This window comes from Notothenia rossii (genome assembly GCF_949606895.1).
Source record: "Notothenia rossii genome assembly, chromosome: 2".
Classification (NCBI taxonomy): Eukaryota; Metazoa; Chordata; class Actinopteri; order Perciformes; family Nototheniidae; genus Notothenia; species Notothenia rossii.
The window spans coordinates 52,860,542-52,932,630 of NC_136904.1; the positions used below are offsets into that span (position 1 = coordinate 52,860,542).

General features: G+C 44.3%; 1 protein-coding gene across 3 annotated transcripts; it reads left to right on the top strand.

Annotated features, from left to right (window-relative positions):
• Positions 1-24,350: 24,350 nt before the first annotated feature.
• Positions 24,351-40,863, top strand: mmadhcb (metabolism of cobalamin associated Db). Of its 3 annotated transcripts, none has more exons than XM_079662489.1 (8): positions 24,351-24,444; positions 24,698-24,749; positions 25,297-25,435; positions 25,890-26,107; positions 27,480-27,585; positions 27,739-27,869; positions 34,868-34,954; positions 40,274-40,863. In XM_079662489.1, exons 2-8 carry the CDS (start codon positions 24,741-24,743, stop codon positions 40,466-40,468), a joined length of 885 nt encoding a protein of 294 aa, XP_079518615.1. In that variant the 5' UTR covers positions 24,351-24,444; positions 24,698-24,740; the 3' UTR covers positions 40,469-40,863. The 3 variants fall into 3 exon arrangements, with proteins under 3 accessions (XP_079518615.1, XP_079518613.1, XP_079518614.1); XM_079662487.1 differs by having other exon boundaries at positions 24,433-24,564; XM_079662488.1 differs by having other exon boundaries at positions 24,438-24,575.
• Positions 40,864-72,089: the final 31,226 nt, after the last annotated feature.

Here is a 72,089-nt window from a genome sequence, read left to right on the forward strand (position 1 = left end):
TCTGTCAGCCAAGCTGACGCTCGGGAGGTTAAAATCTCCGAAAAAGCTATCTAAGGCTTCTTCATTCAAGTTATTTTTTGTGCTATATAATTTAGAATAATAGTTCTTGAAAGATTCATTGATTTTGGCTGCATCACACTGTAGCCTGTCATGCTCATCTCTGATCGCTGGAATAATGTCTGTTTTCTATTTGTTTCAATCTATGAGCTAACATTTTCCCTGCTTTGTCTCCGGATTCAAAGTATGTTCTTCGTAAACGAAAAAGGGCAAAAGCTTTCTCCTCATGTACAAGTTTCTGCAAATTAGTCCTAGCGGTGAGAAGTGAGTTCCTTAGATCTAAATTGGATGGGTCTAGCATATGCTGCTCTTCTAGAGTCTTGAGTTTAAAGTTGAATTGGGATTTCACCTCTCTGCGCTTTTTATTCTCTGCCGAGGAGAAACTAATTAACCAGCCCCTGCATGTTGCTTTAAAAGCCTCCCAGACAGTAGTGAAGCTTGGTACAGAATTTAGATTGATCTCAAAGAAATCTAAAATTTGGTTTTTAATGAGCAGTGTGCATTTTTCATTTTTGAGTAGAGATGTATTAAGTCGCCACTGTTTGGATTTGCAAGGGTTGGTTGGAGGGAAAAATGTGACAGATACCGCAGCATGATCACTTAATAATATATTATGCATTTTGATCTCAATAACATTCTGGATCAAATTTGAAGACATCATTATGTAATCTATCCTTGAGTACGAGTTATGCGCACCGGAATAGAAAGAGTACTCTCGGGCATCTGGGTTCTGGGTGCACTAGGCGCCACACATCTGTAATACCGAGCTCGGATTGGAAGTCCCTCAAGGCGGCGGAAATGTTTTTATCTGAAGGGAGAGGGTGGCTGGATCGATCCACCATAGGGTCACAGACAGAGTTGAAATCGCCACCTATAATAAGAGGACCCTCTATGGACTGCAATACCTTTGGGCACAGCGAGGTAAATAATTTAGATTGTAAACTATTTGGAGCATACACATTCACTAATGTCACCATTTCATTCTGTAGCAAACCTGAGACAATTACATGTCTTCCCTCTTGATCAACATGTACATTGGATGATTTGAAAGGCATATTCTTAGAAATTAAAATACTGACTCCTCTACTAGCTTTTCCTCCAGGGGAAGAGAATATCTGCCCGACCCAATTCTGTCTTAGTTTTTTAGATTCCATCGCATTCAAATGAGTCTCCTGTAGCATAGCAATATCACAATTTAAAGACTTTAAGTACAACAAAATCTTATGTCTTTTGATTGGATTCTGAATTCCATTTACATTCAGACTAAGCAAAATAATTTTGTTCAATTGTGTATCCATTTAAGTAAGGTAACAATCATATCGGATGCCCGGCTAGTATTTTGGTCAAATTGGAAGGGTGTCATCGACGCATCAAGGGAAGGGAGGGGAAATATATAAACAACAACACAAGACCGTAAAAAATACAACACAAGATTACATAAAAACATAGAGATGCTACCACCCTTCCCCCTAACAATACACAGATAAACACAAAAACAAAAAATATATTGCCAAAAGGCAATACGACGGAAAATACATTGAGATGGAGGAAAGTCCATCTCTATCCGTGAAGAAAAAGAAGAGCCGCGGAGCTCAGGTGCGGAGAGGTAATCCAGTCCTTCAATAGCCAATAGGCCTATTCATTTGTCTGCCATTAACTACAACTTTGCTAACTAGTTGGGGCTTACATTACAGTATAGCCTGCATCAGAATCCTAATGAGGGTGTGTGCAACTGTGAGTCAGTGTATGTGCGGGCATGCGTCAGTGTAAATGATTGTGTGTGTGTGTGTGTGTGTGTGTGTGTGTGTGTGTGTGTGCGTGCGCGCGTGTGTGCGTGCGCGGTGGGGGCGTAGGCCAACTCACAGTCTTGTGGTAATGTCACATCCCAAATAGATCAGGTCTCTTTTCTTTTAGAACTTTCTCAGCTTCCTTGGGATCTTTGAATATGAAAGTCTCCCCGTTGATGGTTACGATGAGTCTGGCAGGGTACAGGATGCCGTGCCGTAAGTCTTCTTTGCGCAGTATGCTACGGAGCTCTCTGTATGAATCCCGCTGGCGCTGTATCTCCATTGGGAAATCCTGAAACATGCGAAGATCATGTCCGTCCCATGTCAGCTTTCCTTTAGCAGACGCCAGCGTCTTAAACACCTCGTTCTTATCGCTCCATCTGAGAAAACGTATGATGATATGCCGCGGAGGGTGCCCAGGGTCCGGGATGGGACGCAGAGCGCGGTGGGCACGCTCTATCTCAGGTGCGGGGATTGTGTCACTCAGCTTCAGAAAGTGTCTGAGAATTTTATCCAGTAGTGAGGAGATGCCACCGGCTTCTTTACCCTCGGGGAGGCCGGCTAGGATGAGATTATTTCTCCGACTTCTAGCTTCCAGATCCAGCATTTTACCCTGGAGGGCTTTGACATTTTTGGACAAATCACCCATTGTCTTCCCTTGGGAATTGGCTTGATCCTCTATCTCGCTAATGTGCTTCTCTGCGTTGTTTATTCTTTGAGAAGTGGCCTTAGAGTCTTTCTTTAATTGAACAATAGCCTTGTCCAGATTGTCAAACCTTACGTTACAGGTTTCTTTAACGCTTTGTATTTCGATAAGCAATTGGCTAGCCCACTTGGGGACGTGTTCCTCTTCACCAAACATTTCCGCCATGAGGCCGCTGTCTTTCTTTGCTCTAGCTCTGGTCAAATTACTGCCGGGCATTTAGACGCAGATGTTTTTACACACTAATAGAACTGACTGCGCATTACACTTTGAGACTTTCAGTTTTGGTTAAATCATAGTTGTTGTGTTCTAATATACTCCTGCCAATAGGGGGCGCAGTGTAACCAGAGTATACATACAATGTTCAGAGAAGAAGAGTAAGCCCGGGAGTTGATGCTGTGCAGTGGCGGTTCTACGGGGTGGCACGGGGTGGCAGCTGCCACCTCAGAAAAATGCCTTGCCACCCCAGCTGCCACCCCAGTTGGCAGCTTTGTTTTGAAAGAAAAGTTGTGGCTCATCTGACATTTATGAGAGAAAATCTCTAATGTCCTAGTGCAAGTGAATGCAGCACTTGTAACCCCTCCCCTGTTCCTGGCGCAAGCCTGGAAATGTGAATGGTGGCGATTTCATTTGAACAGGGGGACAGCGCAAAACCAGAAGCATTTCGGATCCAAGTAGATGGAAGGAATGAGGTATTTGCGGTCTACAATGACAGAGAAGAGCCTGTCAAGTTTGGCTGCAAGGCAAGGCAAGGCAAGGCAAGTGTATTTATATAGCACTTTTCTGTACGCGACAATTCAAAGTGCTTTACAAAACAAATTAAAATACTTTTTAGGAATAGATACAGTAAAAACACATATAATGGCATTTTACAACAGGCATTACAAAGCAAAGATAATAAAATAATAAAAATAAACACCACAGGTATACAATACATCGTTAAAAGGCATAGGCCTACTGTAGTGTGAATATGAGCAGCTAAATTAAAAGCAGCCAAAGAGATATGTTTTTAGCGGCTTTTAGTCTCGATTTAAAAATAGTAAGCGTTTCAGATTGTCGGGGCATAAAAGCTAAATGCTGCCTCTCAATGTTTTGTTTTTACTCTCGGAACCGATAGCAAACCCGTCCCAGAAGACCTGAGGCACCTTGATGGCTCGTAATTATGCAGGAGTTCAACAATATACTTTGGTCCTAAGCCATTTATTGATTTCAAAACTAGCAATAGTACTTTAAATTCAATTCTTTGGCCGACTGGAAGCCAATGTAAATATTTCAGAACCGGACTGATGTGATCCACTCTTTTAATGTTAGTGAGGACCATAGACTGTATATTAGTATATTAGTGAGGACATGTGCAGCTGCGTTCTGAATCAGCTGCAGCTTTCTGATGGATTTTTTTGTCAGCCCTGTGAATACACTATTGCAGTAGTCCAGTCTACTAAAGATAAAAGCATGGACAAGCTTTTCTAAGTCCTGTTGTGACATTAGTTTTTTAATCCTCGATATGTTCTTCAGGCTGTACTCAGCATTGAATCAAAACGCACCATAGCTTTAAATCTTAATAAGTTTGTGAGGCGTTTTGCTGAACAAGATGGTAATCGCCACATTCAGCTGTTATAGGCATGCCAACTTGATGCTCTGCTCACGGATGACTCGATGAGCATAATAAACTGTTAAGATGATGACCTTACGTGTTTAAATATTTTTTTTTCTTTGTGGGCGCTGAACTGTTCCTTTGATTCTTTTGATATATGATAGTAATTACTTGTCTTTCAAATTTTGAAGGAGGGTGAGCAAGCACCTTGAGCACATGCAAGCATGTTGAGGAACATTCATCATTAACTCCTCCAAAAAATATAGTTTATTTAATAATAACACTGAATATGTGAATCATAACAGTGATTGACAGCTGATAGGAATAATATGATTGTTAATAGTATCATACTAATTTAGAGAAAAATCGACAAGACAGTTAATTAATATACTTATTGCAGCAGTCTGCATAGACTTGGTACGCATGCTGGTCTAAGAGTGAGACAAACTCATTCAGTTATTGTTCAGTTAAAATTCATTAAATTAAGTCTGCCACCTTATGTATTTATATTTAAGGCTTTACTGATGTGCCACAATAATGGCACCAAATGTTATTGAGTTAAAATAAATATTGTGGCTTTCCATGTTAACATTAATTGACATGACTGCGATTAAATCAGCATATACTTCTGTCAGGGGATGCCACCCCTCAAAATCTCCTGCCACCCTCTTGCCACCCCATGAATATTTTTCTAGATCCGCCCCTGATGCTGTGGCAGTTAAGCATGACGAACAGTAAAGAGTTGAGTACCCGTATCCTCTGTCCCTTGTTTCATTAATTTCTTTCTACTAATACACAACAAATTGGCGACGAGGATGGCCGTGGCTTCTACTCCTTTACCTCCCACCTTTCTTCAGTGTCCGGGAGAACCTACTATGCCATTTGGAACATGGCTAAAAATGTTCGAAAACTATCTGCTAGTGATCGACGTGGAAGGAGCCAAGTGGCCGGATACCCGTATACGTGCAACGCTGCTACACAGCGTCAGAACCGAAGCACAGAGGATATTCTACACATTGACTGAAACGGGAACTACATACAACCATGCCGTGGCTGCACTACGGGCGCATTTCGTGCCGAAGGTAAACGTAATTGCGGAGAGACACAGGTTCCGCCAACGAGCTCAGAGACATGATGAAACAATTGCACAGTACGTCTCTGCGCTACGTGAAATGCTCGTTTTTTGCGAATTTGGAAATGCAGAACAGGATATGCTGCGTGATCAGATCGTGGAAAAAGCCTACAGTGGACGCATACGTGAACGCTTGCTGCTAGAAGACAAACTGACACTGGATAAAGCCATTCAGATTGCAAATCAGGTGGAAATGGCGGCGCGCAACGTGGCCGAGTTCTCCAACAGTGAAGTGCCTGTGAGAGAGATCAGCGCGCCAAAATGGGAACAAAAACGTCCCGCTGCAAGTAAACAAAGGCAAGGTGAGAGAAAGTCTGAGCAAGCACGAAGATGTTACAGATGTGATTCAGATAAACATATGGCCAATTCCACACAATGCCCTGCTACAAACAAAATATGCAAATCCTGTGGAAAAACTGGGCATTTTGCCAAAGTGTGTCGTTCAGAACAAAAACGTGAAGTGAGGGAGGTCGTTATTCCAGAACTGACTGTTTTATTGCTGAATAATTCTGCCCCAAAAGAGAAGAAAATAATGTGCACTGTAGATTTGGGACTTTCTCCTGCTAACCAGTCATTTGAGATGATAGTAGATACTGGTTCTTCAGTGTCACTGCTGCCGGCTCATGTGTACGAGACCTATTTCAGTCACATACCACTGAAACCTACAAAGGTTCCTCTAGTCACATACTCAAGACAGAGAATCCCAGTACTAGGGAAACTGCATTTACGTGCATTCCATGACGGAAATACTGCCTCAGCTACCCTTTTCATTGTGAAGTCAGGTTCAATACTGCTGGGCCTGGACCTGTTTGAGGCACTGGAAATGGTCATCATGAGAAACAGAGTGGTACTGAAGTCAGAGCACACAGTCAGAGAGATAACAACCCCACCTGCAACTCCTACTACACCGACACCTACTGCATCTGCACCTGTTAATACAGTTTTACCTATGGGCTGTGTTAGGAACGTAGTACACAAAGTAAGAGTGAAAGATGAGGTGAAGCCTGTGCAGCAAAAATTGAGAAGGCTTCCATTCTCAGTCAGACATGCTGTTTCTGCAGAGTTAAAGCGCCTTCTTGATGCTGACATCATTGAAAAAATAGATGCCTCTCCCTGGGTATCACCGATCGTTGTGACTCAACGAAAGAACTCATCTAAAATAAGGATGTGTACAGAACTCAGGGAGCCTAACAAGGCCGTCATAATGGATTGCTACCCCATTCCACACATGGAGGAGCTCTTCTCAGAACTCAGAGGAGCTACCATATTCTCAACCCTCGACCTGGCTAATGCATACTACCAGCTTCCACTGCATGAGGACAGCAGAGATCTGACTGCTTTCATTACTCACGAGGGACTTTTCAGGTACAAGCGAGTTTGCTATGGGCTAGCATCAGCACCCTCAGCATTTCAGAAGATGATGTCCATGGTGCTGAAAGATTTAACTGGAGTGCAGGCATATCTGGATGATATCATCATTTACTCCTCATGCCGTGCTGAGCATGAAACCCGCCTGAAAGCAGTACTGTACCGACTGCAGGAAGCTGGACTAAGTCTCAACACAGATAAATGCAAATTCTACCAGGACAAACTAACGTATCTAGGACACAGCATAAGCAAGCAAGGTCTGCTGCCAAATGATGACCACATTGCAGCTATTCGGGATGCTCCATCACCCAGTGATCCAGTGACTCTCAGGTATTTTCTTGGCCTAACATCGTGGTACTCCAAGTTCATACAGAACTATGCAACTGTGGTGGAACCAATGAGAGATGTGCTACGCAGAGCTACATTCACATGGACTGATGAGGCACAGAGTAGTTTTCAGCAGGTTAAACTACTCATCGCAGACAGTTCATCACTCGCTCTTTTTGACCCGTCACGGCCCACCATAGTGTCTACAGATGCCTCAGACTATGGCATAGGTGGGGTGCTGACACAGATACATCGTGACAACACTGAAAGAACAGTGGCATTTGCTTCGTGCTCTCTTAGTGCTGCAGAGAGAAAGTACTCTGTGGTAGAAAAAGAAGCTTTGGCCTGTGTGTGGGCTGCAGAGCGTTGGAGAACCTACTTGTGGGGAACAAAGTTCACCTTAAGGACTGATCACCAAGCTTTGACCACACTCTTGGCTACAAAAGGCATGGGGAGAGCTGGTATGAGAGTAGCACGCTGGTCGGCCAGGCTACTCTGCTTCAACTATGATATTGTCTACAGACCCGGTGCTCAGAACCATGCAGCAGATTGCCTTTCCCGCCTGCCACTGCCACACGGACAGGACTGCACCTCAGACACGGAACCAGAGATGGTTGCTGCTGTCTCTGCCCTGCTGACTGCTGTTCCCTCGTCTGACTTCACAGATGCCTGCACTTCCTGTCCAGAGTTACGTCAGCTACGCAACTACATGACAGACGGGTGGCCAGCTTCATCCAAAGGCCTGCCTGCTAACATGTTGCCGTACTACCAGGTGAGAAATGAACTTTCTGCACATGAACAACTCATTCTGAGAGGGAGTCACAGGTTAGTTGTTCCAGTAAAGCTACACTCACACATGGTATCCTTAGCACACGAGAGCCACCAAGGCATTGTACGCACAAAACAGAGACTCAGAGACTTGTATTGGTGGCCTAAAATGGATGCACTGGTACAATTGGTTATCGCCGCCTGTGTGTCCTGCCAGATGAATGATAAAACAGCTAAAACTAACCCTGCACCTATGACACCAGTCCCTCTGCCTCAGGGGCCATGGCAAAAGCTTGCCCTCGACATCGTGGGCCCATTTGAGACTGGTCCGGTGGACTGTAAGTTTGCTATTACTATGACTGACTACTATTCAAAATGGCCAGAAGTGTGTTTTGCCCCAAGATGCACTACTGCAACAGTGATCACCTTCATGAGATCAGTGTTCAGCCAAAAAGGGAACCCTGTGTCTGTGGTGACAGATAACGGTCCACAATTCACATCCTCAGAACTCGCCTTTTTCCTAGAAGAAAGAGACATCCAACACATCAGGACTACAATCTACCATCCAGAAGGAAATGGAGCGGTGGAGAGGCTAAATAGAGTGCTGAAGGAAAGCATTCTCACGGCACAGAGAGAGAACGCTCCGTGGAAAGCTCACGTTGCTGAGTTTCTTCAGGTCTACAGAGCTACACCTCACGCCACTACAGGGACATCTCCGTTCCAGCTCATGTATGGAAGAAAAATGCAAACCAAACTCTCAATCCTGCCACAGCTTACGGATACTCAGGATCAGGAACTGAGAGACAGAGTGGAAAAGAAACAGTGGCACATGAAAACATATTCTGATGCAAAAAGAAATGCCAAGATTCCCAAAATACATCCGGGAAGCCTGGTGCGTGTGAGAAACCCGCTGCATGTCAAAAAGGGAAAGCCAAAGTTCAGTGAGCCTCTGAAAGTGACCAAGCAGAAAGGACCTCACAGTTACACACTTGATAATGGAAAAACCTGGGATGCTTCACACCTGTCGGTGCTTCCAGAAACATTCACTCCTCCATCAGAAGAAGTGAGGCCTGCTGAGCCAGCTACAGTGCATGGTGCTCAGAGCAGGAACCAGCGAATCAGAAAGCAGCCTGTTTGGATTGAGGACTATGTCACTTAAACTGTGGTTGAATTAATGTTTGAAAATGTTCTGCATATTGTGATATGTGAAGTTATTATCATTACAGATGGTTTCATGGTTACTACGTAAGTGTCTGTTTAAAATGCTAATGTTATGCATGCTGTTCAAGGGGAGAAGTAACTCTTTTTAAGAAGGGGGGAAATGTTGTGTTCTAATATACTCCTGCCAATAGGGGGCGCAGTGTAACCAGAGTATACATACAATGTTGAGAGAAGAAGAGTAAGCCCGGGAGTTGATGCTGTGGCAGTTAAGCATGACGAACAGTAAAGAGTTGAGTACCCGTATCCTCTGTCCCTTGTTTCATTAATTTCTTTCTACTAATACACAACAATAGTTAAGTCTGATTACCGCCTGCACCCGACTACTCCGCTCAGCTCGCCGGTGTCATCACGTGATCTCCCAGAATCCTTTGGAAAGATGACTTGATGATTGGAAATGACTGGCTTTTCATCTGCACGGGGTTCTTTTTTTTTATCTCACTCCACCCCCTCGGTCTTCTGACATCACATAATTGGGGCGGGCCCTTCTGTCACTTTTATGCATACTAATGTGATGGAAGCGGCATTTTTGTTTTAATAGACTTGGGGGCGGGCCCACCTGTCACTTTTTATGCATACTAATGTGATTGAAACATTTTTTATGATACACCATAAGGCGCAACAGTGGGGGCTTTTCACACCTGTGAATACACATCAACCCCCTCCTATCGACGGATCTCACACCTACTTGGGATATCACACCTACTTGAGATCTCACACCTCGATCAAAGGGGAGGCGGGACTTGGCTCATTTGCATAATGGGGGGAGGTGTGACCTGTCACTTTTTTATGCATACTAATGAGACGAAAGCGGGATGAATATTGCTACTAGGGCTGTTTCAGTACTGTGCATAGGTTTGAAGCCAGAATGAAACTTTTCATGGATGCCATGCGTGGTAGACTACTCACTCCAGGGCTTTAGATAAAAAAGGTAGCTGGGAAATGGGCCTAAAATTTGCGAGAATGGAGGGGTCGAGATGTCTTTATGTATGTTATAGTGATACAGTTAGTTTGTGTTAGTTTATTGGTTCAACTTTCTTCATTGTTTTTTGTGCATCCAGTCAAGCGGGTCAAAGTTGCAAAGCACTTCACATCCTATTAATCGGACTAGTTTTACCTTACCAGTGCAGTGGTAAGGTAATCTATAGAAAAGCAACGTATTTAGGTGAGCCTTCATAGTAAGGCTACATTAAATGTTATAATATTCATTGTGTCCTTTCTACTGTATATGTATATATTCCTGTCTATTGCTTTTCATTCTAGCCTTTTCTTATCAAGCTCCACTTTTGTGGAATCAGCTTCCAGTTTGTGTTCGGGCGGCTGACAGCCTACCCGTTTTAAGAGTACACTTACGACCTTCCTTTTTGATAAAGCTTATAGCTGATAAAATAATCTAATAAGAGTGCATTGACGTAGATACGCTGTGCGTCTTCACCTACATTTTGGTTCTTGCTCTTTCACTCAAATCCTAAAAACTTTGGATCTTATATTTAAAACTAAGGTTATTACTACTACTCATTCTTCTAAATCTTTTCTCTCTCTCTACTTCTCATACTCTCTACTCCTGTAATCTATTTTTTCTATTTTCTCTTTATCCAAAACCTTTTCCCTCTCTGACCTCTCAAGGTTTTATTAGAGGGAAACAGGTTTGCAAAGTGGCTTATCCAGGCCGGGGAGTGTTATGACCGTATTTACCTTACCTCCTTACCTCTCATCAATTCCAACTAAGGCTCCAGTGGGGACCTTGCTCCCTGCGTGTGCCTCTCCATCTATGTTTCTTACTCTCTTACTTGCTTCCCTTTTCCCTCAACCTATCCTAAGGGAGTGCTTGTTCTTTCTTCTGTCTGTCTGTGTCTGTGTATTCTCTTGTTCCGATTAACCCAGCCTCCCCCAAATATTCTTGTTTTGTGTCTATATCTACGACGGGATCCGGAGTCAAGGCTTATCCTCTTGCTGTGGTCCTGTGCCCTGGATCCCCTATCCTGAGTTCTGGATTAAGTCGTGGACTTCGGGTCGTGGCTGGGCCTGTCTCTGCGGTCCTGCCTGGGTCTCCTCATGCTGCTTCCCTGATGGCTCCCATTGGATTGTTTTTTGACATCTTCATGGATTCATCTTCTTATTATAGACACATGCATTTCCAAACATTTTGGTCTATTTACGCTGTAAAATGTATTATCTCTTCGATTTACACACGGCATATATTCCACGTCTGTCCGTCCTGGGAGAGGGATCCCTTCTCTGTTGCTCTCCCTGAGGTTTCTCCCATGTTCCCCTTTAAACTGTGGGTTTTTCTCCGGAAGTTTTTCCTTGTACGATGTGAGGGTCTAAGGACAGAGGGTGTTGTTTGCTCATACTGATATTCTGCACAAACTGTACTCTTGTATTTGCTGTAAAGTGTCTTTACTGTAGGTTATTTTTTATTATATGTACAGCACTTTGGCTCGACCAATTTTTTTTTTTAAATGTACTATATAAATAAAACTTGATTTGATTTGTATTTAATGTTATTTTTTCCACACATGTCAACATTTGGGATTAATGAAGAATCTATCTATCTATATATCCATCTATCTATCTATCTATATATCCATCTATCTATCTATCCGTCTACCTACCTACCTACCTACCTACCTACCTACCTACCTACCTACCTACCTACCTACCTACAGATAGATAGATAGATAGATATTCAAACATGTAGGGCAGGGGTACTCAAATACAAATCTTAAAGGTCGAACATTTTTTTTTCAATAAGACAAAGGTCCGTTTATTACGGTCATTCAAGCTTTTAAACAATTACAACAAGATTCTTAAAACAAAAACAAAAATAATCTGTATGCAGCAGTTTTCATTGTTATTGTGTCTGTGCTCGATCCCTCAGAGTCGCGTGTAAGAGCTACACAGTTATGAATAAAGGCAGCTGCACCCTCTTTCATTCAGCATTCCCATTATTGCTTTATAAATGTCTTGCCCCCTTGTGTGTCTTCAACAAACTCCCCCTTTGCCTCATCATAAAAACTCACAATCACCAGCAACTGAGCATTGTCAGTGGTGTCAGTGGACTCATCCACCGCTTAGGAAATGCACTGTGCATTTTGTATTCCATCACAAAGCTGATTCATCAAATCACCAGCCAGTATTTATGTTCTTCTGGTTGCTGTGGAATCTGAGATGGGGATTTGCTTGATTTGACCTGTTATTTCCTCTTTTAGTTTGCCTTCAAACATGGTCTCCATCACTTCAGTCATGCATTCTTTTATACTTCAGTTATTATCCAGTGGAAAGCCCTTACCTACTGGCCTAGTTCAATCAAAGTGGTTACTTTCTTTTCTTTTCTTTTCAGTGTAGTTTTACACACCGTCTTATTTGACTTTCTCAGGACTTAAAGCAGTTCTTTGGGGGCAGACCCCCACAAAGAAAAACATATATTTACACACGTAAGGTCATCATCTTAACAGTTTTGTATGCTCATCCATGAGCAGAGCATCAAGTTGACATGTCTATTACAGCTGAATGCAGCGATTACCATCTTGTTCAGCAAAACGCCTCACGTATTAAGATCAACAGCTTTAGTGCGTTTTGATTCAATGCTGAGTACAGCCAACCTGACATTCTCTTCTCTGTCATTGTAGACCGCAAATACCTAATTCCTTCAGTACTTGGGTCCGAATGCTTCTCGTTTTGCGCCGTACCGTTCAAATGAAATCGCCGCCAATCATATTTCCACGCTCTCGCCAGGTCCGGGGGAGGGGTTACAAGGTGTGCGTCTTGTGCTGCATTCACTTGCACTCGGACATTAGAGACTTTCTCTCATAAACTTTTCTTTCAAAACAAAGCTGCCAACTGGGGTGGCAAGGCCTATTTTGAGGGTAGCAGTTGCCCCCCCATGCCACCCCAGTAGGTGAAACTAGGCTACTAGCTACAGTACAGATGCAACTAGATGAGCTGTTAACTCTCGCTCTGACTTTTTTTTTTTTAAACACACGCATTTTTCCCACCCGCATTCCGCGAAGACCCGCCCTACTCTGCCTCTGATTCGCAGACTGTTGGTGGGGGAAAGAAACGCTGACGGGATGCTGAATGTGATTGGACCAATGCGTTGACAGTGGAACAGTCGGACATGCAGAGCGCTGTTTGTAGTAGACATAGCGGAACATTTTGACTCGTTGCGTTGTGGCGATGTCTCGCAGATAACACATATGAAAAGTATAATTTGCTCAGAGTCCAGAGACAGTTGTGGTTCGGTCCGGATCCGGACCGGAGTCCGGAATTTGAGGATGCCTGATGTAGGGTTTCCCATTAATGCTATGGGCTACAGTGACATTTTCTACTACAACACTCCCCACACGCCTAGCTACACCCGCAACTGTTACAATGAAGGCTCGATAATCAGCTCACAGCATATAGGAGAAGATTTTTTTTCAATTATTATTGAAGTTAAATGCATCAATCTGGTCCACTTTTGAGAGCAAAATTAAGAGATCTATGGATACATCTCTCAACACCCATATGAAATAGAACTGTAAACAGATGTTCTTTTTCTTTATGGATATTTTACTAATCACTCCCCTTTTAAACTGTATTCTTGTTTTACTGTCATATAGTATTTCATATCTGTTTTTCATTTATTCTCTTATTGTTTTATAGCCTAACTATAATGATCTGAAGGTGTGCCTCGGAAATACTTGTTTACATAAATGGTGATCAAACTGTTTGGAGACCCACTGAGATAACTTAGACTAAAGTTAACTATCTAAACACTGAGAGCGTCCTTTACCTCACTGAGCTGGAGTTATCTGACAGGAGAGGACTTTCCTTTCGCTTAGTTCTAGAAACAGTTTCTAATATTGGTTAGAAGAATTGGTGAGCAACAATCTCTCTCTCTCTCTCTCTCTCTCTCTCTCTCTCTCTCTCTCTCTATACTCACCCAGAAGTAGGCAAGTTGTAGGCCTACTACTTTAGTATATTATTTTCGAATCAACCATTTTTCAAATTATGAATTTCACATATAAAAACCCCATACATTTATTGGGGTTGCTTAGCAGTTGCTAGGGCCGGGGTTGCTGTAGCAACTGTAAGCTACCGCCTGGCGCCGCCCCTAGATAGATAAATAGATAGATAGAGAGAGAGAGAGAGAGAGAGAGAGAGAGAGAGAGAGAGAGAGAGAGAGAGAGAGGGACGGATGGACAGACAGACAGACAGACAGACAGACAGACAGACAGACAGACAAACAGACAGACAGACAGACAGACAGATATATAGATCGTTAGATAGGCCTACTTCATTCATCCCAAATTGTGAAATGTGTGGAAACAAGTCCTATGCATTTATGATAACATTAAATACAAATAAAAGCAATAGACAGGAATATATACATATATATGGACACGATGAATAGCCTATTATAACTGTTAGAGCTACACAGTCTTTTGCATATAGTAATTGTAGTTTGTCATTTAATTTGTTTATTATGATTTTGCTCACATTAGAAGTATATATTTGTGGTAATATTCTGTTAAGTTAATAATAATTTGTTTAGTTAATTTCTTTGCTTTATATGTTAGTCTTTATTTGGGTTAATTTATTTAGTGTGATTTTTGGTTTAGACACCTGGGGGTAGTGGTGAGCACAGGTAAGGGTGTATATAGGCAGGAAGTGGCAGACCACCTGTTTTTGCACCTGGGTAATGGGCACATGGTTTTTTACCAGCACGAGAGAGGATTGTTTGTACAAGGAGAAAGAATTGTTTGTGACCGAGAAAACAATAAAACCAGCCTCAACGACAGAACCCATGCCTGGAAATTGGTTGACTTTCTACACTGCGTACATTACCTGCCCAGGGTGCCAGAAGTGATCCGTTTGAAGGTTTTAACTTATTTTGAGTTTAAGTTTAGGACAAACGGCCACTACATCAAGTAAAAAACCCGCTCATGGATTAAAGAAAGAAGAACTTTCCTTGGAATACGATCCTGCGGACCTGCTATTGGAGTGGGCTTTCCGATGGGAAAGGAACTTGGATTGTTTTAATCATTTTTCATGGAGCATCTGCTGTTGAGAGACAAAGACCTGGTCCAGATCTAAGAAATCTCCACATGGTATGTACACTGTTTTAAAACGCCATATAGGAAGATGGTGAAAATCAGTATTTTATGAAAAGACTCAGTTATAAACTTGGACTGCTTTAATTCGCTGTGCGCTTTGTTGGATTATTGACGCAAGAGACGGCCTTCATTCATGAGAAGATAAAGCCTTGTGTAGGCCCAGCTTGTGACTTATGTGGATGAAAAAGAACTGTTCGTTTTAAACCAAGTTGTTTTCGATAGTGTTGCCACCTTTTGCTCGACTTATTGCCTGATTGCGGGACCGCAGTGTTATCCGCAAGTGTATAAGATGAGTGACGAGTCAGCGGCATCCGATGAGGAAAGGCCAGCATCAAGACGGTCAATTAAACTGACCGCAAAAGGAATATGCTTTTACATGCAAAATTGTCAAGAGAAACGCACTGCAAAAACTAAGCAGGCTAAAAAGCTAATGGATAAAATACGTCCTCTACTAGAATTAAACGACAATGCCGATGCAGTAAACGCTCAGCTCGCTTTGTTCATTAAGTGTTACGAAGATGCATGCAGTTTGCACGAAGTGTTTATGGAAATGCCTCTACCAGAAAATGATCAAACACTTCAGGCAAAAACTACGAACTTTGAGAAAAAGATGAAATCATGTTGTGAATTTATTGAAGAGGTAAAGCAGTGGCTGTCTAAAATCGGTCGTCCATATTCGAAGCCAATTGAACCTCAACCTTCCGACGTAGAATGTGTTGATGAAATAAGACCTGAGGATAGTATTTCTAACATCTCAAGTGTAAAAGGAAGTTCTGTAAAATCACGTGCAACTGGTGTATCAAAGAGGTCTGCAACATCCACAGCGCGCATTAAGGCGGAGGCCGAAAAAGCAGTTCTTCTCAAACGCTCTGAAGGTTTAAAAAAGATGCATCACATTGAAGCACAAGAGGAAAGTCTCCGCAGGGAAGAGGAAAGTCTCCGCAGGGAAGAGAAAAGGCTCCGTAGGGAAAAGGAGCAATTGGCGCTTGAAACTGATTTAGCAGCAACTAATGCAAAGATTAAAGTTTTAGAAAGGAACTCTTCACGGTGTGGGTCGGCTCGATCTGATGGAATGAACTCCTATTTGGAGAGAAGCAAAGCTCAAAGGTCCATCAGTTTAAATCCCCAAGCCAACACTTTTGTCCCACATGAAAATCATGTCCGAGCCCCCCTTGATCCTGCACTAGTTGTAAGGCAAAAAGAAAGATCTGCATATGTTGCACAAATGGATGAAAGGCCTGCTAAGCCAGAAGCTCCATATCTAGAAAGACAGACTGCTGGTAACAATCAGAATGACATGATGAGCATTATGCACAAACAAAACGAAATCACTGCATTGTTGGTTCAGCAAAATATGTACTCTGCTCTCCCTACAAGAAATCTCCCTGTTTTTGATGGAGACCCTATTCAATATGACTCCTTCATTAGAGCTTTCGAAAATGCAGTAGAGAAGAAAACCAACAATCAGAGCGACTGTTTGCACTTCCTGGAGCAGTACACTAGGGGGCAGCCTAAAGACCTTGTGCATAGTTGTCAGCATCTACCTCCAGATCAAGGCTATCAAAGAGCCAAAAGTCTTCTCGCACAGCACTTTGGAGATGAACATAAAGTTGCATATGCTTATATGGAGAAAATATTTAACTGGACCCCTATTAAAAGTGAAGATGTCAAAGGATTACAATCATTCGCTCTGTTTCTCCGAGGATGTACAAATCTAACAGAACAAGTGAGGTATATGAGGGAACTGGACTTACCATCTAACATGAGAAGCATCATTTTAAAACTTCCTTACAAACTGAGAGAAAAATGGAGGAATGTTGCATGTGATCTGAAGGAAAGAAGGGGGGAGAGGGCTACATTCATCGATCTCGTAAATTGTATTGAGAAACAAGTGAAAGTTGCCTCAGATCCAGTTTTTGGAAACATCCAAGACTCTCAACATAATATCCCCAAAGTCATCAAAAGCAGCCAGCCAGGAGACAGAAGGAAGGGAAGCAGCTACGCTACAAATGTCACTCCTATGAGGGAAGACGCTATGGCACGGCCTGCAGGATATACTAATAAAATCACCTCCACTCATTGCTGTCTGTTCTGCCTGCAGAGGAGCCACACACTGGATCAGTGCTGGCAGTTTAAGGCCAAAGTACAGCGGGAAAAGATCAGCTTCATCAAGGACAAGGGCATTTGTTTCGGTTGCCTGAAGGTAGGCCATACAAGCAAAGACTGCAGGAGTCGATTGGATTGTTATGTATGTCACCAGAAACACCCTGGAGTCCTCCACATTGAAAGACCGGATAAAGGCACATCCGAAAAACAAGCCAAACCTTCTCTGAGTCCTCCAAATGAGCCAAATGTAACCTCTCAGACGTGTGGCCACATTGGGGCCGGTGTGGAAGATGATTCCACCTTTTCAATTGTTGCAGTAAAGGTCAGAAGTAAACTGACAAACAAGACCATGCATACATATGCTTTCTTGGATCCGGGCAGTTCCGGCACATTTTGTACTGAAGCCATGGCAAAAAGACTGGATTTGCGGGGTAAGAAGACAAGCATCCTGTTAAAAACAATGGGACAACGAAAAGTTGTGGATACTCACGTTTTGTCGGGTCTTGAAGTGTCTGGTATGGGTGCTGAAGATTTTATAGAGCTTCCTGATGTTTTAACTCAAAGAACTATGCCTGTGTCTACTCTTAACATTCCACGACAAGCAGATCTTGATCCATGGCTGTATTTGAAGGATGTAAAACTCTATGACATTCATGCAAGTGTTGCCCTGCTTATTGGAACTGACGCCCCGAAGGTCTTGGAGCCGTGGGAGGTGATAAACAGCCAGAATGAAGGGCCTTATGCTGTCAGAACCAGAGTTGGCTGGGTCCTTAATGGTCCTCTTCATGGTGGAGGCTGCAGAAGTAAGAGTGGCTATTCTTCCGTATCAGCAAACCATATCTCTGTTGAACACCTGCAAGAAATGCTTGTACAACAATATAACCATGACTTCAATGAGAGGTCGTCAGAAGAGCAGTTGGAAATGTCCAGAGAAGACATTAAGTTCATGGATATTGTTAGTAGCACAGCAAAACTAATTGGAGGCCATTATTGCATTGACCTGCCATTCAGAAAAGAAAATGTAACTCTGCCAGATAATCGTTATGTTACAGAACAGCGCTTGGGTAGCCTGAAAAGAAAGTTTGATAGGAACAGTCTGTCTAAGGAAGAATATACTACGTTCCTAAGTGAAATGATAACACAGCAACATGCTGAACCAGTGCCTCTTGACCAGCTGACACAGAACAATGGGAACGTTTGGTACATCCCTCACCATGGGGTGTATCATCCTCAGAAGGGCAAGCTCAGAGTTGTGTTTGACTGTGCAGCCTCATACAAAGGAACATCACTCAACAGCCAGCTTTTGCAAGGCCCTGATCTTACTAACAGCCTCATTGGAGTTCTTGTCCGATTTAGGCAGGAGCCTATTGCAATTGTGGCCGACATCCAATCCATGTTTCATCAGGTTCATGTCTCAGATAAGCACACCAACTTTCTCCGCTTCCTTTGGTGGCCAAATGGTGACACCGCACAGGCACCACAGGAATACCGCATGAAGGTGCATTTATTTGGAGCTGCATCATCGCCAGGCTGTGCCAACTATGGCTTGAGGAGGACTGCAGAGGACAACGCAGAACACTTCCCTCCAGAGGTTGTGAGTACAGTGAAAACCAACTTTTATGTCGATGACTGCCTCCGTTCAGTGGCCTCAGAAGAGGAAGCTAGGAAAATGATTCATGATTTAACTGCACTCTTGCACAAAGGAGGATTCACTCTGTCAAAATGGGCCAGTAACAGTCGTGCAGTGCTACGCTCTGTCAGCGAAGACCAAAGAGCAAAGGACATGATGGACCTGGATTTGGATACAGATCAACTTCCTGTTGAGCGTACATTAGGACTACAGTGGCACGTTGAAACGGACCAATTTGGATTTAAGGCCTCTCTACAAGAGCGACCGCAGACGAGAAGAGGAATTCTTTCAGTGGTCAGCTCCCTCTACGACCCATTAGGCTTCCTTGCTCCATTCAGCATGATGGCTAAGATGTTACTGCAAGAATTGTGCAGAAAAAATCTTGGATGGGATGAAGCTATTCCCCATGTTCTCTCCAAGCAATGGGCTGGCTGGTTGGAAGATCTCCAAAAGGTGGCGGAGTTCAAGATTGATCGCTGTGTCAAGCCTAAAGACTTTAGCAACCCTGTCACTGTTCGGCTTCATCACTTCTCTGATGCCAGTGAGGTCGGGTATGGAACTGTATCGTATTTAAGACTGGAAAAGGACAATAAAGTGCATGTTGCTTTTACTCTGGGGAAGGCCAGAGTTGCTCCACTGAAGCAAATGACAATTCCTCGTTTGGAGCTCACAGCTGCAGTGCTCGCTGTTAGAGTAGACCGCATGCTACGAAAGGAATTGCAGATTAAGCTGGAGAAATCTGTTTTTTGGACCGACAGCACAACAGTCCTGAAATACATATGCAATGAAAGCCGGCGATTCCATACTTTTGTGGCCAATCGAATTGCAGTCATCAGAGAGGCAACTGATGTTGACCAGTGGAGGTATGTAGGGACTAAGGAGAACCCTGCAGATGAGGCGTCAAGAGGAATGAGGGCAGAGGACCTCCTGAATGGAAGGAGATGGATGATGGGACCTGATTTCCTCTACAAGTCCGAGGATGAATGGCCTAAATTGGACGTAGATGTTCAGATGATCCCTGGTGCTGACCCTGAGATGAAAAGGGACTTGACTGTGAATGCTGTTGTTAAAGACACAGACAATGCTATGAGCCACCTGATTCATCACTTTTCATCTTGGAAGAGACTGCAAGTAGCTGTTGCTTGGCTTCTTAAGTTCAAGGAGACTCTTGTGTTATTGGGACATAAGAGAAAGGAGCTTTGTGCTTCTGCTGAACTCAGTCAACAACAGGTTAAAAGCCAAATGAAGAGCTTTAAGTCTACACTTAAAGGACAGAGTCTGATACCTCAAGATGTGACCAGAGCAGAGCTGACAATCATCCAGTATGTGCAACATCAACGGTTCAAGGAGGAAATCACCTCGCTGCAGAGTGGTGTGAAAACCATATCCAAAGACAGTCCCCTGTACAGATTGGACCCAGTGATGGAAGGTGAGATCCTCAGAGTTGGCGGTCGGCTTAGCAAGTCCTCGCTGCCAGTTGAATCTAAACGTCCTGCTATTCTGTCCAAAGACCTGCATGTATCCACATTGATTCTGCGCCACATTCATCAGCAGCTAGGTCATGCTGGAAGAAACTACATATTGTCCAGATTAATGCGTAAGTATTGGATTATAAATGCAAACTCTGCTGCCAGAAAAGTCATATCAGATTGTGTAGTTTGCCGACGCCAAAGAGGAAGACTCCTTGAACAAAAAATGTCTGACTTACCTGTCGAGAGAGTGTTGCCTGATGAAGCTCCCTTCACTCATGTTGTCGTTGATTATTTTGGGCCCATTGAAGTTAAAAGAGGCAGGGGTCTTCTCAAAAGATATGGAGTGCTCTTCACATGTATCACCAGCCGCGCTGTACACTTGGAAGTAGCACACACGCTGGATACGGACTCCTGTATAAATTCAGTGAGAAGATTCATCTGCAGACGAGGCCCAGTCTCCACTCTCAGGTCTGACAATGGAACCAACTTTATTGGAGCTAGCCGTGAGCTCAAGGAGAATATGATTGCTCTGAATCATGACAAAATCCAAGGAGCCCTTCTTCAGGACGGCATAGAATGGAGATTCAACACCCCATCAGCTTCACATCAAGGTGGTGTTTGGGAGCGCCTGATTCGCTCAGTGAAGAATGTGCTTAACTCAGTCCTTAAACAGCAAACCTTGGACGATGAAGGACTCCAAACAATGTTTTGTGAAGTTGAGGCAATATTGAATGATAGACCTATCACAAAGGCCTCAGATGATGCGAATGACTTGGAAGCCCTTACTCCGAATCATGTTCTGTTGTTGAAAAACAAACCAGTTATGCCACCAGGACTGTTTGACAGAAATGATTTGTATGTTAGGAGAAGATGGAAGCAGATACAGTACATGGCGCAACTCTTCTGGAAGAGGTGGGTTTCTGAGTACCTGCCATTGATGCAACAGAGACAAAAATGGACAGCACTAAGAAGAAACCTCATACCTGGAGATGTTGTTCTTGTGGCAGACGCTACAGCCCCAAGAGGATCTTGGATGATGGGGAGAGTTTTAGAAGTCAGAGCAGATGTGAATGGCCATGTGCGCTCTGTGCGTCTCCAAACAAAGACCAGTATCCTGGAGAGGCCTGTGACGAAGCTGTGCCTGCTGCTGGAGGCAACACTGTGACCGCATGGACTCTCTATCTTTCTCTTTGCCTCTCTCTCTGTCTCTTTCCATCAATAACACCTTTCCTTCATAGGTTTGCCAGAGAAGACATCAGTGCCTGAGAATGCATGTTTAGTGTGTAGCTCCATGTTTTTTAAGTCTAGTAATTGTGATAAATGCCCAATTAGGGGCCGGAGTGTTAGAGCTACACAGTCTTTTGCATATAGTAATTGTAGTTTGTCATTTAATTTGTTTATTATGATTTTGCTCACATTAGAAGTATATATTTGTGGTAATATTCTGTTAAGTTAATAATAATTTGTTTAGTTAATTTCTTTGCTTTATATGTTAGTCTTTATTTGGGTTAATTTATTTAGTGTGATTTTTGGTTTAGACACCTGGGGGTAGTGGTGAGCACAGGTAAGGGTGTATATAGGCAGGAAGTGGCAGACCACCTGTTTTTGCACCTGGGTAATGGGCACATGGTTTTTTACCAGCACGAGAGAGGATTGTTTGTACAAGGAGAAAGAATTGTTTGTGACCGAGAAAACAATAAAACCAGCCTCAACGACAGAACCCATGCCTGGAAATTGGTTGACTTTCTACACTGCGTACATTACCTGCCCAGGGTGCCAGAAGTGATCCGTTTGAAGGTTTTAACTTATTTTGAGTTTAAGTTTAGGACAAACGGCCACTACAATAACATTTAATGTAGCCTTACTATGAAGGCTAACCTAAATACGGTGCTTACCTTACCTTATCTTACCACTGCAATGGTAAGGTAAAACTAGGCCGATTAATAAAATGTGAAGTGCTTTGTAACTTTGACCCGCTGGCTTGACTGAATACACAAAAAACAATGAAGAAAGAGTTATCTCTGGACTGCTTCGCTGCCAGCTCCACGCGGGACGCGTCTATCATTTTTCCAACCCAGTTTAGATTTAACCACGCCCACTTCCGCATTACGCAAGGATCAACGTAGGTCTACGCGATAGCGTCATAGACTTCATCTTCGGCGGTCGCGTTAAAGCAGGATATTGAATAGTTGTTTTTTGTCTTTCTGAAGGATTTGTTGACTGAAAGTAAACGATCCTGTAATCAAAGCCATATCGAAGAGTCCTGAGATATTATTACTGGTGTTTTATCATCTACAAATAGCCTGTGTGTATCCTCAAATGTCGTTTTCAGGACAAACAAAAGACGTTTTAAATATCTTATCAGAATAGCCTGTGTGTATCCTCAAATGTCGTCCTGAGATTGTATTACTCGTGTTTTATCATCTATAAATAGCCTGTGTGTATCCTCAAATGTAGTTTTCAGGACAAACAAAAGACGTTTTAAATATCTTATCAGCTGGTGTAAGTGCAGAATATTGAATATAACCTTGACTATTACTGTGTACTTCATTTATCTGACAGCATTATTTAATGATAATATTTTATATATATATATACACACATTTATTCATTTATAAACATCTATATATATATATATATATATATAAACACACACTTATATGTACTCACACATGTATTTATTCATTTATACACAAAGATGTATTCATTCATTTATACACACACTCATATACACGTTATAGTAATTCATTTGTACACACACACATACATATATATATATGTATATATATATATATATATATATATATATATATATATATATATATATATATAAACAAAACAACACAATATAATAAAAACAGTTGCAATAATAACATAATATGGTATGATCAATTCTACCCTTTTGTTTTTGCTCCCATATTTCAATTAAATATATTTTTCAAAATCAATATTGGTGGGGGCTCTTTTGCAAAGATAATCAATAACACCACCTGACAGTTGTTGCAGATTATACAGCATACTTGCTACTTACACACACGTGCGATGGTACCAAAAACGCCCAAATCTGCAATGTAAAAAAAATATACATTTATTAGGCACTCTGACTACGGGTTGACTGTGTAATAATCATGCCTTTTAATTTGTGTATATGTCTCACGAGGTGAAGGTTGGGACAGTGGGAGGGGTGAGGTAGGAACAGGGGACTGCTGAATGCTGAAGTCCCAGGATACAATCCCAAATTGACTGCATGATCCACTTACCTGTTTGCATCAACTGCAGGAGGTATTAAATGATGAATTAACATTACCTCAGCACTGCATAAGTGTGGTCGTCAGTCATATTGACAAAGAAGCACTATTATATTGTATATTGTATATTATGCGGCGTTTAAAAGGACGGTATTTCGCTTGTCAGATTCAGATTTCGCGGGTGTGATGATGGTGATAAAGAATGCATCTAACGTTCCGCTGTTCATTATAATACAAAACAGAGTATTAAACAAACCATCATGCTCTTACTTTGAAATCATGCGGAATTGTCGTTATCAGCAGACCATCACGTGGTTTCCAAAAATAACCGAGTGACACGAGTAGATTTTAGCCGAGACCGGCGGAAAGTATGTCTCAAGAAACAAAAGACAATCCACAAGCAGAGATTTCAGATCCACAAGCAGAGATTTCAGATCCGCAAGCGCATTTTTGGTCGACAAATAGAAAATGGATTCACAAATGCCTGATCGAAAGTTGTCAATGTTAGAGATATTCACAGATCTTTTTTTTATTTGTGAAACATATTTAGCCTAGTTGCAGATCCGTTTTACATGGTTTGAAAATCTTTTAAATGCATTTGTGGATGGTGTTTTACATTTACAAATCACATATTTACACACAAATTATTTTCTGTTCACACAAATAATTATGAGACATATCTGACTATGCCCATAGTTGAATTTTAGCGCACTCGAGCTGGTTTCTCCATTCTTACCTACCCTACCTTTAATTAATAAGGGCAACTGAAATAATGGAGATGGATGGGGGTTGTTCCGTTTTAAATAAACTTTTTTGTTACTTTTAGTCCAATAGGTGGCGGTAATGCACTAAATCGTTGGTTGCGAACTGCCAATTACACTCAAAGAAGAAGAAGACGAACCTCCTTCACTACAGCGCGTGCGCGACTTCAAGGTGAATAGCATGGATGGATGTAGCTCGTTGTAGCTTTGACTGAATTCGCTCTGTATTACCCCCCCCCTCCTCCCGACTACACTGTGATTGACTCTGCTGAGCTACGAGACAGACAAAGGGGTAACTGTAGGGTAAGGGGGGGGGGGGGGGGCGGTACATGCTTATCCCTGTAGATACAACAGTCACACTTTGTAGAGAACACGTTCTTTCTCTGTCTTCGTTCAGGTTCTAACTTTGTCCCCCCCACCCACAGAAACATCACCTCCAGAACACTGCAGGAACACAGGCAGCCCAGGATGGCCCGGGTGAGTGTGTGTGTGTGTGTGTGCGTGTGTGCGTTTGTGTGGGTGTGTGGGTGGGTGGGTGGGTGTGTGACATTAATTATTGTACTCAGAAAGGGAGTTGGACAGAGTATTACTCAAAAAGTAAACTGTAAAAGTACTTGATCGTACTTGTGGTAGTAGTGCAACTATTACTGAGTCCAACGGTACCAATTTTATGAAGAACTTATGGCTAAAAATCATTTTGTCCCTCATAAAAATGTTTCCCTCATCAAATATAGCAGAAGTGGCTTGAATTTGTACTCAGGAGGGGAGTTTGACAGAGAATAACTGAACAAGTACACAGTAAAAGTACTTCATTGTATTGTTGTTAGCAGAGTCCAACAGTGTCAGTTTTATTAAGAACTTATGGTAAAAATAATTTGTATTGCAAATAAAGCATAAAAAACATGCATTCTTGTACTAGCGTCAGTGCCGCTTCTCAGCGATGACCGTAAAGGCGCGATAAGAGCTGCTGATTTGACCAAGCAAACGCGAGAGATGGCTGAGTTGACCGCAGTGTTTTGTGCAGGTGCTGTGCAGAGCGCAGGTCTCCTACCTGCCGGGGTTTCAGGTGTTGGTGCACCGTGTGTGTGCAGCCAGAGCCTCCTCTGCTGCGGGGCCCTCGGGACCCTCGGGCTCTGATGTAGCCATCCATCCCTCCAGCATGGGTATTTGTTTATTTTGTGTTGTACTGTATCATGAACTAGCTGAGGCTGATTAGAAAATTAGAAGAATTATCTGTACTATAGCATAGATCGTTGTGGTTTGAGTGGTAACATGAATGTTTGAAACAGGAAAGGACCGACAGGGTTAGACAGCTGTGAGGTCTCTTCCTCGGCTCGCTGCACATTATCCCGCACTGCTGCTTACGAAATAAATCAACAATTTGACTCAGACTTTTGATTTGAAAATCATCCTACTGCTTCCTCTAACAACAAACTGCAGCAACAGCAACGCAACTTGAAATGACAGCAGCACTGATTGAGGTTTTCTGTTACGGTCCAAATTGACCAACCAATAGAATATTCAACTAAGCTTTGTAATGCGTAAGAACATTTGTTATCTGGGATACCGGTTTTTTCATTAATATTATTTTCCTGTCAATGTGCATCCATGCTGAAGGACTGCAGACAGTGTGGCCTGATGAGAGCATGGGGCCTTTCGGGCCCCAGGACCAGCGCTTCCTGCTGCCTGGTAACGTGGGCTTTGTCTGCCAGCTGGAGGGGTTAGCAGAGCAGAGGAATGGCCCGGCACACAGGGGGGTCCCTGACCTGCTGTCGTCAATGTCCAGCAGTGAGAGACATGACTTCATTCTGGCCCAATGCATTGGAGAGTTCTCTGTAAGTGTATTATTGCTAACATTAGAACTCTCTCTGCACTCTACATTACTTGTTACTTAACCATTATGTAGCTGTGTCAAACACAATTGGATCACTGCTCAAGACAATGAAGGGCACAGGATATTTGACTGTAAACTCTTATTATTCAATAAAACATAGGACAAAAAGCCCTCTTGATTCTTTTTGACAATGTGTAATATTAAAAGAGTTCTTGTACCTGTATACAAGGTTTCAAAGAAAGAAGCTGGCTGTGCAAAATCCACAGTTTTTTGTATTAAAGTTTTCTATTTAGGCAACATTTTTGTGTGTTACAGATACACCAGAGTACCAGATTGCTTAATCTAAAAGAAGGTCCTAGTGCAAAACTAAGGTGGATAAACCGAAATTAGAGATATGGAATGGATTAACGTTTAATGACAATATATAGAGTAATTCTGTGTTTAAAATGTGGTATGGAAACAAAAAAAACCTTTATTTCTTATATTGTCCTGCTGATCTCACACAACACATTTTGTATTTATTTGTACTGATGGAGTCGCTGCTGGATAGTTGATACACAAGCAGAGTAGCCGCTGTGCAAACGCAATGGAACACAGCTGGAGATAGCAGCACATTAATATAAATAGTTTTTATTCGAAAAATATCAATTGTCACCGGCTTGGTCTTCAATATCAGGATACATGTATTTATTATCCTTGCAAGAATGGAAGTAGTCATCACACACAAAGCTGCGTTGGACAAATAGTTCCCAGAATAGTGTCCTTAACATGCTTATATACAAGAGAATGTTACAGTCACAAGATGCAAAATACAGGTTCAAAGCAGTATTCTGACCTTAGTTCAGATTAGCTAGGGCCTGCGTAAGCAATAAACATGACAGTCATATGTCTATCTCCATAGAGGCTGAATCATCATGTTAATCGTTTTCACATAGCTATCATATGCCCATAACAGTCCTGACGCTCTTCTAGGTAATCATACATCCTGTTACGTACACAACTACGTAGGGCCTTTGTTATCATGTGCTACTCTGATATTAGAAGAGTACATTCTGTATTTTCCCAACAGTTTGTAAATATAGTAATTGTGCAAACCCACTGTGTGTGTGTGTGTGTGTGTGTGTGTGTGTGTGTGTGTGTGTGTGTGTGTGTGTGTGTGTGTGTGTGTGTGTGTGTGTGTGTGTGTGTGTGTGTGTGTGTGTGTGTGTGTGTGTGTGTGTGTGTGTGTGTGTGTGTGTGTGTGTGTGTGTGTGTGTGTGTGTGTGTGTGTGTGTGTGTGTGTGTGTGTGTGTGTGTGTGTGTGTGTGTGTGTGTGTGTGTGTGTGTGTGTGTGTGTGTGTGTGTGTGTGTGTGTGTGTGTGTGTGTGTGTCAGGACAAAGAGGACACAGCTCCGTCTGGTGTTGGTAGAGCGGAGCAGTACTTCGACAGTTCCAGTCTGGAGTGTGCGATACAGTCCTGCCCTGAACTACTAAAACAAGGTAAATAATTCACATTTTTCTCTTTCTTACTGCTGAGAGCCAAAACATTATTGCTAATAAGAAGATTGTTTCTGTCATGTGCTACATTACATTTCTCTACATTACATTACATGGTGTTATATGTGTATGTGTTTCCTAATAATGTGATGACAGATTTCCTGTCCATGTTTCCTGAGGCTCCATCCACTGGTATGATTGTGGTCACAGTGACCCAGAAGACCAAGAACAATATGACATCATGGAGTGCAGAGGTGGAACAGGAAAGAGAGCAGACCCTTAACAAAGTGAGCCTCTTCCTGATATTTGTCAGAACAGGTTGGGCGGGGTATACACACAGTATATACACAGTATACACACAAAATACATACAGTATATACAGTCAGGGATGAAAACTTGTCACCTTTCGGCGAAATTCGACATTTGAATCCAAAATAGGTCGTTTGTGTGATTAGTGTAGATCTGCAATAACAATATTTTTGGGGTATGGGGGGTAATCTGCAGAAGCTAGCTGTTATGTGCCATCAACACGCGCATGGTGTTATTTTTTAATATATTATAATGAAGCGTGAGCTGTGTGCTCGAATCTTCCTGTCTGTCGGCTGAACTCTGTTGCTCCGGGATGAGGGTCTAACTTCAGCAGCTATGGTGTGTTCATTAACAGTAACTGTGCGGTCCGGAGTCACTGTGGCACAGACCTGCTTACTAGCATACATTGTCACTATCTGCTAACATTAGCTTTAACCTTCGTTTTCTAATAGCTTTTTTCATAGGCTATAAACTGAAGTGGTATAAGTACTTGAGTACAAGTAGAAGTAATCAGATCTTGTACTAGAGTAAAAGTAAAAGTACTCAGATCTTGTACTTGAGTAAAAGTAGAAATACTCAGATCTTGTACTTGAGTAAAAGTAGAAGTACTCAGATCTTGTACTTGAGCAAAAATAGAAGTACAAGAGTGTAGGAATACTCTGTTACAGTAAAAGTCCTGCATTCAAAATGTTCCTCAAGTGAAAGTAGTTAAAGTATGACCATCAAAATATAGTTAAAGTAGCGACAGTAAAAGTAGTCATTGTGCAGATTGGTCCATTTCAGAATAATATATATGATATGTTTTATAATGATTGATCATTAAAGTGTTCTCCAAGATGGTAAAGGTGCAGCTAGTTTGTTTGAATGACTTTGTATACTGCAGGGTAGCTTGTGAATTTAGTCCAGGTGGAACTAAAGTCTGATTTAACACTTGATTAGATTTCACATCATTCAGCCACATCTGTGAAGTAACTAAAGGTATTAAATACATGTAGTGGAATAGAAGTACACCTTTTACCTCTGAATTGTAGAGGAGTAGAAGAACAAAGTAGCAAAACATTGAAATACTTAAGTAAAGTACAAGTATCTCAAAATTGTATCCAAGTATAGTACTTGAGTTTATGAACGTAGTTACTTTACACGACTGGCTATACAGATAGAAAGACTAAGCCTTGCACAGAGGCATGAAAATAGATTTTCAAAATGCTCAACAGTGCTGCCAAAATTATAAACTGACTGCTACACAATTAAAATAAATGCTTTTATATATTTCTATTAGATGTGACTCTTTGGCGTTTCTGTTATTATTACCACTGCTGCTTTAGTTGTTCTGACTGCTAAAATCCTCTGTTATTCCTAATTTTTAAGCCGATATTCCGTGGGGTCGGGGGGCTCGGATCCTTGTCACGTTTTTCATAACTGATGAGTTTGCATCCCTGACAGTATACACACAGTATATACACAGTATACACTCAGTATACACTCAGTATTCACACAGTATACACACAGTATACAAACAGTATACACAATCCTGAGTGTACATTGCCTTAATCTGCTTTAACCTTGGACTACAAGGGCCAAGTGTTGAAAAATTTACTGGATTATGTTCTTTCTTCTCTAATACATTCTAAACCTAAAAGGCAAAACCAAAAATGGATATATTAAATTTGATTTCCATTTCCATTTTTTTTGTTCACTGATCTAACTATATCTATTATCCCAATCAATTAATCAAATGTTTTTTTTATAAAGCCCAATATCAGGATCAGATTTGTTCCAGGGGGCTTTAGGGTCTGTACCTATGAGCGTTTTTTTTCGGATCTGAGATGCGAGGATCGTCCGCCTGGCTCTGGATGACTACTTTTTGTGTCGACTTTTCAGGGGAGGGAGCCAGGCTGATTGGTCCAAATTAACCAATCCACGGGCTTCCTCACACACTCAGTGCAGGCAGCTCTGCTGATTTCTCCTCCCTGGCTGCAGGCTGATAACAGACAGTTGGGATCGCGGCAAGATTCTCTCTGCAGACCCATTCTCACAGCGTTTTTCAACCTTTTTCTTACTCAATATCAAGCCACACGTATTGTTTTTACTTCGGCTGTGAGTTTGTACGTGCTCAGGATGAGTTTGGCTGTGTTTCGCTGTGTATCGCTAAACAAGGAATCAACACCTCCACGGAGCTCAGCGCGATTCACAACGTCCCGACCAATCGGAACACACTGCTTACAGGGAGGGTGGGGGCTGGAGCTATTGGAGCTACAACGAGCCGTTAAAGGCAGAGAGTGAAATTCAGTGAATACACGTAGTTTACAGAGATGCTGTATGAGAAACCAATGTGAGTTTGGAAAATTGCACAATATAAATCTATTCGTAGACCTCAACAATGGAATTATGATCAGTGGAAATGGCCATGAAATGTCTCCTTTAAGATATTGTCCATTTTGAGATGTGATTCATGTGAACGGCCCATTAGAGTGTGTACAGCAGCATTTTCCATTGGTAAAGAGGAACCAGTACTAAATTGATACCGGCACCAGCACTGAAATATTGATAAGCTGCTAGAAGACAAGGATTGACATCCTCTTTATTTGTCACAAAAATTTGACCTCTGCTGGGGAGCAGTGAAGGGGTCCGGTGCCTTGCTCCACACTCCCTCCCTTCTGGGAACCGGCCACTGTCCTGTGCCTTGCGCCACGGCAGGGCCCAGGAGGTGAACTGGGACCTCTCCAAGTTGCAGTCCACACTCCATATTTTAAGTCTGTTCGGGAAGTTGAACCAGCGACCCTACGGCTCACAGTCCAATCGTGTTAATTTAGTCTTGGTCTTAGTCCTGTGTCAAACGTCCTTATTAGTTTTAGTCCTATTTAGTCACCTTCATTCTGTTTTTATTTAGTCAAGTTTTAGTCGACTAAAAGTCTGAGCATTTTAGTCTTATTTTAGTCAAAGAAACCTAACTATTTTAGCCTACTTTTTGTCAATGAAAACTGTTTTCAGACTGACATTTTAGTATTTTTTTGTCATCAGATTATATTGAACATTTCAGTGAAACTAGTCTAGCCAAAACCAATAATTTGTAATTTTAGTCAAACTTATTTCACAATAAGATTATATCTTATCCTTATTTTTTGAAAAACACAGGTTGAATTATTAAGAATGCAGCTTTGCAGAGAGTATCTGGTCAGGTTTGTGGTGTTTTTACCAGCTGTTTTATGGCCACATTGCTTCCCTTCCAATGCATTCGCTTTTTTTCTCCGCCTCATTGTAGAGAAAAGGGGCCCAAATAGCGCCTTGTTTCTTTCTCCCAAGCAGTGGTGGCGTTAGACTTTTTCGTTGTCCGTCATTTTGACGGACAGGATCGTAACATTTCCGTCATAATCCATTATTACCCGCCGGGTCTGTACACAACTCGTCACTCACGTGTCGCGAGCGCTGACGGGGGGGGGAATATTCGGTTAACGCGACCACTGCTCCCAAGCCCTGTTGCTTCCATTTTCCGTTCTGTTAAATAAGGTTTGTTAGATCCGATTCTTCCTGACTGTTTATAGTGTGCCGCTGGCCCGGTGTAATTCAAATGTACACCGGGCACAGACACACAACTGCTGCCCAGCCGCAGCACCGGAAATGGAACTGCTGGGAAAAAAACTGACTATCTTAGATGTAACGTTATCTTTGATAATATTTAGTCTCCTCCTTTTTCATCAACGAAAGTAAAGAGAGATTTTGGCAAAGTTTTTATTTAGTAAACTACATTTTCATCTCGTCATTTTGTCAACGATATTGCATTATATCATGATATCGTTACAGCTATTGTTTACTAACGTCGGTGGCGTCTCGTCTTAGTTATGGGAAAAAAGGTCGTTGACAAACATATTTCGTCATAGTTTTAGTCAACGAAATTAACACTACAGTCCAAGCCCCTACTGACTGAGCCACTGCCGGACACACAGCTGGTGGATCAGTATGGTCTGCTGTTTGATTGAATTGACAATATTTCAAACATCCGTCTAATGATCTACTAATAAAAATGCCGACATAATACAATTATTGTTTAGTTACATGGCTCAAGTCAGACCGGCGATGGTAAGACGATGAAAGTTATAAAACATTAACTTCATACCACTACAATAGGTAATGGTATGAAACTCTGCATACCATTGACTACTTTCTGTATTTTGGTTCTACTCTTCTTTAACAACGTTCTACTCTTTGTTGAACTCACAATGAAGTGTTGTTGATACATAAATCCTGCCTCCGCCTCTGAGGTATGTGGCTCTCATGCAGCTTTCACACCAGCGCTTTTCCCTTTCTAGCTCAGAGCGGGAGCTTTTCTGGTTCAGCTCCGGTTTCCCTTTTCTGCTCCCGCTCTGTTCACACCGCCCAGAGCTGCCGCTGCTGCGTCATGATGTCACCGTTTACATCGCTGATTTGCTCTCCAACGGCGTTACGGCGCTCACCACAGCAACAACAATGGGGGACTGCGTCGGGTCGATGATCGTGTTGCTTTTAATCACACAAAGCCAGATTAAATTAAATAACGACTTCTCCAACGTTATGCTTTTCTCTAGAGTGCCGTGGTTCATTGTTTATTAATGTGTCTCAGCGGCATTTACCGACCGCTGCAATGCTGGCTGCTCTTCCACGGGAGTTTATTCTCCTGTTAGCTCCCGGTTAGCTCACACTGCAGCGGCCTCTCTAAAGTATTCACTGTCTGACTGTCACACAAGCAGCTGAAACATATCCCCAGTTCCCCTTAAGTGAATGTGTGTCAGTCTGAATTGACGCTGTTTGGCATCACAACGCTGTTATGAAAGTTTCTCTGGTATAAAATGGGTGATGTTAGCATAGCAACCGAAGCTAAACTACAGGCACATTTTACCGGCGTATTTTTCATTATGGTTCTACTTGTGATAGTCGGACACGACAACCTATGCAGCCCATGTATTGATTCCATCCGATAGCTGCTATAATACAAAACAAAACGTCTGGCTCTCTCCACAATGATCAATAACAGTGAACGGATGGTCAAAGTAAGGCACAAATAAACAGAATCACACGAAGCCTGGTTAGTGTTGCCTGACTTTATAAAGTGTGTTTATAAGCACTACTGCTTGTAGGCAGGCATGACGAGACTCTTCAGTCGACCCACGTTCAGGGGAGGTGGGTTTAGTTTCCTGCACGCCTCGACGTAAGAGAGACGTAAGCGACGCCGCCTCTTAGCTCCGAAGCTCTTGCCTCTAGACCAGGGGTGGCCAACCAGTCAGAGGTTAAGAGCCACATTTTTTCTATGTTACTGCAAAGAGCCACATCAAACACACAGTCACTGATACCGCTTGTTTCAGTTTTTGTTTTCTGGAGACAAGATTTCAACCACGTCACTGATGCATTTTTGTGGCATTGGGATATATATTTTTTTTAAATCCTCTGGAGCAGAGAAAGGAACAGTGGATTATTGTTATTGATTAATGCATCAGTGTTTCTTAGGGTCAAAAACACTAAACTCACAACTTAAAATGAAAACGTTTAGTTTATTTAATAAAAGAGCACATGTTCAATGTGAAAAGTGAAAGTAGTCATAGATTATTTGCAATTTGGTGCTATATATATTAAAAAAATGATATATATATATTTTTTTAAACACCTTGAATTTCAGGGGAGGTGCGGGGCTCTGTTGGCGAGGCGCAGATAGTGTTTAATCAACGATAGGTTTTCCCCCCCTCAAAGGTGATTCGTTCACTGCATCGCAGGTATTATTGTGATTGGCTCTTGGGTCACATCAAAATTAGACGCGCTGTCATCCTCTCATACTGACACCTGACACCACACATACACACGTAGGGAAAGCCGGGACGAAAGTAACACGGGACGAAAGTAACACGGGACGAAAGTAACGGAGCGATTTTATCCGAGCCCAAACAACTTTGACCGGCCAAATTACGCCAGAATTATCAGCATTCGATACTTAACAGACCTACTAAATATCAGGTTTAACTGTCAGGAGTAGTGTTGTCACGATACCAACATTTTGGTTTCGATACCAAGTCAAGAATTCCGATTCTCTTTCGATACTTTTCTTAAAAAAAGGGAAACAGTCTTAAATGTAATTATTGTGCTTTATTTCACACCAGAACTATAACCAAAACACAAACTTTTAAAAAATGAGAACAATAAATACAATAAATGATAATAATTTGTATTAAATACAATTAATACATTTCTTACAGACAGGCCTCGTGGTGTCCGTAGGCTTGCCCTCACTGTCAGAGATATAGCTAAAATACGTCAACATTTAGTTTCTGGTGTCTTTTTTGTCAACAAGCCGAGGCGCAGCGGCAGTTGCACTCCCACTTGCAGCCATGCTTCTCGTTTTCTCACATGCTCTGGCAGCTAGCGCGTGCATGAGAGAGGAGAGGGACTGTTGGCATGGCGGCAGTGCAGGGATTGGAAGCAGAGCGCTGAACACACACGGCTCTTAATAAAACGGCGCTTTCTCACCGGAGTACTTTCCCCCGTCATTCTTAAAGTACCGATACTAGTGAAACGGAGGAATCGTAACGTTTTTAACGGCAGGGTATCGCGGTATACCTTTCAAGTATCGGTACACCGTGCAACACTAGTCAGTGTCTCTCCCCCAAACTCACACATATAAAATTCGATATGAACTGAAGAACCGCATGAAACTAGGCAGAGAGCCGCATGCGGCTTGAGAGCCACGGGTTGGCCACCCCTGCTCTAGACCGATAATTTTTTGGAGCTGGAAGTGAACCAGATTCCGGAACTAAGAGGCGGCGCCGCTGCGGTGTGAACAGGAAAAAACGGTACTTTTCAGGCTCCAGCTCAGAGCCGGAGCTGAAAACGCATTGGTGTGAAAGGGGCATCAGTTCTTACCTCTAGTTTCCCGTGCCCTTACAATGGAAACTTCTTTGCAACCGCCTTGGTGGCAAAGGGTTATCAGTTACTAAGCAGTTGTTCTACTTTGCAGTTTGTTGAAGGAGCAAAGGAGATCTGCTACGCTCTGCAGAGAGAAGGATTCTGGGCTGACTTTATCGAGCCATCCTCTGGCCTGGCGGTAAGATAACACTGATCTACGAATGGGGTCTGATAGCTTCTAATCAAATCTGAATGCTGTTCCGAATCTCCTCATGTCTGAACTCTTAACCCTAACATGTATGCATGGCAGTGTGAAATTCTGGCTATTCTGACCCACAATCCTTTGCATGGGGTATACATTCAAGTTGCAAAGCTGTATAATAGCGTGTTCCAAATGCATGGGCGTAGGGAAGCATCCTCAATGTGGGTGGGACAATTTCACAGGGGGTGTGGGCAGGTGGTGGACCTCACCTCTAGGGGGGTCCAGGGGCATGCTCCCCCAGGAAGATTTATTTTTAAATGTTGAAGTTAAATGCATCAATCTGCTGCACTTTGATAGCAAAATTAGGGACTAAATACATATCTCAACAATACCCATATGAAACAGGACTGTAAACAGATTTACTTTTTCTTTATGCATATTTTACAAATCACTCCCCATTTAACCTGTATTTTTGTGTTATTGAGTTGGAATAATTTCATACCTGTTATTCTCTTGTTTTTTATAACTATAATGATCATATAAAGGTGTGCCTTGGAAATGTTTGTTTACATAAATGATTACCAAACCGTTTGAGACCCACTACTTAGACTAAAGTTAACTATCTAAACACTCAGAGAGTCCTTTACCTCACTGAGCTGTTGTTATCAGCCTCTCAGTCTGACAGGAGAGGACTCTCCCTCCACCTCTTTAATAACAGCGCCTTATATCCGGGTGCTAGTGGAGCACCCTCGTGAACTGTTAGTGCCGGAGCCTCGCAGCGGGGAAACTGTGGCGCGCATAATTGTGCTCATGTGGACGGCTCTGAGAATCTGCCTTGGTACAAAGTAGCAGTGAAAACATGGTACGGAATTTCATTGATTTGGGCATTCTCACAATAAGTAGACCCTCCAGAAAAACGTGATCCTGCAATCGCAGAATTTAACGCATAATCAGCAAAATGGCGCAGATTTTTAAAAGGCCGCATATTTATCAAAAGGCCGCATAATCCCCGCATTTTTCCACACAAAGTTGAGAGAAAAAAAAGTTAACTCGTCTTGACGTGACGTCATCAGCTCGCGCATCACAGAAGGTAAACAACACCGTATAGAGCAGGTGTCTCAGACTCCAGGCCAGACGTGGCCCGCGAGACAGTTTCTCATGGCCCCTTTGTTGATATCGCGCACGTTTACGTTTGTGCTTTATATTTCAATTTTATTTTTCCCGCTGCTGCTGCTGCTGCTGGCAGGGAACTGCTGCGCGGAGTTCCCTCGCCCCTCCCCCCTCCAAGGGAACTCCGCCACACGTCAATCAAATGCGCGCAGCGGAATAAATCCAGAGTGATCCAAAAGTGACACAGAGTGGAAGCAAAATATATCGCCTTGTCTTCATCAAAACTTTCAGGGAAAAGAAAAATCGATGATGACCACAGAACATTTCAGGAGAAGTGGGAGACTGAATGTTTTTTTGTTGAGTACAGGGGAAACGCAACGTGCCTTATATGCACAGAGAAAATCGCTGTATACAAGGAGTATAACGTCAAACGTAACTACTCAACTAGACATGCAGAGTATGCAAAATACCTGGGAGATGAGAGAGAGAAAAAAGTCACAGAGCTAAAGAAGATTCTATGGAAGCAACAAAATCTCTTCAAGAAAGGAAGCAATGAGGCTGATTTAGCAGTCGAAGCTAGCTATGTGGTGAGTGAGATGATTGCTAGGGCGGGAAAGCCGTTTACGGAAGGCGAGTTTGTAAAACAATGTATGTTGCAGGCTGCAAGTATAGTCTGTCCGGAAAAGAAGGGTCAGTTTAACAACATCAGCCTGTCAGCTAACACAGTGGCAGAGCGCATTTCTGACTTATCAAGTGACATATATGATCAGCTGTGCGACAAAGCCAAACTTTTCCGTGCATACTCTGTGTGGTGTTGATGACCATTTTGAAGTGACATAGGAGTTGCTTACAGTGAAACCAATGCATGGCCAGACCACCGCTCAGGAGATATTTCAGCAACTGTGTGATGCCATTGCGGATATCGGTCTGCCATGGAAGAGGTTTGTTAAAATTACGACGGACAGAGCGCCATCAATGACAGGGAGAAAAAACGGGCTGGTGGCACTTGTTCAAAGAAAACTGAAGGAGGAGGGTGTGGAGGAGGCTATTGCTCTGCACTGCATTATCCATCAGCAGGCCCTTTGCAGCAAATGCTTGAAGTTTGACAATGTGATGTCTGTCGTTGTGAAATGCATCAACCATATCAGATCCAGGGGCTTAAAGCACCGCCAGTTCCGTGCTTTTTTGGTGGAAATTGAGTCAGAATATGAGAATGTGCTCTACTTCACAGAGGTACGTAGGCTCAGCAGGGGAAACGTCCTGAAGAGGTTTTTTGAGTTGAGAACAGAACTGAAAGTATTCATGCTGGAGAAGGGTGGGATGGCAGATCCCAAATGGATCATGGACTTAGCTTTGCTTGTTGACATCACGCAGGAGCTGAATGCTCTGAATAAGAAGTTGCAGGGCCAGGGCCAGCTTGTTAGTGCTGCATATGACAATGTCAGAGCATTTTCTACAAAACTGATGTTATGGAAAGCCCAGCTCCCTCAAAAAAACCTCTGCCATTTCCCAGCATGCAAGGCTCTCATGGACAGGGGCACAGCATTCAGTGGTGAGAAGTATATTGATGCCATTGTGAAGCTACAGGAGGAATTCGATCAGCGGTTTTCCAAATGTTTGCAGACCCCTTCTCCTTTGATGTGGAAAATGCCCCTGGTGTGCTTCAAATGGAGCTCATCGACCTGCAGTGCAATTCTGAGCTCAAAGCCAAGTTCAGGGAAGTGAATGGGAAAGCAGACAAGCTTGGACAGTTCATGAGAAAATTGCCCCCCTCCTTCCCTGAGATTTCCAGGATGTTCTAGCGGACCATGTGCCTTTTTGGGAGCACATATATGTGTGAACAGCTCTTCTCCACCATGAACTTCAATAAGTCAAAGTACAGGTCCAGACTTACTGATGCACATCTTCAAGCCATACTGAGGGTTTCAACTGCTTCCTCCCTCAAACCAAATGTGGCTCAGCTGTGTGAGAGGAAGCGCTGCCAGGTCTCTACCAGCAAGGAGTAGGCAAGGAAGAGCAACTGTACATAGTTATGTTGTGAAGAACAGTTCATGTTAAGAAGATGTTGAAGAACTGTTAATGTTGTATTTTTTAATAAATGTTTTGCGGAATACTTGAAGCGGCCCAGACTTGCCCAGACTCGACGTCCAGCGGCCCCCAGGTAAATTGAGTCTGAGACCCCTGGTATAGAGTGAACGTGTGGAGCTCACACGATAGAGAAAACCCCAAGATGAAAAAATCTAATCCATCTCATTTACCGACGAACATTTCTACTAAAGACCGGGCAAAAGGTGGGGGGAAACTATTCTGCACCCCGTGCAACTGTGTGTTGGAGCATAAGAGAAAATTGACGGTGACCACCCACTTTGATTAATTCAAACATTCGAAAATGCTTTCTGCTGCTGCGGACAAGAAAGCCAAACAATTCACGTTCACCGAGGCATCAACCTCCAAAACTCTTTCGAGGGCTACAAGAAACGAAGTGAGTAGCCTACAAGATTGAAGCTGGTCAGATAACGAACGAGTAAATGAAAACAGAATGAGGCGGAGGTGTGTGTGTGTGTGTGTGTGTGTGTGTGTGTGTGTGTGTGTGTGTGTGTGTGTGTGTGTGTGTGTGTGTGTGTGTGTGTGTGTGTGTGTGTGTGTGTGTGTGTGTGTGTGTGTGTGTGTGTGTGTGTGTGTGTGTGTGTGTGTGTGTGTGTGTGTGTGTGTGTGTGTGTGTGTGTGTGTGTGTGTGTGTGTGTGTGTGTGTGTGTGTGTGTGTGTGTGTGTAAACTAGCCCAATTGCTTTTACAATAAATAAACATTGACTGTGTTTAATTGAATAGTAAAGGGGTTTAACGTTAGTGGCAGGTTGTGTGTGAGTGAGAATAAATAAGACAGCCCAATATTACAAAAAATATCTATTATTTTTTTACCCGCATATTTAGCATATTGCGCAATTTCACCGCATAAAATCACAAAAAAACCTGCATGTTCAATCGCATAATCAAGGATTTTAGCCCGCATAATCAAGGATTTTTAGCCACGTTTTTCTGGAGGGTCTAAATAAGCAAGTGGAATGGATTTGATAGTGAAGCACTGACACAGCGCTCTACAAAGAGTGGCGAGTGGATAGACCGATTCACAGACTTTCCGCAGAGTAAAAGTGGGGGGGTCTAAACTAATCTTTTTAAAAGGTGGGGGGGACTTGTCCCACCCTCATATAATGGCTGCGACACCCATGTCCAAATGTATGCTAACTGCATGCAACAGTACACGTTTTCTCAGGGCAGCTTTGTCATACTTTTTCTCAGTGTTGCTCAGGAGCAAAGTGGTTGTTGTATTGTGCCGCGCCACAGAAAACGATTTGTTGGCAACAGCACTGGTCCTTCTCAGCTCATATAATATAATAAGGCAATGCTAGTAAGCTTCTATGTCCTGCCCAAAGACACTTCGACCAAAGGTTGGAGAATCACGCATTCTCTCATTTGAGATGTGGAAAACCCATTCTGCCTTGCTCAAGGGCACCACGGGAGGGCCCAAGAGGTGAACTGGGACCTCTCCAAGTAGTAGTCCACACTCCATATTTAGGTCTGGTGGGCTCCCAGTCCAAGCCCCTACTGACTGAGCCACTGCCGGACAATGTAAATGTCTCCCCTGTGTATTAAGAGACTCAGAAAGGTTCAGCAAAAAAGCTTCCCTCTTTCCCTTCTGATCCAAGGATTTGAAAGCCTGTCGAACATTTGGTGACTTTCGGTTCACAGTTGACGTCATCTTGTGTTTTGTAGGTTTTACGGCATTAGCAACAAAAAAACCACAGTAAGCCCCCGCCCACCCCCTTACCTGAATCCTGCAGCACCTCTTTCTGTCTGCCTATTTTCTGTAAGAAGACTAGATGCTGTGCTGTTTTAGGCTGCAAATCCAGCATCCGGCTGAAACAGAGGGGTTTATGGCATTCTACAATTCATGATCTGTATTTTGAGCATAGTACTATTATATACCTCTCAAGGTGGGATAAAGCATGTGGTTAACCACTTGGTTTGCAGGGCAAGCCAAGACCCACATACACTGTCATGCACAGTGAGATCAAATATTGGAATGGTGACCTGGGGATGCTTTTTCTAAATGAATACAGATTCGGAAAAAATACATTTAGTAAAATTGTTTTTACAGAGAATGATGTGTTAAAATAACGTTATGATACATGTGTGTGCTCCTCCTCAGTTCTTTGGCTCGTACACCAACAACACATTGTTTGAGACGGATGACCGGTACCGTCACCTGGGCTTTCAGATCGAGGACCTGGGCTGCTGCAGAGTGATCCGACACTCTCTGTGGGGGACACATGTTTTTGTGGGGACAATATTCACCAACGCACCACCCAGCAGCCTTATTATGAAGAAGTTGCAGGGCAGCTGAACACAATTCAGGCATACTGAGCTGCCATTAAAACTCTGGAAAACGGACAGTGTATGAACTGTTTGGTGATGGAATTCTTTACTTCAGTTTATCCTTTTTGTTAAAGAACAACTTAAACTGACTCCTGTGTTTTAATCTGTGCAACGTGTATGTATAATTGTTAGATGATTTTGATTCATATTTATAGATTACAATCCCTTGGGTTGAGAAACTGCTGCAATCACATTCAAGAGCTTGTTGGATTAAATCACTTACCAACTCTCACCCTTTCTTTCACTGCTAATCTGATATTATTGTCTGAACTGTCATCTGATTTTTCTTGGAAGCCAAACACTCTAATCTCGTTGGTCTTATTTCCTGAAATTGTAGTATTATTAAAGCAGGGAAACACTGGATTTGTATTGTATTTTATTTGAATGTACCATCTTAGAAACGTTATGAGGCCATATTATGCTTTGTGGGGTGTTCCCTTTCCCAGGGGCGGGTCTACAAATGTTTTGGTGGGGTGGCCAATCTGGGGCACAGACTCAGAGAGGGTGTCAACAACACACTCTCGCTCCATAATCGTCCAGGAGCGACGTTTGGTCAGGGTCCCGTGGCGTGCAGTTGTGACACTTAGGCTCCTTCAGCTTCATAAAGGGACGCAAATAGCTTTCAACTGATTGCAATGTATTCCCATCTGCGCCAGGATTTGACGCTCATGGAAGCACGGCATTCGTTTGTGTCGGCTGCCCTTAAAGGCAATGTGAGCGTCCATTCCCATTGGATAACGGAGAATTTTACACCCGGAAGTAAGTATTCCCCTTACTGTCGATTGATTTTACAGTGATATCTGCACTACTCATCGACTAAAAAACACCAGATTATCCTTGTTAATTACACAACATTGATTGGTTTAAATTGTGTGCAATGCTTTTGTATTTTTCCCCTTCGATTCGGAGAAACAAGTATTTTTTTCGGAGTAAAGGATGGCAGAAGACACTACACTACCCAGAATCCCTAGCTATCGTTTAGGACTACACCATGTGCTCTTTTTGACAAACCCCGTTTTTTTTCACCATTCATTCCAATGGCTGGCGTCTGTCACGTGATCTTCAAATTTCTCCCTACAGAAAAAAAAAACATGGCCGAACTTTGTTTTATTCTCGGTGGAAAATGCCTATTTTAAAGTTAATTTGGCCATTAAAATGCATTTTGATGTCATTTGATGCGAGAAATATGAGTTGTTATTTCAGATTATGTGTGCAGTGGATGTACATGATCTTTAGTTTGACGATTACTTCAGGAAATTGCGTCCATAGAACGTTTTCATTGTTACCAAGGTGGTTGCTTGGGACGCTGCTATCGATATCATTTCTGTTATGTTGTGTAACTGTTTAATAGTGTTATCTCTATTGCTACCCCGTCAATGTATAGTGTTGGTCCACAGCGCACACGTAGTAGTTTAACAAAATCTGCATCTAAAGATACGTTATTTTCCCCTGTGCAATTCCAGTCTCACATCTCACATCACATCGTCATAAACAAATACCGGAAACAGACCGAAAACATTTAAAAAAAAAATAAAAAATACTTTATTCCGATTGTGCTTGCTTTTCTCTTTGAAAGTCATCACATAACAGCATTGTAATACACGGTTCGGCTGGATTAAATATTACATGTATGCCGTAGTTCTCTATTTATACAGCCCTGATGAGAAGACTTCTAGACAAACATGAGGAACTGCCGCCAACACTGAAAACGTGACGTGGATCATAAATATATCAGCAATTAAACAACATCTTACATTTCTTTTCACACAATACGTCTCTTGGCAGTATCAACACTAATTCAGCTGACTTTTATATTTGATCCAATTGGTAGATAGGCTGTATTTACACCATAAAGGTGCACAGCTGATATAAAGGGACACCTAGTGGTTAAAGCATATTATTGAATTTCATTATTTTTATTAATAGATATTAATAGCATCCCTATAACAGTGATGCAAATTAGTCGCTTTTCGGCGCCTCCCGCTTTTTTAACGCTGATTTGGGTGACTTGTGTAATTCGTGGAGAACCGAAGAGTTTTCGTTTTGGGGGGGGCGGGGGGGATCCGTCCGTCCGACTGACGGACAACTTCAAAAAACAAGAAGAAATCTAGATCGCAAAATAATTAAATAAGCGAGTGCGTGTTTTTCCTGGCCAAGGACAGGTTCCATGAACACAACACGAGCGTAACGTGTCTTCACGTGGTTATGTCTCCTCTGAAAGGAGTGAAGTGCCGCTCCAGCTCTTCAAATATTGCAGTACCCATAAGGAGCCGTACACATGCCGCAGTGTTTGCGTGGCTGTGTCTTTAGTTGTAAGCACAGTGGCGATCTGTTGTTTTTAGCATCTGGTTAGCTAGCTATGCTAACAAATTTAAAGAGCTTTTCTACAACCAGGTGGAAGAGAGCTCTCTCCTGAGAGGATCAAATAACCTCAGCTCAGTGAGGTTAAGGCACACCTTGATATGATCATTATAGTTATTAATGAGACATTAGAGACTAAATGAAAAACAGGTATAAAATACTATATGACAGTAACAAAAAAGTTGTTAAAAATAACAAGAATACAGTTTAAAAGGGGAGTGATTTGTAAAATATCCAAAAAGAAAAATCTGCTTCCTGTTCTGTTTCAAATGGGTGTTGAAAAATGTATCCATGTTGCTCTCAAAGTGCACCAGATTAATTATTTTAACTTCAATATTTAAAAAAAAATCTTCCCGGGGGAGCATGCACACGGACCCCCCTAGAGGAGGTTAGGTCCCCCCTACTTAAATCATGTTCACATGGATAGGATACTAAATACATTTGCACACATCTTGTGTCCATATCTTTCTGTTTGGGTGGTCATGCCACAACCGTGCACGTGAATGCATGCACGAGTCATGGTAAAATATCTGGATTAAGAGGTTGCTTTTTCTTTGCACAGTATGAAAGAAAGGCCAGATGAATGTGCTGTGATTTTAGTTTTTTCAAGCAGAGGTAGAGTTCAATAATTTGTACGGCCCTCGGAGGATGTTGTAAAAATTTAAAGGAAAAAGGTTCCCCACCCCTGCTGTAAATAATAATAAAAACCCTTGATTTATAACTTAACATCTCTGTCTCCTATTGAACTGAATATATTATAAAGCAGGGGTGGGGAACCTCCGGCCCCCGGGCCGTATACGGCCCGCGAGACCATTTGCTACGGCCCTCGAGGTAATTTATAAACACACGCAAAAAAGAAAAAAATTAAAGAAATCTAGACCGCAAAATAATTAAACAGGCGAGTACCTGTTTTTCCTGGCCAAGGTCAGGGTCCTTGAACACAACACAAGCCTAACGTGTCATCACGTGGTATATGTCTCGTCTGACAGGGGAGCATGGCAGGGTAGCACCAGAACGTCACTTCGGCACTTCCAACAATTGCAGTACCCATAAGGAGCCGTACACATGCCACAGTTTCTGCTTGGCTGTGTCTTTAGTTGTAAACCCAGTGGCGATGTGTTCATCTGTCATACTGATCATACAGTCAATAACTTTGTTGTTATTAGCATCTGGTAAGCTTGCAATGCTAACGAATATAAGAAGCTTTTTCTCCAATCATCTTTATATGATCATTATAGTTCTAAAAAACAAGAGCATAAAGTAAACAGGTATAACATGACAGTAAATAAAAGTTGTTATTTTAATAAACAAGAATACAGTTTGAAAGGGGAGTGATTTGTAAAATATCCATAAAGAAAAATACATCTGCTTCCAGTTCTGTTTCATATGGATGTTGAGAGATGTATCCATAGATCTCCTAATGTTGCTCTCAATGTCCACCAGATTGATGCTTTTAACTTCAACATTTAAAAAGAAAATCTTCCCGGGGAGGTGAGGACCCCCCTAGAGGAGGTTAGGTCCCCCCCCCCCACTCTTAAATCAGGTCAACATGGATAGGAAACGAAATACATTTGCACATATCTTGTGTCCAATATACTTTCTGTTTTAGTGGTCATGCCACAACCGTGCACGTGAATGCATGCACGAGTCATGGTAAAATATCTGGATTAAGAGGTTGCTTTTTCTTTGCACGGCATGAAAGAAATGCGAAATTAATGGGCTGTGATTTTAGTATTTTTAAGCAGAGGTCAATAATTTGTACGGCCCTCGGAGGATGTTTAAAAATTTGATATGGCCCTTGAGAGGAAAAAGGTTCCCCACCCCTGTTATAAAGAATAGCCAGTTAATTGAAGCATTATAGCACAGGCCTTTGTCAGATGGTATATTACGCTGTTTTTTTTCTGCTTCGAATAGTTCTCTCTTTTTTCACCATACCTGTGTTTGCATCACTGCTATAAAGTATATTCATTACTCGTTATTCTCTACTAATAGTTAATTAAAGACTGTATATAATGACTATTTTGAACATCCCTTTCAAGATTTCAAGATTTTCTAAGGTTTATTGACATATCATATTCACAAACGGTGTAGTTATGCAATGAATGAAAAACTTGGGTCGCAGGTTCCTCAATAGTGCATTACAAGACATCTATCAATATTTGTGCATACCTCCAGCAATGTTCTATGTTGAAGCACATATTTTAACTGATATTATACATATGTATTATACTCTTATAAGATTTATGTAGATATTTAATCTCCGGCCTTGTCAGGTATTGAACAATCAATAAATAATGAACACATAATTATTAAATATAAAACACAGAATTTGTGTGATTATACTAAATGATTTACAAATAAACACCACCGCATATTTACAACTGTTACACATGCTGATGTAATGCAAATGTTTCCAACTTGGGATCAATAAAGTATATCTTATCTTAGGATGATCGATGGCTACTGCCTTATTTGCAAAATTTGCCTCTGAACCTTGACAAGTGCATGTTTCAGGCTTATCAATTAATGTAATGTAATGTAATGTTATCAATTAACAACAGGAGGGGTCACAAACATAAGATCAGCTGTTAAATAAAGCTCTTCTGGCATGTGGGTATATGTATTAATGCTGCCCATTATGGGCACAAGCAATTTTCACCCATTTATTAGTTATATTTTTTTAATTTGAGTGTTTCCTATCCCCTAAACCTCCATGGATGTACACAGTTTAATACTGGTAACTTCTTATTATGGGAAATACGAAAACGTCTTTTAAAACTACAACTCCCAGTAGAGACGTGCCATAGATAGAGAACATGTTGCAAAACACAATAGCCAGCATGTGTAGTTCTGGGGACGGGGTGGGGGAGGGGGGGACGCGGTGGACCCGTTCAAATCCATTTTTGGACAGTCTGCCGTGGTTCCATCCCATTTCAAGTGCTGTTCGACGCTCGGCGTAACCCTCGGAGCACACCCTCCAATCACAGAGCTTGAGGACTATCACGGGGTTTGTCAAACGAAGCGGAGAGAATACTTACTTCCGGGTGTAATATTCTCTAAACAAATGAGCTGCTCCTGACGGACTCCAACTTGTGTTTATTAATCAAACAAATAAATAAACACAAGGATAATTATGTGTTATTGTTGAGTAAATGGAGAATTGCACAGGGGAAAATAACGTAGGCTATCTATGCCACAATTTTAGATGCAGATTTTGTTAAACTAATACGTGTGCGCTGTGGACCAACACTATACATTGACGGGGAAGGGGGTAGCAATAAAGATAACACCATTAAACAGTTACACAACATAACAGAAATAATATCGATAGCAGCGTCCCTAGCAACAACTAACAAGTAGTTAATAATAATCAAAGACATTAAGAAAAAGGCATTTTAAACAGTCGTTAAAAAGCAACACAATCTACCTGCATTGCATTACTCTAAACGTGTAATAACGTACTTTAACCAGTACGTGGTTTGGGTTAAAAAGCTGTCAAGTTTACAGTGTTAACAAAATAAAATATGTATACTGCTGTTTCTGGTTTAGTTTACGACGGATATATTTAGTTATTGTTTTGATATTTGTAACACAAAAGCGATGGAAAAAACCCACAGCAACACAGAAAAGATGGTCTTAACATGACCCAGCGGTCTAGTAGTTAATAAAAAACAATAATATCAAAACAAAATATTACTACTAACTTTATTGTGAAATTGAAACTGAACGTTAAAAGAATAGTTTCCGGTCTATTCTGAGCCCAATCTCTGTATATAAATAAAAATAAAGAACTACGACAGATGTTTAATATATTTAATGCAGCCGAACCATTTATTCCAATGCATTCATGTGATGACTTTCAAAGAGTAAAGCAAGCACTGCTGAATAAAGTATGATTTAATCTTTTTTTTATCACAGGGTTTGTCAAACAGAGCACATGGTGTAGTCCTAAACGATAGCTCGGGATTCTGGGTAGTTTAGTGACTTCTGCCATCCTTAAAAAATATTTGTTTCTCCGAATCGAAGGGGAAAAATACAAAAGCATTGCACACAATTTAAACTCATCAATGTTGTGTAATTAACAAGGATAATCTGGTGTTTTTTAGTCGATGAGTAGTGCAGATATCACTGTAAAATCAATCAACAGTAAGGGGAATACTTACTTCCGGGTGTACAATTATCCGTTATCCAATGGGAATGGAAGCTCACATTGCCTTTAAGGGCAGCCGACACAAACGAATGCCGTGCTTCCATGAGCGTCAAATCCCGCCGCAGATGGGAATACATTGCAATCAGTTGAAAGCTATTTGCGTCCCTTTATGAAGCTGAAGGACCCTGACCAAACGTCGCTCCTGGACGATTATGGAGTGAGAGTGTGTTGGTGTCACATTTAAATCACTTTTAAAAAGTAAAACTTTAAAATGACAGCCTTACTCTCTAGAAAATACATTATTAACAGCACAAATGAAAAAGAAGCAACTTCACATGTACAGTTTTTAAGATCCAGACAGGGACATTGCTTGGATCTAGTAACATCGGGGGCTTAGCCCAGCTGGACAATTGCACATTCAAAAATAACAACAAAACATAATAAAACCCACAAAACAATAACAGAAACAGCAACAGTAGCAACCTAGTACTCACTCACACTTATGTTATATTTACGCCCACAGTTATAACCCTTGACTATTCGTCCTTCATGTACGGTGCAATTGGAGACCAGCCTCTAACAAATTCATCCAGAGTTCCTCGCTGTGTGACAGCCGCTCCAATGGCAGGATTTACATCAAATTTTGAAACCATAACAAAAGATTAGGCAGATCTTCATCCAACCATTCCTGGAGGATTGGGAGTCGTGCTGCATACAGAGCAATGCCAATAATAAGCCTATGTCTACATTCGTAATTTAAAACTGATCCGAGGACAAAGTCACCTTACGTTAAAAGGTAAATCTGTGCCAAACACTTTTCTGATCTCAGTTTGCACTGACTCATTCACCACCGGGTCCAAATTCATTTCATATTTTCAAAATTATAGGAGGCAAAAATGCCTGGATATTTGAACCCATTAGTTGCCAATTCGAAAGGAATGTGTCCCAATAAATCAGAGCATTTTAAATTCCCAAGTGGTAAAGCCAATGATTTCCCGTAGTTAACCTTATATCCTGAAAATACCCCAAACTCATTAATTATGTTTGTAATAGCTGGGACTGAGGACAAGTGATTGCTCAAAAACAGAGCCTCGCAGATGGGCTTGCTGCAGCCCCCTCAGCACCCCCCATTCCCGCATCCATGGTGCTCAGGCTGAGTTTCGCGATGTCTCACTGTCTGGCAGGCCTCACGCAGCACCCAGGAAACAACACCAGTAATAGAGCTCACACTGTCCCCTCCTCACACCAGCGAGCCGCGCAACGTCCCACCAACACGGCACCCAGACCCCACGCAGCATTCTCATCTGTTTGTCATTACTGGTGTCATTTTCTGGTTGCTAACGCCATTGTAACACAATCACTGATATTCCGCTGTAACGGTGGTGGACTCATCAGAACAGAGTGGGCGAGCTGACCAATCAGAGCTCACCGGGTTCACAGGGAGGTGGGGGAGCTCCAACAAGCCGTTTAGCACAGAGTGAATATTATACACATACTATACACAGAGATTCTGTATGAGAAACCAATGTGAGTTTGTAAAATTGCACAATGTAAATCTATTCTAGTAGACCTCAAAAATGGAATTATGATCAGTAGCTATGGCCATGACATGGGACCTTTAATGTGGCAGTAGCCGCAGAGGGGAGAATAGGTGAATGTATTTGTTTAAAGTTGTTTTGATTACATCATTCACAATTCCGACAACGCCACCTTGGGAGTTTCACCCAAGGACATATTAACAGGTTTGCAGTTATAGATAGGACACACAGGTTTGAATACTAATGGAGCAGGAGACGTGGTTTCAATTGATCAAAAATATACAATTTTATTAAGCACAAGTCAATTATTAAAAATTCAGTTTAAAACAGTCACACAGGGCTGTAACACAAAGGGAACAAATGAATTAGGGGCTGAGACTTACTTAGGGCCCCCTTAGGGGGGGTAGGGTCGACAAGTGAGTGGATCAGGATCCCCAAACAATCCAAACTTAAATCACCCCAGTCATACGTGCAGGAAATCCAATCCCGGGGAGCACATCACACACAAAAGAAGGGAGGAACACCACCAGCACCACAACCTTCAGCTCTCAGTAACTAAGTTGGGAAACAAAGAGGCAAACGCAGTTAATGGGGGGCAAAATACGTAAATCAAATAATTAACAAACACAATATCAAATATTTTCCCATAAACAAAAGATGATAACAACTTGTATAAACACTTCAAATCAAACAAATCACAAGAGAAAAGGTTCAGTCAAGTTCAGTCAAACAAAATAATTAACTAGAATGAAATAAACAAACTAGTTTAAATCAAGTTGACCAAGATAAGAACAAATTATAGAGGGAGTTAGCCCCAGAGTTCAGTGACTTCAACACTTCAAGTTTCGGCCCAAGCAAGGCAGCAGGAAGGCGTGCAGTTAAAGCAGCACTTTGCTGGTGAGCGAACCTACGCAGTAGGCGACGCAAAGCTGGCCAGAAGCAGCAACCAGAAGCAACAATTATGTAGCCCAAACCCTAGGCAGGATCAGCAGCTGGCAAGAACACTTTCTCCGGTGAAGCAAAACAGCAGATGTCCCTTAAACATTGGATTGGCCCTAGGTTTATGAATAAATACAAATACAGCGTTAATATCAATAAAATTAATGAGGTGGATTGACTGAATAGATCACCGTACAGCGCACATACCGATTAGGCTTTCCTATTGATGACGCCAAGAGGAGAGAGCTTCACGCTCTTTATGGCTGTGTTGACAGGCGGCAACCGGAAGACCCTCCATTAAGCAAGGCAAAGCAGGGCTAAGTATCAATACGCTGGCAAATTGCAGAACTTTTCCTGAAGCGAGCAATGCTACTGCAACATACTTGCACCGGTGGCGGAAGCAAACACGGCAAAAACGCAAGTTTCAAGGTCTAAAGATGACAGACACAGAGTTAGACACGGGACCAGGAGAGTTTTCGGCCACAGGCGCCAATTCTCCCACCACTCTCGGGAGATGATGGACATTAGGATGCTGCCCAGCAGTTGACCGTGCTGTCCGTCGCAATATCCCTTCTCTAGAATCAGGGAAAGTGGCAGGTGGAATAGCCAAGCAAGAGGGTGGCAACTCTGGCAGGGCAGCGAGAGTCACCGAAGGACCAGCCTTGATGGGGGCTGGGTCAGATGGTGGAAGCAGCAACCAAGGGGTTTCTCGGGTCACCACCTGATCTGGTGGAAGGAGGATGCAGAGTTTCATTTCTGGAAACCCACAGTTCACCATCAAAGGACAGCTCATCCTCCGAATTTGACGAGTCAGGAGGAATTGAGAGAGGGACAGGGGCACCACCTGGAGAGTATGTTCCAAACACAGCCTTCAAAAGAGTGCAGTGGACCTGTTTGGTTTTAATCAGGTCGTTTGCAGGTGCAATGATGTACACCAACCCTCATTTTGGTGCTTTTATCACTCTTTACATGACAGAGCTCCAAATATCCCTGATCTTATGGCGCGCCCTTTGGCACTGAAATCTCGTAACAATACTAACTGGCCCTCGTTCAATGGATGATCTTTGACATTCTGGTCATGGCGTCTCTTTCTGTGCTCTGCTGCAGTTTTTAACCTCTCTTGAGCTCCTTCAAAGGCAATTTGCAATTTTGCCTGGTGCTCCTCAATCCACTCATGGAACTCACCCAACAGAAAATCAACTGGGAGCCTTGGCTCTTCTCCAAACATCAGGAAGAATGGAGATTCACCAGTTGACTGATGGGGAGCAGTGTTGTACGAATACAGAACGTGTGGCAAGCAGGAGTTCAAATAACGCTTCCGGGACACAGGCAGGGTGCGCAGCAAGTTGTGAAAGGTTCGGTTAAACCTTTCATATTGACCATTGCCAGCTGGATTGTAGGGAGTAGTGCGAGATTTCTCAATGCCGTAGAGGCTGCAAAGTTGCTGAATAAGAAAGCTCTCAAAGTTTCGGCCCTGGACCGAATGTATACGGGCTGGAACACCAAACTTGGAAAACTATTCTGTGACCAGAACCTAAGCCTCAGTGGAGGCTCGTTGATCACGGGTGGTGAAAGCCAAAGTTTACTTACTGAAAATGTCTGTTATGACAAGGACATTTTCCAACCTATTGTGAGTGGGTTCTATCACCGCACGATGAGCCAAATCAAAGGATTGCACTGGATGGAGAACACCATGTGGCTCTGCTGGGCTCTCACATACTGTATAACTGAACATGTGGCCTGATATACTTTTAAATACTGGTCTACGGTGCAGTACAACGTTCAACATAGGTGGTGCTAAACAACACAAAACACAAGATAAGCTGCCTGGAGGGCAGAACAGCCTCCATATCAGACTTTGTATGATGAGGCAAGGCTATGATTGTGAGGATCTACAGTGCTGCCTCCTTCTTTTCCCCTTTTTTGTGTTTGTTGTTGTTGTCTGTCTGTGTGTCAGGCTGGGTGTGGCTGACCTACTTTCGATCCCCGCCAACTCACCTCCTCAGCTGTTGCTCGTCACTCTGATTCAACTACTCACCTACACCTGCTTATATACCCGGTTTTTGTCGTCCAGTATTCACCAGTTTGTCGTCTCACCACAGTGGTAATACGACTTGGTATTTAGCTCTTAGCTAAACTTAATCTCAGTGTTCCTGTAAATCCTCACCTTGTGCTCTCTCTGTTCAGAATCCATCTGCCTACTCCTCTGCCTGCCACGTCCAGCCACCAACCCCTTGTCTGTGTTCCTCCGTGCTTCCACGCACACCTGCCCCAGCCTGCTTGCTCTCGTCAGCTCTGGATCCCCGGCTCACCTCGCCTGTGTTCCTCTGTGCATCTCCGCACACCTGCTCCAGTCTGCTCGCTCTTGCACCTGTAAGCTCTCGGAGAGCGTAACAGTACGAACTGGTCAATATGAACCCCTCTGACACTGGATCGGATTCCTCCGCTGTTCAGCACGCCCTGTCTCATCAGGGAAACCTTCTGGGTTAACAAGGGTAGCTAATCCAACTTTAGTTGACAGCAATCAGTCCATGGCACATCACATCACAAATCTTGCAGCCCAGATTTCAACCCTGACGTATTCTGCTGAAATTCCTGCACCCTCCAATCTCCTTCAGGAATCCACTCCATGTCGGGATTTCCCCATCTCCGACCCAGAGTCTTTCCACGGAGAGGTGGAGAAATGCAGAGGATTTATTTTTCAATGCAAAAAGGTATTTCGCCAGCGCCCCTTGTCCTTTTCTTCTGATGTGACTAAAATGAACTATGTGTTGAGTTTGCTTTGTGGCAAAGCATTAACCTGGGCCGAAGCATTGAGTTCTTCTGTGGATTAACACACTCTTTCCTTTGGAGTTTTTTCTGAACATTTGTCCACTGTTTTTGATCACCCCCGACTACTCTGGCTCAGCTGCAAATCGTCTGCTAAATTTGCAACAGGAGACTCGAAACGGCGCAGATTACTCGCACAGTGGCGGCGGAGGCTCGATGGGATGAGGCGGCTCTAAGGTCAGTGTTTGTTAGGGGGTTGAAGGACCAACGGAACGATGTGCTGGCTGCAAGAGATGAGCCTGCTGACCTCCAATCCTTAATCTTCTTGGTGTCTCGTCTCGACAGCCTGCTACGGGAACGCTGTGCGGAGCGAACACTGCATTCTCCTTTTTCTCTGCCTAGTAAGTTAAACAACTCACCCAATTATGCTCCCTCTGTATCCAGACCGTCTGGCTTCACCTCGCCACCTCGCGTGCCCACCTTTGCAAAGGAGGAAGCAATGCAGTTGGGACGTACCGGACTATCTCCTGAGGAGCGCCTTCGACGTCTGAGGTCTGGAGAGTGCCTGTATTGTGGGAAATTGGGGCATTTCCTTGCTGGTTGTCCTGTCCGCCCAAACGTAGGGGCTCGTCAGTGAATTTGTGGGTCCTGACGAGCCCACATCCAACACCAATTGTAGCCCCAACCTTGCGCCGTTTTTTCATTCCTGCCAGACTTTGTGCTAACATTCAGACCTTAAAATGCCCTAAATGGTCAAAGCATTTCAAGAGTTACACAGCAGACACAACCTGTAACCCTGATTATTTCTGGAAATCACAGAGAAGTAATTAAACTTAAGGTCATTTCCGCCCCTGCTACCCCTTTGGTTCTTGATTACCCATGGCTTTGCACCCACAATCCGCATATTGATTGGGCTGGAGGAAGAATCATTGAATGGAATCAGTTGTGCCACCTTAACTGTTTACAGTCTGCAGTGCCTCCCGTCCCTGTTAACCATATGCCTGCTCCATGTGTCTCAGCTGATGTTGACTTATCTGGTGTTCCTGACATTTACCACTACCTGAGTGGGGCCTTCAACAGGGATAAAGCTCTCTCTCTCCCACCTCATCGTCCCTATGATTGTCCCATCGATCTGCTTCCTGGGGCTCCTTTAACAACCAGCAGACTCTATAATCTGTCCCGGCCAGAGAGAGAGGCCATGGAGAAATACATCGGTGACTCCCTTGCTTCAGGTATTATTCGTCCTTCTTCCTCCCCTCTGGGTGCGGGGTTTTTCTTCGTGGACAAGAAGGATAAATCACTCCGACCTTGTATTGACTTTCGTGGGTTAAATAACGTCACAGTTAAAAACAAGTACCCACTTCCCCTGATAAACTCAGCTTTTGAGCCTCTCCAAGGTGACACCATTTTCTCTAAACTCGACCTCAGAAATGCATACCACCTGGTTCGAATTTGCCAAGGAGATGAGTGGAAGACAGCCTTTAACACCCCCCTTGGTCACTTTGAATATCTTGTCATGCCCTTTGGACTCTCTAATGCCCCAGCTGTTTTCCAGGCCCTTGTAAATGATGTCCTGCGAGATTTCCTCAACCGGTTCGTTTTTGTGTACATCGACGACATTTTGATATTTTCCAAGAGTCTGGAGGAACACCAGAACCACGTCAGTCAGGTTCTACAGAGGCTGCTTGAGAACAAACTGTTCGTCAAAGCTGAGAAATGTGAATTTCACCAGGATCGGGTCAGTTTCCTTGGATACATCATCAGGCAAGGCAAGTTGGAGGCAGATCCAGGAAAGATTCAAGCTGTCAGTCCCCACAACTCGGAAGGAGTTGCAGAGGTTCCTGGGATTTGCCAACTTCTATCACCGGTTCATCAAGAACTATAGCAAGGTTGCAGCTCCACTCTCCAGTCTCACTTCCATCAAAGTCAAGTTTTCCTGGACCACTGATGCTAACAATGCCTTTCTTCAACTCAAGTCCCTGTTCACTTCTGCCCCCATTCTCATCCAGCCGGACTCAAGCAAGCAGTTTGTTGTTGAGATTGATGCTGCAGACATCAGGGTTGCCACTGTTCTGTCCCAGACTGCAGGGCCAAACAATAAACTTCATCCATGTGCTTTCTTCTCTCGTCGTCTTTCCCCAGCAGAGAGGAATTATGATGTGGGTAACAGAGAGCTTCTGGCAGTGAAGATTGGCATTGGAGGAGTGGTGACACTGGCTCGAGGGCAGCGAGCAGCCATTCCTTTTTTGGACTGACCACAAAAACCTCGAATACATCCAGTCAGCCAAACGGCTAAACTCCCAACAAGCCAGGTGGGCCCTCTTTTTTGGTCGTTTCAACTTCTCACTTACATATCGCCCTGGTTCTAAAAATACCGAGCCTGATGCCCTGTCCAGGTCGTTCTCGTCTGCGAGACCTGTAACCTCCTTTGACTCAATTCTACCCCAGAGTTGTGTTGTGGGTGCCCTCACCTGGGAAATCAGTACTCGATCCAGGAGGCGCTTTTGGAGCAACCAGACCCTGGTAGCGGTCCGCCTAATCGTCAGTTTGTCCCCAACTCAATCCGTTCCCAAGTTCTGCAGTGGGTCCACAGCTCCCGTTTCGCCAATCATCCAGGTGCCAACCGGACACTCTCCCTTCTCCGGAGACATTTCTGATGGCCAACAGTTGACAAAGACACCAAGGAGTTTGTTTCAGCATGTACAACTCTCTCATCACAGACCTGTGGGATTGCTTCAGCCCCTTCCTATTCCAAGTTGACCCTGGTCACATGTTGCGACTTTGTCACCGGCCTACCTCCCTCACAAGGTAACACAAGAATCTAACTGTTGTTGACCGTTTCTCCAAAAATGCCCATTTTTTAGCCCTGCCCAAGCTCCACTCAGCCCTGGAGACCTCCCAATTACTCACCCAGCACGTCTTCCGTTTACATAGAATTCCAGCTGACATCGTCTCCGACCGTGGCTCTCAGTTCACCTCTCAGGTTTGGAAGAATTTATGTCATTCACTTGGTGCATCTGTCAGTCTAACCTCTGGATATCATCCCCAGTCTAACGGCCAAACAGAAAGGGCCAATCAAGACCTGGAATTAACTCTCCGCTGTGTTGCCAATCGCAATCAATCTACCTGGAGCTCCCTTCTACCCTGGGTTGAGTATTCCTTCAATTCACTCACATCATCTGCTACTGGTCTCTCTCCCTCTGAAGCCTCCTTAGGGTACCAACCTCCCCTGTTTCCTGAGGAAGAGAGTGAGTTGGCAGTCCCATCCGTTCAGCAACATCTTCGTTGGTGCCGAAAGATTTGGAGGGACACTCGCTCGGTACTCCTCCAGATTTCTGCCAGAAATCAACGGTCAGCCAACCGTCACAGACATGTCGCTCCCCCTTACAGCCCTGGACAATCTTTTTGGCTGTCTTCCAAGAATATCTCCCTCCTCACTGAGTCTAAAAAGCTGTCCCCTCGGTTTCTTGGCCCCTTCCTCATTGAGCGCATCATTAACCCCTCTGCTGTCCGCTTCAAACTCCCCAGATCCATGAAGATTCATCCCACCTTTCATGTTTCTCAAATCAAGCCAGTTCACACCAGCGACCTGTGCCCTCCAACCATTCCCCCTCCTTCCCCCCGAGTCATCGATGATCATCCTGCCTACACCGTACGTCGACTTATGGATGTTAGGCGCCGGGGCAGGGGCTTGCAATACTTGGTTGATTGGGAGGGTTACAACCTTGAGGAACGTTGCTGGGTTCCTCGGTCACGCATTATGGACCCTATCATGGTGAGGGAGTTCAACAGGGCACACCCTGACAAGCCTGGTGGTCGCCAGGAGGCTCCCGTTGAGGGGGAGGGGGGGTACTGTGAGGATCTACAGTGCTGCCTCCTTCTTTTCCCCTTTTTTGTGTTTGCTGTTGTTGTCTGTCTGTGTGTCTGTCTTCCTGGCTGGGCATGGCTGACCTACTTTTGATTCCCGCCAACTCACTTCCTCAGCTGTTGCTCGTCACTCTGATTCATCTACTCACCTACACCTGCTTATATACCCGGTTTTCGTCATTCAGCATTCACCAGTTTGTCGTCTCACCACAGTGGTAATACGTCTTGGTATTTAGCTCTTAGCAAAACTTAATCTCAGTGTTCCTGTTAATCCTCACCTTGTGCTCTCTCTGTTCAGCATCCATCTGCCTACTCCTCTGCCTGCCACATCCATCCACCAACCCCTTGTCTGTGTTCCTCCGTGCTTCCACGCACACCTGCCCCAGCCTGCTTGCTCTCGTCAGCTCTGGATCCCCGGCTCACCTTGCCTTTGTTCCTCCGTGCATCTCCGCACACCTGCTCCAGCCTGCTCGCTCTCGCAAACTCTGGATCCCCGGCTTCGGACCTCCGCTCCACCTCCGGAGAAACTCCCTGGCCCTGGACATTGTGAATACCTATTCCCTCTGCTGTTCGGTATAACCGGTTTTGAAAATAAAGCCTTTTGCTTCATAAACTTCAGTCTCCTCTCAATAGTGTTCAGTATTGTGGGTTCACACCTGTAAGCTCTCGGAGAGCGTAACAATGACAGCCGTTTATGTTGCCATTGCCACTGGCAAGGCTTGCCGTAAGGGAAGGGGAGCGACGTGTTAGGGAGCATGGCTTCAAGGTCTTGCACACCTGGTGGGTGCCGACGGGACAGGGCATCAGCATTCCCATTACTTCTCCCAGAGCGGTACTTAATCTCAAAGTCGAAAGATGTTGGGCTGCCCAACGTTGTTCAGTGGCTCCAAGCTTTGCAGTTGACAGGTGGCTAAGTGGATTGTTGTCGGTGAATACCACACCCTTATTGCCAAGCAGATATCCCCTAGACGTTTCAGTCATAGCCCACTTGAGAGCCAATAACTCCAGCCTCATGGAGCTGTAGTTGGCCGTGTTGCGTTAAGTGGGCCTCAGACCTCTGGCATAAGCCATGGGCCTCACCTTACCACCTGAGAGCCTCAAAGCTCCTATGACACTCCTCAGTCCAGTTCCCAGCGATTTCAAGCTCTGATCTCCTTTTGGACTTTGTGCCTCCCAAATCAGCCACCAGCTTATTTAGAGGGGCCACCAATTTGGCAAAGCTCTCCACCAACCTAGGGTAGTAACTGGCAAAACCAAGGAACGACCGCAGTCCAGAGATTGTAGTGGGGGGCTGCCAGCTGGCTACCACCTCCTGTTTGCTGGGATCAGTAGAGACACCCTAGTCAGAAATCGCATTACCCAGGTAATGCACCTCTCGCTGAAAGAAAGCACACTTTGAGGGCTTAGCCTTTAAGCCTTAGTAATCTAGCCTTCTCAGCACGACCTCCAACCTCTCAAGATGTTGTTGCACTGTAGAATAGTAGACTACAATGTCATCAAGGTGGTATTGCTGTTCAGCTGCCTGTAGTCTACACACATGCGCTGGCTGCCATCTTTCTTTTTCACTAGACGCGTAGGGGCTGCAACTCTCTCTTATAATCTGTGCCTCAAGAAGTTAGTTGATGTGATCCTTCACTACTTCATACTCGGACGGAGGAATACGCCTATAGCGTTGCTTCACAGGGACGTGGTCAAGGAGAGGGATGTCATGAGAGATCAGGTTTGTGCAACCCAAGTCCCCCTCGTGAGCAGAAAACACAGAGGTGTGCTGTGTCAAAAGAGACCCCACCTTAACCTGTTCTTCGGCAGACAAGGAAGAGTGGTCTAAAACATCCATCTGATCCTGCAGAGAGTCAGAGGCAGCCTGGGATTCTACTGTGGCCACACCGGATGGTATTCAGTGACACCAAGTTAACCAACCTAACTTCATTCAGAGTGCCTACAACTGTGCGGGGATACAGCAACACATCCATGGAGCCTATGTTCGTTCACAAGTCGGATGTAGGCATTGCCCCTTTCCACCCGAACCAGAGCAGGAGAGGCAAATAGTCCAGCCGGAAGACCAGAATCCAAGGGCTCAAATAACACAGTGCCACTTGAGTACTGTTCTGAGCATGTGGTTGCAACAATCTTCATCACGCCACCAGGGACACGACAAGCCTTCCTTCCACACACTTTTACCCTTCCTGAAACATCAAGAGGGCCTGCACACTTGCCTGATGGCATGTTTTGCAAACCCTGAATAAATGATTCGGGAGCCTCCAATACAGAAGGCAAAGAAAACAAGGCCAAACCATGCTGGCCAAACCATGCTGGCCAAAGAGCTCTTTGTAATGTGTGTCCCGGGCCATAAATGCAATTATGCTGTCAGATAAAGCCACGGCATCCCAATTCCCGTATAGAGAGGCGAAGTCCCGCCCATCTACTTCCGACCCATGGGACCTTATATCATATTATGTATTGAAGTCAATGGGGAGAGATAATCTTTCGATCCCGTTTGAATTGTGCCACGAATACACATAAAGATGTAGTACTTCATTTCAGACGCCTACCCGTGCGGGTCCGTGATCTGCACGGGGCGGGCCCCTGCTGAAAAGGAAAACCCCCCCGCAGGACTTGATACGCCCCCTTGATAAATAAATTAAATGATAATTAAACCAGATGCAATGGATCATGGATCCACCCGGGGGGGTGCAGTGATTAAAAAGCTGCCACAGTGGAACTCATGTGAAATAAAAGATAAACAGCTGATAGATCTACAGGTATCTTATATAGCGGATATTTGTTAAGATCCATATGTCACGGATAGGATCATATTCTGTGCTAAATAAGAGACATGTAATCATTTACAAAACATCACCATGTTTTTATTTAACAAAATAATGTTGTTTAATCCACGTTGGCGTAAGTACAAAACCATCGCTATTTGTTTTCGTCAGGAAATGCAGACCGGCTCATACAAACAATTTTTAATTATCATCCTCACGATCCTTTGATGTATCATATGTTCGCCGAATTGACATGAAAGCACTAATAAATGTAGTTGAATCCACGTGAGTTTACAATTACAAAAATAATCGGTTTGTTTTATTATCACATCCGACGGGATGCAGCACGGCTCTCACTGCCGTTCATAATCGCCGAATTGACATGAAAACACTGACAAATATGAATATACTGTAGTCAACTTCATTATTAATTAAACGTTATTAATGTGCCTAAACTCAGTAATTCCCTAAAAATATGTTTATATTTTAATGGAGCCTCATCATCTCCCCACGGGCAAACAATAATATGTAGCCTACAGTGTTAATAGTTTACTGTATTATTAGTGTTTAATAGTACTGCTATAACAATCACACATTGAGTTCATTGTGCAATTTGTTGTACAATGTTAAAATCAGACCGTTGCTTTTTTTTAAAAGTCTGAATGAAACGGCAACTCTCAATGCCCATATCTGTAACACACCTAATGGCCCATCAGCCACAACTCTCTCCCCCCCCCCCCCCCCCTGATCTTTCTTCTGCAGCAGCTAATGTAACTGTAGGTTACTCTGGGTGACCAGCTTACAGTTAGTGAAGTAACACTTTTTTTTTGTAAGTCACGACCTGGCTGTTTCATTCTAACATAACGCTCCAAATGTTACTGTTTCCACTCGGACTTATGTGCTTGTGTCATTGAAGCTCGGCTCTGTGTGTGTGCGTGTGTGTGTGTGTGTGTGTTTGTGTGTGTGTGTGTGTGTGTGTGTGTGTGTATGTGTGTGGAAATAGCGCATTTAGTGTGTGTGTGTGAGAGAGAGAGAGAGAGGAAGAGAGAGAGAGGGTGAGAGAGGGACCAGTGCCAACAGGGGCCGTGTTGTTAGCATCTGGTTAGCTAGCTGCACTAACAGACATACGGACCTGTGTGTTCCACAACAAGCTGGAGGAGAGTCCTCTCCTCTCAGACTGAGAGGCTCAGGTGAGCTAAAGGACTCTCTGAGGGTTTAGATAGTTCACTTTGGTCTAAGGGCGCATTCACACCTGCCTTGTTTAGTCCGGTTGAATCGAACCATGTTGCGTTTAGCCGCTTAGTGCGGTCCATTTGGGTCGGTGTGAACACAGTCCGAGACCTCTTAAGTGAACTAAACAACCGGACTCTGGTCCGCTAAAATAGGTGGTCTCGGAGCGCTAGCTTGCGAACTCTGGAGCGGTTCATTGCTGGTGTGAACGAAGTCCGCACCAAAACATAGGAAGCGCAGTATTTACGTGTCACAAGAACGCGGATATCTTCAACGAAGCGGAGGGATCTAGATCAGCATGAAGGTGTTCTTTTCCCCATAATGACCAAGTCGCTGCATTATCCAGCTTATTACACGGCCACATTCTCATCAAAGTAACGACATGACTCCCAATATTAATTGAAATGCTTTTGTGGATTTAGAAAATGATTTTATTGATTTAAAAAATAGTTGTATTGATTTAAATTGACATGCATCCGCTAAGAAAAATAGTCCGTTGTTACTGTTTGAACGAACGTAGCAACGGCAGGAACTGCTTCGATAGCGTTTTTGAGGAGCTTTTTGATTACAGATTTGAAAACATCGTTGCTTGCTTTAAAAGTAGCACAATCTATTATGTCAAACCTTGGAAAGTATCTAGATATCCCTGCCCTAATGCCAAAGTAACTGGCAACTGAATATGTGTCGCCGTCTGATGTCTATGTCTGGACCGCTGCGTATACAAGGAGGGTTTCTGCCCGTTACTTCTCCGCTGTTTTCTTGTCACTCTTGTCTTGTCAGTTAGACAAGCAAACTGCATGCAGTTTGCTTTTCAGCCTGACTGTATACAGTTAAATCGAACTGACTTCTTTGTGCAGATGTGAGCGTCCTTAACAACGGTCAATAAGTGCTTGACAGCGGTCTGTCTGTTCTGGATTGACAACGTGTCACGTGTTCTGAATTGACCAATCAGAATCGAGTATTCAACTAAGCCATGTAATAATGTTTTTTAACGGACGTTGTCTGATTATATAATCATATGCCGGGCCGCTAGTGTCTGTTGATCTCCAGATTAACAGCAGCATGAGAATAACCTGCCGAAAGTGCCGATGCTCCATGGCGGAGGCTCCGCTAGAAATTGCCGGGATTTGCGTTTTCACCCCCTTAATGTCTGACCAATGGTTGAACAGCATTTCCGAGCACATGACTTGTGTTTAAAGTTTATAGTCCGTTTGAGTTTTGCCCGTGTGAACGCAAACTGAACCTTCTGAAAAATGAAACAATGTAACAAACTGTGGTCTGGTGCGCACCAAAGAGCGGACTATTAGGTGTGAATGCACCCTGAGTTATCTCAGTGGGTCTCAAACGGTTTGGTCACAAATTATTCAAAAGATTATTTCCACGGCACACCTTCATATGATCATTATAGTTATAAAAAAAACAAGAAAATAAAGGAAAAACAGTTATGAAATACTATATGGCAGTAAAACAAGAATACATGGAGTGAAAGGGGAGTGATTTGTAAAATATCCATAAAGAAAAAGAACATCTGATTACAGTTGTGTTATGGGTGTTGAGAGATGTATCCAAAGATCTCTTAATGTTGCTCTCAAAGTGCACCAGATTGATGCTTTTAACTTCAATATTTAAAGTGCCCCCGGACCCCCCTAGAGGAGGTGAGGTCCGCTCCCCACTCGTAAAAAATAGCACTTTACCCCTGCCTATATGCCATGAGCTGATTATCGAGCCTTCATTGTAGCAGTCACGTGTGTACTGTGTGTTTGCGTGTGGCGAGTGTTGCAGTAGAACATTCCACTGTAGCGCCCCTGGTGCTCGGGCTTTTGTGCGTGCTCTATAGTGCCCATATAATAGTGTTCACTGGAGTCCAGCACCTCAGCACCCCCACTAAAAATACCTTCCTGCGCCTCTGGACCATACCGTTCACCAGCCCCCACCCCCCTATGTTGCCTATGTTGCAAACTCTTTGTTTAAAACTAATTGGCCATCGGAATGTGTGGAGGAATGTCACATTCCGATGGGCTATCGGAATTACTGTAATCTCCCAACCTCTCTTCTCCAGCAGTCTGTAACAATGAACAAGACTTAACGTATAAATAATAATTAATTATATTTATTCCGTTTGGATTTACGATTTTTGACTTTGTTTAGAGCAGTGATCTTCTCTTCCTCTCTGCAGCAGAGAGCTAAGCGCTGTCAGACCGGACCTAACCCTAACCCTATTTAGGGGCAATGGATGTCCACTTGCGGGAGACGACAGACAGTGGTGCGGTTAGCCAAAGTGACAATGGATGTCCACTTGCGGGAGACGACAGACAGTGGTGCGGTTAGCCAAAGTGACAGACCTAATGTTAGACCAATTTACAGGCAATGGACGTCCACTCTCGGGAGAGAGACCTCCAGCATGTGTCCCTGACATGGAGACTCTGTTTATTTCACTCATCCAGGACAGAGACCGGGGAAATCTCCTCTCTGTGGCCCCTCCAAGACCCCCAAAGGACGGACCACAGACCTCCAGCATGTGTCCCTGACATGGGCACCTCCATAACCTTGCACACCGTGAGTCCCCGGACTCCCGGACTTAAGCACTCCCCCACGGACTAAACCCAGATGTTCACACCCTACAGAACTTCATGCCCCTGGTTAACCTAAAGGGGGTGGATTTTGCGGTGCTTTACCGTCCGCACATCGGTATCCATATTCGGCCTTATTCACGGCACCACCACCCCTTCTGTGGAGGATATTCTCATGCTCCTGGTAACCCTTTAAATAGTCTGATACTGTCAGGGCTCATCACCGCACTTTACAAGCCATAAATAATGTTTAAATGGTCGGGGAAAGTGTTTTTAAACGTCTGGAAGAGAGTTGTAGCCTGTCATTTTGCAGGATATCATTTAACATGGAACCTCTCCTGGAAATGCACAGAGTATGTCCATTTCCAGGAGAGGTTCCATGTTAAATTATATCCTGCAAAATGACAGGCTATAACCCAGGAACAAGTGTTTGAAAGGCGGGGAAAAGTTGTTTAAAATAGTCGGAAAAGTGTTTTTAAACGTCTGGAAGAGAGTTGTTGCCTGTCATTTTGCAGGATATCATTTAACATGGAACCTCTCCTGGAAATGCACAGAGTATGTCCATTTCCAGGAGAGGTTCCATGTTAAATTATATCCTGCAAAATGACAGGCTATAACCCAGGAACAAGTGTTTGAAAGGCGGGGAAAAGTTGTTTAAAATAGTCTGATACCTCCAGGGCGCATCACCGCATTTTACAAGCCAGGGAAGGTGTCTGAATCCTGGGTAAACATTGTTTAAATAGTCTGACACCTGGCACTGTATTTGCCCCTGGGAAACTTCAAGGTTATATTCATGTTTTATTATTTATTTAATAATCACATGATTTTTACAAAAACAGTATACACAGTATACATATATACAATAATAATAATAATAATAATAATATAACAATATACATAATAAAAACATGAAAAGTGGTGAAAATGAGAAAATGTATCCGAAAATAGTGCCTCCTAATGCGGGCATGTGGACAGTAGCCACAGACTCACAGGCACACACACACATGCAGAGATCCAGGGGGCGGAGCACATGGCTTTTTTTACCCAGAAATAAGTCTATGAGAGGCGGGGAGACTCAGAGGACAGGCTGCGTCACCTCACTTTGTAACCCAGGAAAAGAGCAGGAATTCTGGCTGCGTGAGTGTTAAAAGTGCATTCATCTGTGTTAATCCGACAGCCGCAGAGGTGCTGACGCAAAGCAGGCGGAACAAATTGATTATTTGAACCAGGAATAAATGTTTGCAAGGCGGGGAAAGTGTTCCTGCAGCCCCTCCATAACGGTAATAATGATTAGAAATGATTTCCAGGGCAGAAAGCGTTTTTTAAATGTGGAAAAAAATATGTTAAACTGTTTAAAAAGCACAAAGTGATTTGAGTGCAGTTCTCATGTGTCCCCACAGGAGGGCGCGTCGTCCCAGGGAGCACAGTGCATGGTGACAAGGTACGATTTATACCCTAAAATAGCATGCTAAGCGTGGGTGGATTAGTTTCAAAGCATGCACACTCTGCTCGTGTCAGACTTCCATCAAATAGACCGGGGAAAACACCTCTCATTAGCCCCTCACAGACCACCAAAGGACGGACTAATCAGCTCCAGCACGGCTCCCTCACATGGAGCTCAGGTTATTTCATACCTCCAGGAGAGGGACCGGGAAAACCACCTCTCAGTAGCCCCTGACAGAGCCCCAAAGGACGGACTAAGGACCTCCGGCAACAGTGGCACTTCCATAACCTCGTGCACCGTGAGATCCCGGGCCCCCGGACTTAAGCACTCCCCCACGGACTAAACCCAGATGTTCACACCCTGCAGAATCTCATGCCCCTGGTCACCTTTAAGGGGGGGTGGATTTTGCGGTGCTTTACCGTCCGAACACAAGCATCAATATTCGTCCTCCTTCACAGCAGCAGCAGCAGCAGCAGCAGCAGCACCTGCCCTGCTGGAGGTTCACACTTTAACTTATTTGTATTCGTTTTTTTTTGTTCCCCCCCTCTGCCTTACACATCCTCCCACGCTCGAGCACTCCTCACTCGGACTAAACCCCTCCATGCACACCGCCAGAACCAGAACCTCACGCCCCTGGTGACCTTAAAGGTGTTTGTCTTTGTTTGTTTTTGTATTCCACATAGACAGGCAGGTGTTCAGCACCACGGACAGAGCCTGCCCGCTGCTGCTGCTGCTGATGTATGGTGGAACACTTTGAGTCTTTTTATTTTCTCTTTTCTCCCTGCTCCTGCACACACCTTTTGTTACCCTCCTCTGCCTTACACATCCTCCCACGCTCGAGCACTCCTCACTCGGACTAAACCCAGATGTTCACACCCTACAGAACTTCATGCCCCTGGTTACCCTAAAGGGGTGGATTTTGCGGTGCTTTACCGTCCGCACATCGGCATACATATTCGGCCTTATTCATGACACTACCACCCCTTCTTTGGAGGATATTGCAGGATATAATTTAACATGGAACCTCTCCTGGAAATGCACAGAGTATGTCCATTTCCAGGAGAGGTTACATGTTAAATTATATCTTGCAAAATGACAGGCACTGTATTTGCCCCTGGGAACCTTCAAGGTTATACTAATGTTTTTTTTTTATTTTTTATTTAATTATCACACCACTTTTACAAAAACAGTATACAAAATAAACATAATAACAACATGATTAACAGGGGCCTGGGGGCCATATTAGCCGTCTAACTTGTACAGTGCACCGGGGAAAAAAGGTTGAGTCCACGGCCCCTTTCCCCTCATCAGGAGTACCAATCGGTCCTGAAGAAGAGGTATCGCTGCTCTCCGCCCCTGAATCCTCTTCGGAGGTAGCTGACGGTGGTAGACCTCCTTCTGATGATGATGCTGCTGCAGCTGCTGCCGCCGCCCTGAACATGGAGCGGATCTTCAATGCCTCCTTTATTCCAGGCGTATTCGCGTAGAACCGGTCTGCAGTGCTTACGTCGTGGCACATAAACCTAGCCAGAATCGACCTGCTTTCTGGATCTTGGTGATGCTTGATATTGTCAGCCAGGGCAGTGCGCAAGATGGTGAAGGTGACGGCTGTTTCTAGCCCAGCATCAGCCCAAGCCCTCTTCAAGTGAGCGTTCAGGTTCTTGGAAGCCTGCTTCCCCGATGTGAAAAGGAAGAATTCATTCTGAGGACCTGACAAGCCCTCTTTTATCCCCATCCACCGCATGACCCAGCTAAACTCCTTTATTGTAAGCACCAGCTGTGCTTCACCAAATGTCTTGGCAGTCTTGTGATCCTGCACGTGGATGATGTAGCCCTCAGCAGTGCCCCTTCTGTCCGCCTCAAAGACCTCCGTGTTGGTCATGTTTGCATACACACCCGGACGGTGGCCATACAGGAGGCTCCAATGGAGGGTTAGATAGCCATATAGCAGGTACTGGGTGATTGAGGTCGGATTGCTAGCCATCAGGTCAAGGAGATCAGGGATGCGCTTCTCAGCGGCCGCCATGGCGGCGAGAAGCTCCGCCTGGCTCGGCAGACGATCCAGCTTGTCCCTCTTCACCTTAAACTGGTGGAGAGTGACAGACTTTTTCAAATCGTTAATGTTGGCTTTCACCTCTCTGATGATGTTGGTCATATCAGACTGGGTGAGCCTGCACCCCCGGAGCTTTGATGCAGACAAGTACCTCAGGAAATGGTTCACAGTCTTCAGGAACAACAGCGATGTTGTGACTGTCCGGCCCGACTCTGAAATATACTTGCTCCAGCCACGGACCCTCTTTGTGTCTTTTAGAAACAGCCAGTCTGACAGCCGGTCAAAACCATGGGCCATGAATACTATGAAGTTCTTTATCCGGCTGACATTGGACATACAATTCTCTTTCCGTTTTACTGTCGGTGCAAGACCCTCACAATGACCTCTGTATGTCTGAATGTACGTCTCCATGCTTTTAGGCAACGTGATTTCACGCATGGTATTCCGCAGTCCCTTCCCAGTGCACCATTGATTTTGGGAAGAGGGCCAGTCCTTAGCCAGATTAGCTTTCAGCTTATTGGAGACAGACGCACGGGTCTTCTGGCATACAGGGGTCTCACTACAGGAGGCTTCTACGGACCGCATGACAGTCTTCATCGGGGTCTTGCTTCCGGAGGCTTCTGGGGAACGCATCACAGACTTGAGAGGGATCTCACTCGCAGAGGCTTCTATGGACCGCATGACAGTCTTCACTGGGGTCTCACTACCGGAGGCTTCTGGGGACCACATGACAGTCTTCACTGGGGTCTTGCTTCCGGAGGCTTCTGGGGACCGCATCACAGACTTGAGAGGGATCTCACTCGCAGAGGCTTCTATGGACCGCATGACAGTCTTCACTGGGGTCTCACTACCGGAGGCTTCTGGGGACCACATGACAGTCTTCACTGGGGTCTTGCTTCCGGAGGCTTCTGGGGACCGCATCACAGACTTGAGAGGGGTCTCACTACCGGAGGCTTTGTCGGACCGCATGACAGTCTTCACCGGGGTCTTGCTTCCGGAGGCTTCTGGGGACCGCATGACAGTCTTCACCGGGGTCTCAGTACCGGAGGCTTTGTCGGACCGCATGACAGTCTTCACCGGGGTCTTGCTTCCGGAGGCTTCTGGGGACCGCATCACAGACTTGAAGGGGGTCTCACTCGCAGAGGCTTCTATGGACTGCATGACAGTCTTCACCGGGGTCTTGAGAGGGGTATTGCTGCCGGAGGCTACTGAGTTCATGTCGGGGGTACTTGGGATTGCTACGCCCTTAAATCGTATACATTCTTCGTCTTCCTCAAGCAGAGCAGCAGTGGCATTCTGCTTCCTGGGTTTTAGACCCTGTTTTAGCCTGGAGCGCAGGGTCTTCACCTCATCAATGAGGGCATCCTTCTGAGCCCTCAATGCCACATTGTCCAGCCTCACCTGCATGCAGTCCTCTTCGTCACACTCGGTATGTGGGGAGAAGGGTGGAGGGTGCACCGGGTATTCCTCCTCATTGTCTATATACAATGATGTAGCCATTCCAATGATGGGATTAGTCTCTCGGAGGTCATGGAGCAACTGCAGGGCCACACTATGCTTCAGCCTTGCCATGACCTGATGTGCCTCATCTCGGGAGAACTCAGGGTGGTCACGAGTTACATGACGGTGTAGTTTCCTCCCAGCATACGAACACCCTGTGATGGGACAGGGTTTGGTCCGAACATTTGTTCTACCACTGGCCATTTTAAGAATGATGCCTCTTTCATCCAGGTTCCGCACTGCATGTTTGTGCTTAAGGTGCTTATTCAAAGCCAGATAGCGGAGGCTGCACACCGGGCATTCGGTCAACATCCTTCCAAAAACACACACAATGAATTCTATTTAAATGGTTTTCTGTTTCTCCGTTTATATGCGTTAGCCAACTGCTGATTGCAACCATGGGTCCGATGCTTCAATGCAGGGAACACGGACCAAGGGGAGGACTTGGGTTACCACCTGGTTAAAATGGTCCCACCTCCGCACCAACGCGACTGGCGATGGGTCCGATACATTGATTGTTTTTTGTTTCATGGTTCTGCCACGAGCTCACAAGACAGTTTTGGGTACAAAACGTGGGGGTAACAGTACCTCCGGGCGCTCCGTCCCGCTCCGGCTTTCGCCGCAGCGGGGGGAGGAGGCATTGAACCCCTCGCACCTGCCCCCGGAGGAGGCAGGGGAGTCAGGTACCCGGAGGCGCACGGTGGACGGCCAGGGCGAGACCGCCACACCGCACTGGAGTCAGAGTTCCGAGTTTTTCGAGCCAGGTCCCGGTGAAACGCAGTACGGAGCACCCGGCAGGAACCTCCAGCAGACCCCCCCGCGCGGTTCCCTCGTCCCTCGGAAGAGGCGGAGAGGTGGGTGTTTTTCATCTGCTGGCGGACTGCCGGGGAGAACGTGCTGCTCGGGAGCCAGGCTCAGAGTTAGTGGAAGTGAGAGCCCGTGCACCTGCCTTTTACAGCAGGCACGCGCTGGTATCGGGGTGGGGAGAGAAGGTAGATGCAGAGGCTGCAGAAACAGCCAGAGCCTTTCCCCTCTAACACACCCCTCATTTGGTTCATGAGCACTGGGCAGAGTCCCCTGTCAACTCTCCTTATATTCCTCCGGAGACCAGTTGGGAAATGGCAGCATCCCACTTCGCCTGGTAGACCATATCGTTAAATGAGCTCAGTAATGTACTGCACAACATCACATGGGTAAAATGAGCTATATCATGCACTGCAAAATCACATTTGGTTTATTTCCAAAAAGCCTGGAAAAAACACATATCCATCATGTCCTGTAAAATATCATTCTTTGTTTATGTCCGCTCCAGGATTACCCGTAGTTTGGATGAACCGACCGCCAAGCACCGGAAGCTGGACCCGGGGAGGAGGCCCTCCGATGGCGGGTCAAATTTGATGATACCGCAGCTGGCTGGACACTAGCCGTAGAAGAACACCTGGGCGGGACCAGGCATGTCCCTCTTTGCAGACAAGCATATGCGCTCCCAGGAGCAGAGTCAAACCCACAGTTTGGAGGAACCGACCGCCAAGCACCGGAAGCTGGACCCGGGGAGGAGGCCCTCCGATGGCGGGTCAAATCTGATGATACCGCAGCTGGCTGGACACTAGCCGTAGAAGAACACCTGGGCGGGACCAGGCATGTCCCTCTTTGCAGACAAGCATATGCGCTCCCAGGAGCAGAGTCAAACCCACAGTTTGGAGGAACCGACCGCCAAGCACCGGAAGCTGGACCCGGGGAGGAGGCCCTCCGATGGCGGGTCAAATCTGATGATACCGCAGCTGGCTGGACACTAGCCGTAGAAGAACACCTGGGCGGGACCAGGCATGTCCCTCTTTGCAGACAAGCATATGCGCTCCCAGGAGCAGAGTCAAACCCACAGTTTGGAGGAACCAACCGCCAGAGCACCGGCACGAAGCCGGGCCGGCGGAGGCCTTCCGATGGCGGGTCACGTTTGCCATTCGATCAATGTCTTTGCAGACAAGCATATATGTGGTTGTTGGACACTAGCCGTAGAAGAACACCTGGGCGGGACCAGGCATGTCCCTCTTTGCAGACAAGCATATGCGCTCCCAGGAGCAGAGTCAAACCCGCAGTTTGGAAGAACCGACCGCCAGAGCACCGGCACGAAGCCGGGCCGGCGGAGGCCTTCCGATGGCGGGTCACGTTTGCCATTCGATCAATGTCTTTGCAGACAAGCATATATGTGGTTGTTACGCAGGATCAAACAGGTAGTTTGATGAAGTAGGGTCCTGTGCCCGGAGCAAGGCCAATTGCTGAATGCCGCAGCCGACTAAGGCCGCTATGCCACAGTGGAGGATGAGAGAAACAGGTGTTTGTCTTGCATTCCGCGGCAAAGAGGGGAGGTGGAACTTCCACCCCGCTACGGAACCTGTGGTGGGACCCCTGAGTCAGACGGTTCGTCTTGGAAACGCTTCATATCGGTCGGCCTGGGAGGTAAGAGACACGCAGGGTAACGGACACGCAGGGTTACCCCCACGCAGCCCACGCAACATGGAGGAGGCAGGGGAGTCTGGTACCCGGAGGCGCATGGCCGCAACACCGCACTGGAGTCAGGGTTTCGAGTTTTTCGAGCCAGGTCCCAGTGAACGCAAGACTCCAGCAGGAGCCTCCAGCAGACCCCCCCCGACGTTTCCCTCGTCCCTCCCGGCCATCAGAGTCGAACCCGCAGTTCGGAGGAACCGACCGCCAGAGCACCGGCACGAGGCCGGGCCGGCGGAGGCCCTCCGATGGCGGGTCGCGTTTGCCATTCGATCAGTGAGAAATCAGAAGAGGAAGGGGGAAAAAAAAGACTAACTTGTCTTTTTGGAGTTCCATAAAAAATGGGTGAAAATGAAAAAATGTATCCGAGAATAGTGCCCCATAAGGCGGGTAAAGTCCCCTGTCAACTCCCCTCACCTTCCTCCACACTCTGAAAAAGTCAGAGTTATTTTTTGGAGTTCCATAAAAAATGGGTGAAAATGAACAAATGTATCCGAGAATAGTGCCCCATAAGGCGGGTAAAGTCCCCTGTCAACTCCCCTCACCTTCCTCCACACTCTGAAAAAGTCAGAGTTATTTTTTGGAGTTCCATAAAAAATGGGTGAAAATGAAAAAATGTATCCGAGAATAGTGCCCCATAAGGCGGGTAAAGTCCCCTGTCAACTCCCCTCACCTTCCTCCACACTCTGAAAAAGTCAGTTATTTTTTGGAGTTCCATAAAAAATGGGTGAAAATGAAAAAATGTATCCGAGAATAGTGCCCCATAAGGCGGGTAAAGTCCCCTGTCAACTCCCCTCACCTTCCTCCACACTCTGAAAAAGTCAGAGTTATTTTTTGGAGTTCCATAAAAAATGGGTGAAAATGAAAACATGTATCCGAGAATAGTGCCCCATAAGGCGGGTAAAGTCCCCTGTCAACTCCACTCACCTTCCTCCACACTCTGAAAAAGTCAGAGTTATTTTTTGGAGTTCCATAAAAAATGGGTGAAAATGAAAAAATGTATCCGAGAATAGTGCCCCATAAGGCGGGTAAAGTCCCCTGTCAACTCCCCTCACCTTCCTCCACACTCTGAAAAAGTCAGAGTTATTTTTTGGAGTTCCATAAAAAATGGGTGAAAATGAAAAAATGTATCCGAGAATAGTGCCCCATAAGGCGGGTAAAGTCCCCTGTCAACTCCCCTCACCTTCCTCCACACTCTGAAAAAGTCAGAGTTATTTTTTGGAGAACCATCAAAAAGGGCTAAAAGTGTTGAAATGTATCCGAGAATAGTGCCCCATAAGGCGGATTGAGTCCCCTGTCAACTCCCCTTACCTTCCTCCAGAGCCCAGTTCAAAAACTTTAAGTTTGGTAAGAACCATGCTGGGGGGTCTCCAGGCAACAAAATGTATCCGAGCCAAAGTGCACATACAGCGGATGAATTCCTCCATGAAGTTACACAGCCGTTTTTTTTCTGAGTCCTCTCAAAAACCGGGTTTCCGATTTCGTGCAGAAGGTAGCTTGTAAAACATGAACGGTTTTTTACAACGGAGGAGGGGAAGTCTGGATTCCCCTCTCCGTTGTACCTTGCAACGGGGGAGGGGAAAAGTGTTCGGCGCTTCGTCCCGAAGCGCCGAACACTTTTCCCCTTCTCCAATTCTCAGATCCCCTCTCCCATGTAATTTTAAAAGTTCATTTTTTGATTATTTTAACATATAATTGACCGTTTTCTTTCATTTTTTTTTCATTCCACGGGTGGGGGCCTATGGCAGGCTGCCTATGAGCTCCCAAATTTGGCCCGGATCATCCGGGATTTGTGGGATAAGCTCCATAAACTGACCAAGTCATCCAAATATGTCGCTTTTATAGCCCAAAGATATATCATGCAAATACATTAAAATAGTAAAAGGTACGTTTGTGCT

Coding starts and splice junctions, on each gene's coding strand:
- mmadhcb (XM_079662489.1), top strand. Junction 27,586..27,738: donor CCCTGAACTACTAAAACAAG/GTAAATAATTCA, acceptor ATGTGATGACAG/ATTTCCTGTCCATGTTTCCT. Junction 27,870..34,867: donor GAGAGCAGACCCTTAACAAA/GTGAGCCTCTTC, acceptor TCTACTTTGCAG/TTTGTTGAAGGAGCAAAGGA.